Below are 71,568 nucleotides of genomic sequence, written 5' to 3' on the forward strand. Positions count from 1 at the left end.
AGTTATGTCTAAAAAAACCCAATCCACCTCTCGGTGCTGTGCTGGCCGGAGCAGCCACATCCCAGGAACTGCTAATTTGGTAGATGGATTTGGGAAATCTGGAAGATGATAAAAAGCATTTACTTGTTGGAAGTTTAGGGAATTAGAGCCAAAAAGCAGAAAGCAGGTTTGGGAGGTGGGTTCGCTGGAGTAAAGGGCTGAGTCTGTGAGGGGGAAGAAGAAAATGGAGTCCACCCTGCAATGCTGTGCCCCTGGGGACCATGGCCCCAGAATGTTCTCTCCATCTGGTTACTGAGCCCAGCCCTGCTCACCAAGTCCCATGCTGGTGAGCTCTAAGAGACTTCCAGGTGCTACTATTCCCCTCTCCCTTCCATAGCCTGTGGCCAACAGGGACACCCATCAGTCCCAGCCTGAACTGCTGTCTGTGCTGTGTCCCCTTCCAGCCACACACCAGTGCAGTATCTGAGGCCTTAACTACTTGGGGCCATGGGGCGCGTCCAAATGCAGAGGGTCCTGTCAGACCTTCTTCAGCCTGTTTCCTCCTCTCAGCAAGCCCAAGTTCTCCCCACCATAGGAATGCAGCCAAGTTTGAACAACCAAATAAAGACTGTTGACTTTTCAAATCTTTTCTTTTCTTTTAAGATTTTGTTTATTTATTTGAGAGAGAGAGAGATAGAGCACAAGTGCGACCATAAGCAAGGGGAGAGGCACAGGGAGGGGGACAAGCAGAGTCCCAGCTGAGCAGGGAGCCTGACACAGGGCTCCATCCTGGGACCCTGGGATCATGACCTGAGCTGTAAGGCAGATGCTTAACCGACTGAGCCACCCAGGCGCCCCTCAAACCTTTTCTTCACTCCCCCTGTTCCAGGCAGTGTGAATTTCTCCTTCCTCCCTCCTGCACCTGAGCTCGCAAATGTGGCTGTGCTTTACAAGATGCTCTGTATCTGCCTCCCTCCATTCACAGTAAGCTCCGAGAGGACAGACACAGTATCTCTCAGTTCTGTATCCCCCATGACTCACACTGTGACTCTAGGTTAACTCCTCTAAGACTTATCTAGACACAAGGTGTTTTGACCTCTGTAAGAGTCAGGGTTCTCCAGAGAAACAGAACAAATAGGATATTAGTTTTACATATATATATATATAACTATATATTAATAAGCATTAATGTATCATATAAATATTTGAAGAGAGACTATATATTACATATACATAGAAAGAGATTTATGATAAGGAATTAGTACACCTGATGAGGAAGCTGACAAGTCCAGAATCTGCAGACATAATGTCCCAGTTCATGTCCGCAGGCTGAAAGCTGAGGTATAGTCAGGTCTTCCAGTGCACTGGCTGGAAGACTGTCAAGCAAGAACATGTTCTCTCTCTTTTTTTTTTTTTTTTTTTATTTATTTGACAGACAGATCATGAGTAGGCAGAGAGGCAGGCAGAGAGAGAGAGGAGGAGGAGGCAGGCTCCCTGCTGTGAGCAGAGAGCCCGATGTGGGGCTCGATCCCAGGACCCTGAGATCATGACCTGAGCTGAAGGCAGAGGCTTTAACCACTGAGCCACCCAGGTGCCCCAAGAACATGTTCTCTTATCTGGGGGGAGGTCAGTGTTTTGTTCTATTCCGTACTTCCACTGGATGAAGCAATTGCTTTACTCTGTCTACCAATTCAAATGTTAATCTCTCATAAAAGCACTCTCACAGGAACACCCAGAATAATGTATCACAATACTTGGGCACCCTGTAGCTCGTAGCTCGACAAGTTGACACATCAAATGAGCCATCACATCCCTCTGCTATTGGATATTTAAAGGTGCTCAGCATTTTTTCCTTCCCCCTTCTGTCCTCTCCAGTGTATTGTAGAGGCTAGAAACCTGAGAACTACATTTCCCAGACAAGGTTCCCAGACTACATTTCCCAGCAAGGTTAAGGTTCTGCCCATGGACCAGCTTTCAAGAGATTCAGAAACAAGGCAGAGGCATCTCTGTCCAGCACTAGAACTTACATAAGTGTCTGCAGATGTGACATTTTGCAGTGGCCAGCTCGCCTTCCCATCCTCCACCTGGCCTCTGTGTTGGAGAAGCAGATTCCTGCAGGTCTGACCTATGGATTAAAACGTGAGGGGCAGTTTGACCAATATCTAGTAGTGGTCCCTGAGGGATCCTTCGCTCTAAGCAACCTGTTCCCCACAGTAAAAGCTCCCTCTTGAAATACCAAAGGTGTTTTCTCTTTCTTTTTTTTTTTCTTACATTTTATTTTATATTTTTAAAGACTCTGTTCAGGGGGTGCCTGGGTGGCTCAGTCAGTTAAGCGTCTGCCGTGGGCTCAGGTCATGATTCCATGGTCCTGGGATTGAGCCTCACATAGGGCTCCCTGCTCAGTGGGGAGTCTGCTTCTCCCTCTGCGGGTCTCTTTCCCTGCTTATGCTTGCTTTCTCTTTCTCTCTCTGACAAAGAAATAAGTAAAATCTTTTAAATAAAAAAGACTTTGTTCACTTATGAGAGAGAGAGCGCACGCGCGCGTGTGAGTGCGCGCGCGCACACACACACACACATGCACAAACAGGGGGAGGGAGAGGGAGAGGGAGAAGCAGGTTCCCCACTGAGCAGGGAACCCTATGTGGGGCTCAATTCCAGGACCCTGGGATCATGATCTGACCCCAAGGCAGACGTTACCCCATTTCCCGACTGAGCCACCCAGTGTTTTTTTGCACTGAAACCCCAGATGATAGACACATCATCATACTGACCTGAAGGTGTTGGACTCTGGGTTTGTAAATACAAAATTTAAGAAGTGGAACATATAACAGTATTAATACATTTTTCACTGAGAGAGAATTTTCAGGAGCAAGTCTCATTAAGCCGATATGAATTTCTAGATCAATTTTCTACACAACACAGTTATACAGTTTCCCCCTTATTTCCATTTTTATTTTACTGAAAAATTTTAAACACTATCATGTTTTTTCTCTTTTTGCTCTAAAAATAGGAAAGATGATGAGCTTATCAATCAGGGCTTTGTTTTTGTCAAATTAAATGATGATACCTATCTCCTAACAGTTTAATTTTTGTTTCGTGGTTTTATTTCTACCAAACCTAATTTTCCTAAGAAGGCCTAAAGTTTTCAGTTTTACCGAGAAAATTTAATTCTGTCCGTTTTTAATCCATAACCCATTTTACCATGTAAAATGATGATTTAATTATATGTTGAATATTTTTACACAGACTAATTTTTCTTGGACCAATTCTTGCATCTTTGATGTTAACTCAAAAGATCTGATGTGGTGAATATAATAAGAAATATGTATTTTAGTCTTTGTCCCTGGCTCCTAAAGCCTTGTAATTTCCTAAGTTATTAGAGTAGTAAGAGCATCTTTTGTTATAATATTTGGGTTTTTGTCCTCAGTTCCTGAAATAGCTCCAGTGAGATAAAGGTAAATGAATGTCTCTTATTACTTGTAACGAATGTCTGTCAACAACACCTGAGTTGGTTAATGAGGTGATTTTTAGAAAGCCCCTAGATAACCACAGGATTGGGGGTGGTTGCCAGGAAACCAACCACATGATTAGAGGGTTGGGACTTGTAGGCCCCTACTCCATCTTTGGAGAAGGAAAAAGAGCTGGAATCTGAACGAATCACCAATGGCCAATGATTTAATCAACCGCGCCTATGTAATGAACCCTCCATAAAACCCCCAAAAGGATGGAGTTTGGAAAGCTCTGGGTTGGTGAACAGAAACACACCCACTTGTACCGTGACAGATGGTCCTGTTCTCCAGACCCATCTGGACCTCAACCACTCTATTTCTTCATCTGGCAGTTCATTCCTATATGTCAATATCCTTTGTAATATCCCGGTAATCTAGTAAGCAATTTGTTTTGCTGAGTTTACTATGAGCCATTCTAGCAAATGATCAAAACCAGGGAAGGTTTGATCAAACTCAAATCTCCAATTTATAGCCAACTTGGACAAGTTGTAGGTAACCCGGGGACCCACCACTTGCAGTTGGTGTTTTAAGGTTGAGGAGGGCAGTCTCGTGGGACTGAGCCCTTCCCCTGTGGGATCGGCACTCATTCCAGTTGGTATCAGAATCGCATTGTAGGACATCTAGCTGGAGTTGAAGAATTGCTGGGTGTGGAAAACTCTCACATCTGGGGACAGAAGTGAAGTATTCTAGAAGTCAAATACTGTAGTAAAGATAGAGATATCTTCCCTTTCAATGTGATTCTTCTGTTTTCAGATTTCACTCAGCACTATTTTAGTTGATGTCAGATATCTTCTTTTTTTACTTCTACCACTAAAGTTGACAGTGATTACCACTGTAAATTAATTGTACAAAGACTGATTCTTTACATTTTTTTAAATTGAAGCAAAGGGCATCAGAACAAAAACAGAGGATGTATCTGCACAGTAGGTCCAGAACATTCTTATTTCCATATGGCAGGGGTTCCATAACTATGAAACATACTTGTTTTGAGGATTAAACAATATATCAAATGCTCAGCATGATATCTGGAGCATAAATCACCCAATAACGATTAGTCACTATTTATTAATTTCGAATGTTTGTGCATTAAATTGAACTTTGAACGCTGTGAGATGGGTGTTATTATCACTTATGAGGAAGAAGAATGGATTGGTGGCTGGCCCACGTTCATCTTGGACATGGGCCCAGGCTTTCTGACACTGGGTGCCAAATCCTTTTTCCTATCCTATGCAGGTTTGCAGGGGGAAAAAAAATGATTCTGTTCCAGGAGGAGATAGTCAACTTAGCAGGGTTGAAATACCACCTGAACTCCTGCTAAAGGCAGGCCCAGATAGGAGCCAATCTTAGGAAAACATAGAGCAAACAGGACCAAAATGCCAGGCAGTCCCCAGAGAGCATGGGCACAGGCAAGACTTACCACAAAGGATATAACTGACCTGAAGGAGACCAACGACACTTCAGAAACCCCTGTAATTGACCTGAAAGAGACCAATGACACCTCAGACCGGGAAAGACTGGAAAAGTACCAAAAGACACCAAGACCTCTGTGACTCCCAACCCAATGCCAGCTGGCCTATCAGGATTCCAGAGAAGGAAGGCGGCAAATGAGAATGGCAGCTCATTCTGGACATTGAGGCGGGGCTGTGTTCTGGAGGTTCTAGAGGAGAGCCCATTTCCTTGTCTTTTCCTGCTTCTACAGGACGCCAACACTCCTTGGCTCCTTCAGCAACACCAGGTTGTGTCCTTCCCATGCTGCTCTTCTGATTCTCCCTTCCAAATGCCTCTTCCACTTGTAAGGACCCCTCTGATTATGTTGGGTCCACTGGGACCACCCAGGGTAATCTCCCTATTTTAACATCAGCTGATTAGCAGCCTTAATTTCATGTGCAGGCTGATTTCTGCTCTGCCATCTAACCTAACACAGTCATAGACATCACTGGGACCCCTCATTCTGTCCACCACATGCTGAGAAAAGTCAACCGGGGCAAAAGTGAGGAGGGCAAGAGAGGGCTGATTCTTGTGGTCAGTTGGTCAGTCCCTGCACTCCCTTCCAGCTGTTGGGCAAATTCCAGGGAGATGGTGTGATGCAGTTTTGGTCAGAGGATCTGGATTGGAAGCCTGGCTTTCACACTTAATGATTGGTGACTTAGATGCTCTAAGTTATTTCCTCACTTGCTGGGGGGTGATAATAACACTTCAGGCACATTTATTTCACAAGGGTTCAATAAGATCTCTCATGTGGGAAAACACCCAGCACATTCCAAGTGTTCAATTTTCTTCTGCTGTCACCCACTTCACAGTAGGTAGGAGCTCCTGCCTCTTTCTTACATTTGTTTACTTAGTCAATGTACCTGAAACATGAATTATGTGCTGAGCACGTATTAGGTGCTGAGGGAGAGTCAGCCCTGGATGCTGACCTGTGTGACCTTTAAAAACAGCAGAAGAGAGAGCTGGATGCTGGGTTACATAATGGGCAGCAGCAGAAAAACGAGAAGGTGGTGAGGGGTATGTCTTTCCCCATACCTGTGTGTATCACTTTGCTAAGCAGTGTCCAAGGGTCCCACATGATGGTGAAAGCCTGCAGAAGTGAAAGAAAATAGAAGTTAAGGGTGCCTGGGTGGCTCAGTCGGTTAAGCATCTGCCTTGGCTCAGGTCATGATCTCAGGGTCCTGGGAATGAGCTCCGCATCACACTGGGCTTCCTGCTCACTAGGGAGTCTGTTTCTCTCTCCCTCTCACTCACTGTCTCTCTCTCTCTGCCCCCCACCTGACTGTTCATTCTCTCTCTTTCTCTCAAATACATAAATAAAATCTTTACATTAAAAAAAAAAAAGAAAAGAAAGGTTAAGAGCACGGGGTTTGAATTTAGATCTAGATTAAAAAAAACCTTTTTATTATGAGAAGTTCCAAACATTAATAAAAGAAGAGAATACAAAACTGCTAATTCAGTAGCCACTAGCCACATGTGGCTATTAAACACTTGAAATATGACTAGTCTGCATTGAAATTGCTATATGTGTAAAATACCCACCAATTTCAAAGCCTTAGTATAAAAAAATGTAAAATACCTCCTTAGTAATTTTTATATTATTTTGGGTTTGATGAGGTGAATAATCTGTATTATTATAATTAACAATAACTTTCATTCCTTTTTAAATGTGGCTAGAAATTTTTTAATATGTATGTAGGTCACATTAAATTTCTTCAGAATCAAGCTGATACAGAGTACCAAACCCCTACTTCAAATGAATCACTCAGCTTCATTACCAACTTTTTGAACATTCTTGTTTCATCTTTTTCCCTACCAACCTCCACCCACACTGAATTATTTTGCAATAAAGTTCAACTATCATATTATTTCATATGGAAATATTTCAGTATGTACCTCAAAAAGAACTATCTAAAAAAACAGTCTTGTTATTACACTTCAGAAAAACGAATGTATATCAATTATATTTCAGTAAAACGTGGAAAAAAATTAATTAATTTTATCAGAGAGATTCTTGATTCCAGACAAAATGGAATAGACACATTTTTTCCAGCTTCCTCCCTCTAAGTACAACCAAACACCCTGGACAAAATAAATAAGACAAATACAAGAAGATTCTGAGAGGTGAAAAAGAAGACTGGGTAGGAACCCCAGGATTTCAGGAATGACATGGCAATGAGTTCCTAGATTTTCTAATTCTCTCTTCTTATATGTATTATGGCTTCCCTCAATCAGGAAACACCAAGAGGTATAAAACAAAAACAAAAACAAAAACTAATCTCCAAGAAAATCTCTAACCAAAGGATCAGAAGATAAGTGGCCTTGCAGATCCAAAATTTTTCTGAAAATACTCACTCTACTCCAGCCAAACACCATGGGAAAAACAAGGCAACTGTCAACAACTGAGGTCCAGGGGGAGCCTAGGTTTAATCCATGGCCCGTGATAATAATCCTCTTTTTTCTCTCCCCAACCCACCATTTGCAGTGTCAGCAGACACCTAGTGGGAAGCCTGGACTTCTGCATGACCTGGCAGTAAGGAGATGGCAGTCTCCTTTCCTCTGTTGGTGTAGGGTCAGTGAGCGCTGCTAGAATATTTAAATAATATCCAGAGTCTCACGGAAGAATACCTAACATATCTAGCTCACATTAGAAAAACATTTCTTATACCAAAAATCAGGAATATCTCAACTTGAATGAAAAAATAAAAGGCAATCAAAAAGCATCTACACAGGGGCACCTGGGTGACTCAGTGGGTTAAGCCTCTGCCTTCCGCTCGGGTCATGATCTCAGGGTTCTGGGATTGAGTCCAGAACTCAGCTCTCTGCTCAGCGGGGAGCCTGCTTCCTCCTCTCTCTCTGCCTGCCTCTCTGCCTACTTTGATCTTTGTCAAATAAATAAATAAATAAAATCTTTAAAAAAAAAAAAGCATCTACACAGAAATGGCACAGAAGTTGGAATAATCTGAGAAGCATTTTAAAGCAACTATCATGAAAGCGCTCTAATAAGCAATTATAAGCACATTTGAAGGAAATGAAAAAGTAGAAAGCTTCAGGAAAGAAATAGAAGATAGAAAGAAGAACCAAATGGAAATTTTAGAACTGAAATTATAACAACTGAAAGGAAAACTCATGAGATGGACTTGAGAGCATAATAGCAGTGACAGAAGAAAGAATCAGTAAACTTGAAAATAAAATAAATTATCCAGCCTAGGGGCACCTGGGTGGCTCAGTCAGCTATGCCCTTGCCTTTGGCTCTGGTCATGATTCCAGGGTCCTGGGATCCAGCCCTGCTGGATTGGGAGTCTGCTTTTCCCTCTGCCCTACCCCCACCTCCCTGCCCTGGCTTGTGCTCTCTCTCTCTCTCACTCTCTCTCTCTCAAGTAAATAAAATCATTAAAAAATTATCTAAACAACACAAAGGAAGTAGACAACAAAAGAACAGAATCTCAGAGATCTGTGGAAAATAACAAAAGATCTAACATTTATGTCATTGGAGTCCCACAAAGAGAAAGGAAAGAGTATGTAACTGAAAAATATTCTATGAAATAATGGCTGAAATTGTCCCAAATTCGGCAGAAGACATAAACAGACTGAAGAAACTGCTTAAACCTCAAATAGAAAAAAAAAAAAAAAAAAACACAAACAAACAAGGAAACCCATGCCAACCAATATCATAATCAAACTTCTTAAAACTAAACAAAGAAAAAAATCTTAAAAGTAACAAGAGAGAAATGATATCTTACCTATAAGGGGAGAAAACTGAATAACAGCAGATTTCTCATCCTGAAGTCCAGAAGGAAGGAACACATCTTTCTCCCCCCTCTTTTTAAAAATAATCTCTATACCCAACATGGGGCTTGAACTCATGATCCCGCACATTTTTCAACTGCTGAAAAAACTGTCAACCTAGAATTCCATGTCCACAAAAATATTCTTCAGGAGTAAAAGGGAGACCAAGACATTCTCAGATAAAGGAAAATTTGTTACTAGCAGACCTGCCCTATGAGAACAGCTAAAGAAAATTCCCTAAACAGAAAGGAAATAATAGAAGGACTTGTAGAAGATCAAGAGAGAAGGAAGAAAATGGGAAAAGTAAAATGTGAGTAAATGCAATACAATAGACTTTCCTTCTCCTCTTGAATTATCTAAATTATGTTTGGTGGTGGAAGCAAAATTAAAACATTATATGATGTGTTTTTCAAAGTTTGTACAGTAAATATTCAAGATAACGAGGGAAAGTAAAGGGACTTAAATGGAGGTAAGATTTCTACACTAGTAGACTGCTATGTTACATATATGTAATACCTAGAGCAACTATAAAAAACTATACATAAATGTACCTCCCAAAACACTATTCGTGTATCAAAATGAAATTATTAAAAATATTCAGTAATCCATAAAAAGAAAGGAAAAGGGATACAGAAGAATGGGAAAGAGAGGGCATAAACAAAGAACAAATTAAAGATGACATACTTAAGCCCTAATATACCAACAATTACATTTGATGTAAATGGTCTAAATACACCAGTTAAAAGACCAATTGGGGGACACCTGGATGGCTCAGTCGGTTAAGCCTCTGCCTTCAGCTCAGGTCATGATCCCAGGTCATGATCCTGGGATGGAGTCCCGCATCGGGTTCCTTACTCAGCAGGGAGCCTGCTTCTCTCTCTGCCTCTGCCTGCCTGTGCATACTCTCTCTCTCTCCCTCCCTCTCTGACAAATAAATAAACAAAATCTTGAAAAGGAAAGAAAAAAAAATGACCAATTGGGCCAATGGCTACAATAATATGCTTCAACTATATGCTAACTACAAGAACCTCACTTCAAATATAACAATATAAGTAGGTTAAATGTAAAAAGATAGCAAAAATACAATGCAAACATTAATCACAAGAAAGTAGGAATGTCTATGTTAATATCAGATAAAGTGGACTTTGGAGCAAATAAAATTACCACTGGCAGAGAAAAACAAAACATAATGATTAAAGGATCAATCCACCAAAAAGACATAGCAATCCTAAATATGTAGGCACAAAATAGCGCTTCAAAGATACAAAGCAAAAACTAAGAGAACTGAAAGGAGAAATAGACAAACCCGTAAATTGAGACTTCAGCACTCCTTTCTCAACAATTGATAGACCTGGTAGACGCTAGTAGGGTCAGCGGAGATCAACAAGCAACCAGTAAGATCTAGTTAGCATTTATAGAACACTCTACCGAGATGAAATCTATGGTCCTAGATTTCAGTGAATACTATTCTTTCTAAGCTTGGCACCCTTGCCATAACAGAAGACTCTAAACGAAGAGTTACAAAAAGACAAACATTTTTGTAACTGCCGATTTTTTAGTGATTATTTTACTTTTAATGATTATTTATATGGTTATAAGAAAACTGGAGAAGGCTCTGCCCCAACCAAAAACTTAAGAACACTGGCACTGAAGCATGGGATCTCTGGGTGGGATGGAGTTATTTTCGAAAAGAGTAGAGCTCAGGAGTCACTCTGGCTGTTCATGACTTGTGCCAAGTGTTTTAAAGCAGCAGCACCGAGCTCTTTGTAGAGCCACCTGTCAAATTCACAAGATCACACCAGCAACACAGAGGACCAGAAAGAGAATCTGAGGGGCACCTGGGTGGCTCAGTCGGTTAAGCACCTGCCTTCGGCTCAGGTCATGATCCCAGGGTCCTGGGATCGAGCCCCACATCGGGCTTCCTGCCCAGTGAGGAGTCTGCTTCTCCCTCTCCCTCTGCTGATCCCCCTGCTTCTACTCTCTCTCTTTTTCTCTGTCAAATAAATAAATAAAATCTTTTTAAAAAGAGAGAGAGAATCTGAGAACATCAATTCTAGCACCAAATGTAGCTTTAGCACACAGCAGGTGCTTAATAAACATTTGTAGGACAAATGCATGAATGGTTCATTCATGCCACCATTCCATGGTTCCTGCTCTGCTGCTCTAGCCATCTAGCATGCCTTGTCACCTTTCTGAGTCTTCTCTCACGTAGATGGAGTGAGAACTTGGGTACAATCACCTCCTCAGTCCCTTCTAGCTCTCACAGTCTGTAACACTGCCTCATCTTGCCACTTTCACACACATGAGATCACTCATAACATGATCTGAATCTTCACAACAGCTCCAAGAGGAAGTCATACCGATTTGAAAGATAAGCACACTTCGTGGCCTGACACATACATAGTAACTGTCGGTTTTGATTTGTCCTTCTCAAAAATCCTATTAATGTAGCAGAAAAAAGATATTATTGTTACTATTTTTACTATTTTCCAGATGTGGGGAATGAGAGGGGTGTGCAATTTTCATCATTTATCTTCACGTCTATCATTTTGCAAATTAACATGTTTTCACAGACCCCTGCTTGTCAGTTTTGGAGAGACCAATGAAATGGCCAAGATGCCAAGAATGACTTATGTCATCTCATAAAGGCATAAAGTTCTAGCCTGACCGTCTCTTTTTTATCCAAAATAGTTGCCAACTCAGTAAGCTGCAGTTGAAGAATCAGAAACTCAAAAGCAGGTCAATATAAGTGACCCAAACTGAAACACAAAGGAAGAAATGATGCATGGGAAAGAAAAAAAAAAACAAAACAAAACACAAAATTTGCCCCAAGTCATGTACTCAATTGGATGGTCTTGTGATCCCCACGTTACAGAGGGAGAAGCCGAGGCACGGAAAGTCTATGGAACTCGCCTAAGTCACACAGCTCATGAGCAGAGGAATCAGGATCTGAATCCAGGCCCCTCCAGCTCTAGACTTTTCATTTCTAACCACCTTTCTATAGTTGCTTCCTATAAAAGGAACCTGAGGCTCTGGTCATTTCCCCACAGTCATACACCCCTTAACTGCACTCAGAGCTCAGATTAAAACCCAGGTCTGACACTGGAACACAGGCTTGAGGGATTCAAAGGGGTAAAGAGAGGGACTTGGCATGTATTGAGGAAGTTTCTCCTAGCTCAGGCTCTGAATCTTGCACTATTGCAAAATTACTCAATGTAATCTCCCACCATGGGAATTAAGTAATAGGACCCACCTTTTCAGATAAAGATACCTAGGTTCTGGAGCACCTGGGTGGCTCAGTGGGTTAAACCTCTGCCTTCGACTCGGGTCATGATCTCAGGGTTCTGTAATCTAGTCCCGCATCGGGCTCTCTGCTCAGTGGGGAGTCTGCTCCCCCCGCCCCTCCCCCACCTGCTGCCTGTCTCTCTGCCTACTTGTGATCCCTCTATGTCAAATTAAAAAAAAAAAAAAAAAAGATAGCGAGGTTCTGAAAGGCCCTGAAAAGTTTGGTGCAAAGAGGCTGAATCTTCTCTCTTCCAAGCTGTAGCTGGTGTCACTGCTTCTCAGTTGCCTTCTCAGGCTTAGGGGAGCCAGGCAACAGCCTGCAGCTGTCTGTGGTATGGCTGTTGTGGTCATGCTCTGGCAAGAATGAACCCCCTTCTTCCCAGGCAGTCGGCATTCAGGTTTCTCACATCAGGTTCCCACCTGTGGTCCCAGTTCCCAGAAGTGCCATGTGCTGGCTGTGATAGGGAAGACTAGGGCAGGCCATGAAGAGAGGCATATGGGGCATCGAGGTCTTGACACCTCTCAACTGGCCTCTTGACCAACAGAGTCTAAGGACATAGGGCTGGCACAGGTAAGGGCTAAACCAGGCCTGGAGAAGAGCCTGCATTACAATAGTAGCATTCGATGGTAGGAAAGGAAAGAGCTCCTAATCCCCCCTTGGGACAGAAGAGAGACCTCCCAGGATTACATTGTCCAGGACCTGGGGGCAGGAGAATGGGACTTGCAGCTGTGCTTCCATCTCTTTTCCAGTGGGAAGACCTCAGTCAAGGGGTCATTCACCATCTGCAAGGTCAGGGGCCCTTGGCCCAGCTTTGGAGATACGACCATGGAATATGAGTGAGCAGAGAATCACAGATCCAGGCTCTTATCGGTGCACAGCGAGACCTCAGGAAAGGTAATACTGGGGCACTGTGACTCATTTTCCTCACCTGTAAAGCAAGAGAATCACACCCACTTCACCTGCCTCCCACTCCCTGTCCTCGGGGCTTTATTTAAGTATCTGCTTCTTTATTTATTTGAGAGAGAGAGTACGAGCAGGAGGCGAGGCAGAGGGAAAGGATCTCCAGCAGACTCCTCTCTGAGTGCGGAACCAGACACGGGGCTCGATCTTATCACCTTGAGCCGAAATCAAGTCAGACATTCAACCAACTGAGCTACCCAGATGCCCCTTAAGTATCTGCTTCTTACCCAGTTTTCTGCAATGGCTTCCTATCAGGTCTCCCCACCTCTTGGCGGGCCTGCACTGCTCTTCTGCAACCTCTCCTAGCTAAACTTACCCCCTGTCATGGGCTGAACGGTGCCCCCCAAAAGACAGGTTGAATTCCTAACCACGAGTATCTGTGAACGTCACCTTATTTAGAATAGAGTCTTTGTAGACCATGGCTCGACCACCCCATTCAGGTTAAAGCCCTAGCTTCCAATGTGACCGTGTTTGGAGATAGGGCCTTAAAAGAGATAATTAGGTTAAATCAGGTCATGTGGTGGGGCCCTAATCCAATATTGTTAGGTCCGTTATTAAACAAAATGAGACTGAGACAAAGTGAAAGTTATTTAAAGCTTTGTTTTATTCCAAGAATTAGAAATCAGACTGATTGGCCAGGGGAATGAGACTGAAACAAAGTTAAAGTTATGCAAAGCTCTATTCTATGCTAAGGGCCATCTCGGAAGAGAGCGACCATCCCCAGTTTACGGGCTCAAGAGTTGACTGACTGACCAGTCAGGGCCGCCTCCGAAGACAGCGACCCCTCCCCATCTTACAGACTACCTTTTATAGAGCAAAAGTCTGGCCACACATAGGTGGCTAATGAGATTGTAGTCATGTTAGGTCACACGCAGGTGGCCAATTGAATTACAATTTACCCTATCATAGCTGTTTGACCCAACCTATTACTCTGGTCAGAATTGGTGTTCAAGGTTGGTGCACAAACGGCGGGGTTTACATTCTTTGGTGGTTAGGGGAAAAGTATGTGTGTTTCTTACTGATTGGATGTCTCCACCTGGCCCAACTCGTCCTTGTATTTTGGGCTCTGTTATCAAGAACTGGCCGTTGGGATGCCTGGGTGGCTCAGTTGGTTGGACGACTGCCTTTGGCTCAGGTCATGATCCCGGAGTCCCGCATCAGGCTCCCAGCTCCACGGGGAGTCTGCTTCTCTCTCTGACCTTCTCCTCGCTCATGCTCTCTCTCACTGTCTCTCTCTCAAATAAATAAATAAAATCTTTAAAAAAAAAAAAAAAAAAAGAACTGGCCGACCTGGCCTTGTATTCTGGGCTCTAGCTGACCACATTTTACTGGTTTCCCAGACTTGCTTCTAAGTAAGTTTCTCTGGGGAGAGGGGGGCAGGGTCAGTTTAAGTTTTACTGCACAAACAACAAAATGGCTTGTAACCAAGATGGAGTCGCTCTGGCTAAACAGGTCCTTACAATATGACTGGTGTCCTTGTAAGAGGAGGAGGAGACACCAAGGATGCATGGACACAGAAGAAAGGCCACGGAAGGACTTGGCCAGAAGGCAGCCATCCTCAGACCAAGGAGAGGTCTCAGGAGAACCCAAACCTGACCTTGGACTTCCAGCCTCCAGAGCTGGGAGGAAATAAATGTCTGTTGCTTAAGTCACCTCTGTCAGTGGTATTTTGATATGGCAGCCCTAGCAAACTATACAGGGCCCGATATGGGTTCGAGCTCATGCATGTGGCTTACTGCCTGCCCTTGATGTTCCTCACTTTGCATCCATCCTCCTGTCCTGTCTGTCTGTCCTATGGCTTCAAGCTCCAGCACCAGAGAATGCTAACCCACCTCCCATAACTGCATACATTCAAATCCTATAACAAATCCCAGGGTTCTGCTTCTCTGACTGAATTATCTGGAGGGGAGGGTCTTGCACAGGCCAGAAGGGTGGCCCCAGCAAGACCGAAACTCTGAGCTAAATTCAAGGATCTGAACTGGCCAAGGAGGTGGGCACATTGACAACACGCCCATGCATCTGTCTCAGAGCTGGGGTGGGAGGGAGCTGGATTGCCCCTGGGAACCTTCCAGCAGCCCCCAGGAGGGAGGGAACACAGGTAGAGGCGAGGTGAATAGATGGGGTCAGGCACACACCTGACCGCAGACCAGATGCTTGTGGCACACTTGCAAGCTGCCAGGCTCCGTGCAAGATCAAAACTGAGCAGCCCCAGCACCTGTGCACCAGGAGGCTCAGCCCTGCTGCGGCAGGTAAGGACCCAAGAGCCAGCTGCTTCCTCCCACAGGACGAAGCCCAGAGCCTACAGCTGTCAGGGACTAGAGCACACTTGTCCTGGGTCCCTAAGGGGTTAATCTATAGGCAGTTTCCATCTCCTGGGCTTTTCTTTGGTGCCTCCCTGCGCTCCCTGGCTGTCTCTTCTACTGGGGGCTCTGAGATTGGGGCAATCCAGGCTGATGCTGCCTGTAGGAATAATTTTTAAAGAACACAGAACACAGTCAGACCCGTGCACCGCCCCCCCACCCCGGGAGTTTCGAACATCCTGACCCAGCCACAGTCCAGACTCCTGGTGGAGAAGCAGAAATCAAAGGGAAACCACGTGTGTCGGACACAGGGTAACTGACTGAGCTCCTGTGACAACCCTGAGTGGGCTTAGAGTTATCCTCTCAGCAATCTAGGAAGTAGGTCTTAGCATCTGCATTTTCTAGAGAATTTTCCGAGGCTCCAAGAAATCAGGTGACTTAATGAAGGTCACACAGAGATTAAAGCAGACAGGAAAATCAAACCCCAGGTTTTCAAACCACAGAGTCCGTCATCATCTTGCTCTCTGAGGCCACGGCTGGTTGAAATCCCCTTGTCTTAGCCCAGATGGGGTGGGAGGGGGAGTTAGGGGGTGGTGCAGGAGAAGCAAAACCAAGAGGTGGCCCTGGACATGTGGTCCAACAGGGGCACCCTCAGCCTCAGCTGCAACCTTGTTAGACATGCAGATTCTCAGGCCCACCCCAGATAGGGTCAGAAACTCTGGGACTGAGATCCAGGCACTCCTGCGTCACCTCGGCTGTTTTACGCTCAGCCCCCCCCCCCCCGCCCCAAAGGGTGATGCATGGCCTTGTTCTCTTTTGTCTGATGACATTTTCTGACAAGCACTGGATTCAAATCCTGCCTGCACCACTTCCTTGCTGTGTGACCTTGGCCAAGCGACAGCCCTGGTCTGAGTCTCACCCTCCTTCTCTGTGCCTCCGTCTCCACAGGTGCAGCGACACGAGCTCAGGGCCCTACATGGTGGGCGGTGAGGGCGAGCCAGCTGACAGATGGTACTGCCGTGGTTGGTCAGGACTCTGGGTGGAGCATGAAGAGGCTCCAAAGGTAATTAATGTAAGCCCCCTCTCTAAGGCCTGACCCCTGGGGACCCCTCCCACACTTCCCAAAGGGGCAGTGTCCCACAGTCCTTCCTCCACTCTGGGCCCCTCAGCCTTGGGGATCTGGAATTTTAGAAAGCACACAGGGGCTTCAAGGCCCTGCTCATGCCTACTCTAGCTCCCTGACTCTGTTCTTGTCATTCACCCTCTCTGGGCCTCAATTTCCTGTAAAGAGAAGAAGCAAGATGTGCCCAGAATTTACTCGATTGGAGGACTCCCTTGGCCCTTTGTGGGGCAGGACTTTGAGGACTTATCCAGGCACTGATAGAAACAGATCCTTGGGGTACCTGGGTGCCTCAGTGTGTTAAAGCCTCTGCCTTCAGCTCAGGTCATGATCTCGGGGTCCTGGGATCAAGCCCCTCGTCGGGCTCTCTACTTAGCGGGGAGCCTGCCTCCTCCTCTCTCTCTGCCTACCTCTCTGCCTACTTGTGATCTCTCTTTGTCAAATACATAAATAAAATATTTTTAAAAAGAAAAAGAAAAAGAAAATAAAAGAAACAGATCCTTCCAGGGCACCTGGGTGGCTCAGTGGGTTAAGCATCTGCCTTCAGCTCAAGTCATGATCCCAGAGTCCTGGGATCAAGCCCTGTGTGGGGCTCCCCTCTCAGCGGGGAACCTGCTTCTCCCTACTGCCTCTGCCCATCCCCTCCCCACTTGTGCTCTCTGTCTGAAATAAATAAATAAAATCATTTTAAAATTATAATAAAAGAATTTTAAAAATAAAATAAAATCTTTAAAAGAGAAAGAAAGAAAGATCATTCCAGGGACTGCCACCATAAAAGAAAAACTTACACCAAATGCTCTCATCTATCATAACAGTTCAGAGATATTAAAATATGAATTTCCAGAGGTGCCTGGGTGGCTTAGTGGGTTAAGCCTCTGCCTTCGGCTCATGTCATGATCCCAGAGCCGTGGAATTGAGCGCCATATCGGGTTTCCTGCTCAGCGGGGAGCCTGCTTCTCCCTCTCCTTGTGTTCCCTCTCTCTGTCAAATAAATAAATAAAAATCTCTAAAAAAATAAATAAAATATGAATATCCAAATGAAGGAAGCACAGTGCCCTTGGCCTTAGATCCCTTGGCTCTCCCCCTCTGGCTAGCTTTGCCCCTGAGGCTCCTCAAAGAGGCAGCAAGGAGTCTTAAGCCCTTCCTCACTTCCTCCAGGACAGACCATGGTGGGGAAACTGGTCTCCTCCCTGCAGAGGCCGACCCCCTACTTAGCAGCTTAGCAGTCGTGCTAATGCTGAATGTATGTGCAGGTTTCTACCCCCTCACATCCTACCCCTTTCCTTTCATATCCCATCATGGAATAAAAACGGAATAAAAGCCTCCCTTTATGTAATGATAGAGCACTGTGGTTGCATCTGCTCCTCAGAGCCACTCTAAGAGCACAGCGCCATTGCTCCCATTTTCCAGAAGCCTGCGCAGCTGGAAAACAGCATGGTTGGGATTTGAACCCTGCCTTCTAATTACAAGTGCAGTGCCCATCAGAATTAGAGTTCCCGAAATGGGGTCTGCTGAGCACACCCCGCCTCAAGAGGCGTCCAGCTCTCTGTTTCAGGAGGGAGGATCCGGGATTAGATGGCCCAGCTTCCAGTCCCGGCCAGGCAACTTTCCAGCTGTGTGTCCTTTGACAAGTCAATCAACCTCTCTGAATTAAGTGTCATTGTTTGGGGCTGTAATCATATATCTTGAGAGTGGCAACCCTGATTATTTTATAGGAAGACGACACTATGATTGCTTTGGTTGATAAATAATGAGTGGTGCTTCATTGTTTCGAAGGTTCAACCAAGTCGTCCCGGAGACAGTTTTCCTGCAGGAAACCTCTCTGTGTGATCCCTACAGGGGTCCATCTGCTCTCTTTCAATGCTTCCAGGGATGGGAGTTTCTCTCTTAGGGTAAGCTCTCGCGGGTTGGATGGCTCCAGTTGTTGTCAGACTTCCGCAGAGCATGTCGGGACCAGCCTCCCTCCACCTCGAACCTTCAGTCTCCCTCTGGCCTCTGAAACCCCAGGGTACCTGCAGACAGGTTCTAGAGTTTCTGCTAGCAAAGTCTCATGTTTGTTTTGAGTCCACAGCCCTGGCACTTGTAACTACCCCCCACTGCACTCTCAGAATATTCTGGCAGAGTTTAAAAATTAAAGTTAATTAAATTCACGTAGGGAATTTCATTACCTCTCCCATGCTTACACACCTAAGGGATCTTAGTAATCACACTACCGCCCGTTCCCCCATCTGTTGAGCCCTCATTTCCTCCAAGTGCCCCTGCATTTTTTATTTCAAATTAATTCAGCACCCCCCATGTAATGGGCCAATGGGGGATTAGTACCTTCATTTCATGGATGGGGAACCTGAGTTTCAGAGGTCCAGTGAGTCGTCCGGGACTGAGAGCAGGAACTTGTTGGGGCTCCTGAATTCGTGGCTAGTGCTTTTTCTACTACGGCTCATTATCAAAACTAATGCCAGGTTGCAAAAATAATCCACTTCTAGAAATTTACCCTATGGGAAAATTTATCTAAAAATGCACACATAAAAATGCACACACAAGAATGATTACCACGGCACTGTTGGCAAATGACCATTTGCCATCCGAATGTCCATCAGTAGAGAACTGGTTAAAAATTGTGGAACAACCTTTAATAGAATCCTACATCACTTTCAAAATAGTGTGGGGGGTGACCTCCTGCAGCCATGGGAGTAATGGGCCTGCTCTTTGGCTGAGGCATGTAGTGTTGAGTGGGGGAGAAACGCATATTTAAAAAGCAGGTGTAATGCCCCATTTTTATTCCAGGAATCTGGATGTTTGCATGCACAGAAAAGCTTGAAGGACCCACAGCAGCTGTCAAGAGTGGTGATCTTTTATTGTATATGGGCAGGCCGGGAGGGGCAAGGGGGTCACTGAGTAAAGGCAAGGTTGACTCGACATTTCTCTAAGTTTTCATTTTTTAAGTAATAAATGCAGAAAGTTTAAAAAGACTCATGGGGTCTTTCATTTACATAACAAAGTTTTGTTTTATAATACAGATACATTTTTATTTGAAAAATACATACCTATCCCCCAAAGCATTGCCACAAAACAGTTTTATTTGATTTCAGAGTGAGCAAATTGCAGACCAGCCGTCAAGTGCATATTAAGTTGGTCTTCACTGAAAGATCCATCTCAGCCCCAGTGACACCACTTTACAGAGAAGATTCTCTTATATCCGTGAATAATCTTGGGACATGTGGGTCGCAACTCGTGCAGTTCAATGGTTAATGGGCTCGTGGTGTTTGAAAATTTTAACAGCAAGGATGTCACGGAGGACCTATGTTATAAATTATAGTAACAGTAATAGTCATAAAAACAAAAGCTATTATTACGGCCATGGTGTCATCTGAAACTCCCTGAGGCTGCCCTGTGCTAGAAGCAAGCCCATCCTGTCTACTTTCGTGTCTCCGGCATTTAAGACAGTGCCTGGAGTACAGGAGACACTCAACGGACATTGCTTAACCGATTGAGCCACCTAGGGGCCCCGCCTCAGGAGTTTTAAAACAAAAGGGCACTTAGTTGTCTGAAAATTAATATTCATGATTTCTTCTAGTTGTTAGAGACCCTGGCAGATCAGTCCTGATTCTGCCTCAGGCTGGCAAGAGGCTGGCAGGGTCTTGAGGCTGATCTGAAAGGGGGAGCCCGCTGACAGCTGCAGCTGAGTGGAAAGGCTCGCCTTCCACCAACCATCCTGCATACACTGGCCCCATGACAACTCTCTCCTGAACCCCCATGGCTATGTTTCTTAACTTGGGGATTGACAAGGGTTTCGAACTTTCTCTTTAAAAATAGCTAACCGCTTCTTTAGTTTATTGTCCAAATTTCACAATCAGATCCTTCTTTGTATCCACATGTATCCACATTTTTTAACTTCCAGGTAGAGCCTGGAGCTCCCCACGTCTTGCTCTCTTCCCAGTTTATCTGAGCTCTACTTTCTCACCATGGATGGTTCTAAGGTGGTAGGACTGTCTGGTCGAGGGGGCACTGGAGAGGGGTTCTTTATGATTAAGGGATGGTCACAGGGAAATAGCTGAGAGCAGCCGCAGTGTAGATGGCACGATTCTGACTCCGGGCTACTACTTAAAGTCATGGGCTGCAGAAGGTCCTCAGATTTCAGTGGTCTGCCCTGCTCTCCAGGGCCATGACCTTGCAGCAATTCAGAGCTAAGCAACCAGTGTGCCTCAGGGCCACAGGACCCAGGACCCTAAGCACATCTAGGGAATTCACCCTGTTCCAGTCCTGTCCACTTAGTAACCCCCTTAAAGACAGGCTTTTCGGTGACTGGATTGTCCTCAGGAATCTCTTCTAACTCACCCAGGTTCTGATGAACGTGGTCTTCCTGCCATACCCTGGGCGGCCACAGCCTCACCTCACTTCTCTGCTTTGCTCCAGAGGAGGTGTGTAGAAACCTCGTCTGTGTGGAGGGAATCCTACGGAATGTTCCATATTTGAGAGAATCTGAACTCTGATGCCCTAGTTACCTGTTGCTGTGAAACAATATTACCACAAACTTAACCTAACACACATTTAAGGTGAAGAGGATTAAGACCTCCAAGCCTCCAGTTACAAAATAAATAAGTCACAGAGATGAAAAGTACAACACAGGGAATATAGTCAATAATAACGTAGTAACGTTATATGGAGACAGATGGCGACTGTGTTTATCTTGGGGAGCACTGCGAAATGTCCAGAATTATCGAATCACATTGTTGTACAGCTGAAACTAACATAACATTTTATGTCAGCTCTACTTCAATAACAAAAAAATTAAAAAACCCACATATTTATTATCTCATGGTTTCTGTTGGTCAAGAGTTTGGGCTCCGTTAAGATCTACTTTGGGGTCCCTTACAAGGCGTAAGCCAAGTGTCACCCAGGGCTAGGGTCTCTGAAGCTCGAATGGGGAAAGATCTACTTCCAAGCTCCTGTGGCATTTGGCCAGATTTCATTCCTCGCAGGTTGTTGGACTTCAGTCTCTTGCCCACTGTGGTTGGGTGCCAACCCCCAGTTTCTTGTCATAGGAGTCTCTCCATAAGGCAGCTCATAACCCAGCAGGTGCCTTTGCCAAAGCTGCAAAGAGAGCCAGCCCGAGCCCCGTTGGCTAGGAAGGCGGAAGTTTCAGCCCTGTGTGATGTAATCAGGGGCGCGGCAGCCTTTGCTGCCTTCTATTGGTTAGAAGAAAGTCACAGTTTCTGCCCCCACTCAATGGGAGGGATTCTGCAGAGGTGTGACTCTCTGGGAGCAAGACTCATGGGGCCATTTAGAGTCTGTCCACCACAGGGATCAGCAAACTTCTGTCAAAGCCTGGAGAGGACACATTTTAGACTAGCAAGTGAGATCTTTTCTGTCAGCACTATTCACCTCTGCCCTTGTAGCGCAAAGTCAACCATAGGCAGGACTTAAACAAATGAATGCGTTCTAATGGAACTTTATAGACACAGAAATTTGAGTTTCATTTAATTTTTGCAGTCACAAAATGTCATTTGTCTTTTGATCCCCCCCCAACTATTTAAAAATATAAAACCATTTTTAGATTAAGGGCCATGAAAAAAATAGGCAGTGGCCCAGACTTGGCATATACGTCATGATCTGCCCACCCTGCCCTAGTCTATCAGTTAAGAAAATTAAATTTTTCCATATCAGATATTCTTAAGGCAAGTTACTTCAGAATTGGAGGCCTTAGGGCAACCTCCCTGCAGGTGGTCAACTTCCGCTGTCGGGTTTTAAAGTTGGTTCTGTTTCTAGACTCTACCCCATTAAGTTGAAGAAGGGAGATAGTTCCACATTTACCTAACCTCAGTACCCCCTCACTTTCACTCAGGCAGATCATCCACGGAGAAATGCCCATTTGTCCTGAACTGACTTGTCCTGCAGATAGAAAGCATCCTCTGACCAGAACATACAGGCCATTGATGAGGACACACAAGTCCAGAGGGGCAAAGTGACTGCTCCCCACTACCAGGGCTGGGATTGGACTGTCAATGCCCCTTCCTGTCTCCATGTCAGCCCACATTGCTCTTTTCTTGTTCTACTCTCTCATTCTCTCTCTCTCTCTCCCCTAACCTAGCCACCAATCTCTCAAGAAGACCGAGAGCTCTCTGAGGCCCCTGATGAGTATCTTCCCTTCTTCTCCTGACCATCCCCTTCTCCTCTCACCTCTGCCACTGACTGGGGAACTCAAGGATGGGGGGTAGGTGCACAGTGGGACGGATAGGGGGAGTGCAGCAAGTTCTCATGGAGTCCAAGTGAAATCCAATGGGTATCTATTAAAAAAATTTGCAGATTCTTCTGGATGAATCTATGCTTGTTGAGCCTCTGGCTTTGGAGCTGCAGAAAATTTTGGACCCTGCCTATCCTCCAAGGACTCACCTTCGATTGGGAAGGGGTAGTCCCACATGACTAGTGGCTACGAAGGTTGTTAGCACTCAATTCTTGTTCAACGGTTTGTGAATAATAAATGAGCAGTAACTCAGTGAAATTATACCCTGGAGCTTAAAATAGAGTTTGTCTCTAGACTCTAGAATGATCTTTTTAAAACATTAATGGCATCATACCTCCCCCGTGTGATACCCTTAGAATAGGATCCAAACTCCTCTCTGCAGTTTACGGACCCTGTGCCTGACCCAACCCTGCCTGCTTCTTGGACCATTGCTAACCCTGTCTTCACATTTCCTGCAGCTTCCCTTCCTTTTCCAAACAGTCAGGCACAGCCCCCCCCCCCCCCGCCGCCCCCCCAGGATATTTGCATTTGCTCTTCCCTCTGCCTAGAATGCTCTTACCTAGGGCTTACTGAAGGGTTAATTCCTCCTCACTCAGGTCTTGATTTAAGTGAAGCCCCCTTCTCCGGGCCCCGCTCCCCCACAACATCCCTTCTGAAGGAGTCCTGCACACTGGGCTCTGCTGGTCTCTTAGCTCCTTCGTATCCCTTCTTACCCCCGCAGTCATTGTCTCCGAGGGTTTGTCATCTTTCTCTCATTTATGCATCTCCAGTATTTGTGGTCGAACCTGACACATGGGGCAACTCCATAAATATCTCTTGCAAGAACCAAAACACACTTCCCTTCTTTTATAAGGAATAATTACAACCCAAATGTCTTTCAGGGGTTAAACAAACCACAGTTCCTCCATGTCATCATTCCTACTCCACGAAGGAAAGGTACAAATTATTGACGCAACACGTTGCACAGGATCCCAAGGGGATTATGTTGAGTGGAAAAAAAAAAAAAAAAACAATTTCAAAGGGTCACATACTGTATGATTCCACTTGAAATATCAAAACAATGGTGATAGAGAAGAGATCAGTGGTTGCCAGGGGTGGGGGCACCAGGAGTCTGGGGAGAGAATAAGAATCCGTGAAGGGCTGGCATGAGGGGGAGCCGGTGGTGATGGAACAGATCTGAGTCTTGATGGAGGAGGTAGCCACGTGTGTGATCATCACACCGAGCTATATGCACGCAGACACAAATGCATGCTTGTCACACCAGTGAGATCCGAACGAACTCTGTGGATTAGGCCAACATTGGCTGCCAGGTTTGAGATTGTACGGTTACAGAAGACGTCCCCCCAAAACCCACTGCGGGGTGGGTGCTGAGCGAAGGGCACATAGGCCTCCCTACCCCTTGTTTTTGCAACCTCCCGTGAATCTATAATTGTTTCAAAATAAGAAGTTAAGAAAATGTTCTGCATGAACCACGACAAAAAAGAGACAAGTTTCAATGTCTTTAAGAATAAATCTGTACAGGCTCTATTGCTGTTGCCATGGTGATACAAATATCACAATGAAAAGCCTTTTTTCAAAAAGAGTTGATCAACGTGTTTTGCCTCTGATAGTCATACACAATACTTTTGTCTTATTTTGGGGTTGCTGTTTGACCCTGGCACCTCGCACGGATAGAGCCGTACAGATCACACGGGGCTTTGACAGGCTCCATTTCATTGGAGAGGTGGTACTTTAATGGGCCTTTCCATTTTATGGATGAGAAAACCGAGGCTCAGATATGAAATGGTATACCTTAACGAAGGGGTAGAGCCTGAGTGACTCAGGACCCTGGTGTCCTAATTCCAAAATACCTTGCCACCAATGACAGACATTTGAGTAACTGGAGATCGCAGCTTCATCTAAATTGACACCTATGTTCAGACTCTGAAGCCTATATCCGTCTCTCTAGAGGGCCGGTGGTCTCCAGCCCCAACCAACTCCAAGAAGCTAATTAGCACTTCTTTTTTTAAAAAACCCGAGGTGGACTAAGACAGAAAGAGAGTCTGTTAGTTGTTGCTCATTTGCGGATGTTTTCCTTGCAAAACCACATCAAAGCAGGGAAGCCCACCGTGGACTTGGCCGGAAACCAAAGCTCCGCTGGCCAATCTGGGAAGCGGCAAGTTCCATCAGGCAGAAAACCATTTTATCTTCTGGGCCCAGATTCCTCACTTAGAGCTGATGGGGGCGGAGCATCCCCCAAGCAGCAAAGCTCTCCCTAAGCCCCCAGCTGTCTCAGGGAACACCCCCCTGACTTGGGGGGCCCTGCTTGCAGTCCCAGTTGGGGCAGGAGATGAGCCTCCTAGCAAACCCCACTGAATGCCTAGCAGGTACAGAGCACAGGGCGGATGTGACTTCGGGGAGCAACCCCATCCCTTTCAGGTGCTGCAAAATGAAAGTGTGTATCGTCTTCCAGAGAGGCATCACCAAACCTGTGTTGATTTTGAGGGAAGAGAACCCAGAGGAGTCCTTCTGTTAGCTGCTAAGAGTGTGTTCTGCGGGGCGTTGCAGGAAACACACTGTAAAAATGCCACGGGCCCTCCTGCCCCACCCCACACTGCTTTCCAGGAGATTCCAGTATTCGGAACACACAGAGAAACATCGAAGATCTCCCAGGGAGATGTCTAGATTAGATTCAAAGGAAGCACGGGATTTACAGGATACAGGTATGGGTGTGGCGGGGGGGTTGGGGTTGCCTGCTGGGGAGGGCGTTTCAGCAAGAAGGACTAAGGGCACACTGCTGCATGGGCTCCCGTCTGCCCGGATGTAATCGTGTTCATATCCATCTCCTCGGCTACACTCTGGGCTCCCTGTGGGCTGGGCCCATGGCTTTCATCTTCCCATCTCCAGGGTCTAGCACTATACCTGGTGTATCATAGGCACAGGTATGCTTTGAGTGGGTGGATGAATGGATTAGCTTCTGAGTAAAGGAGATTAATCAGTGATTTCTGACCATGGAAGTGACATGATTTTATTTATTTATTTTATAGATTTTATTTATTTGTCAGAGAGAGAGCACAAGCAGGGGGAATCGAGGGGGAGAAGAAGGCTCCCCACTGAGCAAGGAGTCTGATGCGATCCCAGGACCTTGGGATCATGGCCTGAGCCGAAGGCAGACTCTTAACTGACTGAGCCACCCAGGTGCCCCCGTGGCACAATTGTATATACCTTTTAGGAATATCACAGTGACAACCCCATGTAAGCCCTGGCAGTAGGATGAAAGTTTGTAGATTTTAGTTGGGGGTCTTATATCTGAGAGGATAAGGCCAGTCACTTGAATCCAATCTGACCTCTGGTCTTGTCAATAAAGAGCGCAGGGTAGGCTTGGTACATACAGGCGCGGAAAGACCTGGAGCCCAATGGCTGTCTGAGGTTTCAGCTAAATGAGACAGTCACCTTCCCATTCACTGTGCCTTACACGGACCTTGGACTTAATAAATAAGAGTTAAATGGGAGTTGATTCATTGAAGGAAAAGACTTGGGGAATTCCATAACTACAGAGGTGTGGACACGTTTTGGTTCATCACATATGATCTCTCTTCATATGTTGGAAGATTCCCTACTTATTAATCTTGGTGAGAAGAGCCCACCTTGCACTAGGGAAGCAGAAACCCATGAAATTCTTTCCCCAGCTGTCTCAGAGCCAGAGCACTGTCATGAGGTCAAAGCTAGACGACCAGAAGCCCCCACCTGCCTTGGCTTTCGTGAAGTGCCAATACCACCATGGCCATGTACTTCCTATGGCGGATGTATTGCCCAGGTGGACAGAAGATCACTGCAGATATCAGGAATAATCCAGAGAACATTCAGCAGATTCCGTGACTCTTCCTGCTGCCAAGGGCCATAGTTAGCTAGAGCCCTGCCCCCTCACCAAAGAGATGCCTCCTTAAAGGAAAAGCCAGAGCAGATCCAACTCAGGGGCAGGGCCCTTGACTGACAAGTGAAGTCTCCTTGATTTAGTATTTCAGGCTCTAGACAATGCTCCATGTCAAAGGCTGGAGGGTACTTGAAATTTTTTTCCTATACCAATTGCTCTGAACCTTCTGAGGAGACAACTCTTTGAAGTTGTTTCAGACTAGATGGGAAGTTCCAATCATAATGCAGAGGCTAAAAATAGAGACCCTGGGATCAGACAAACTAACATTTGGCTCTAAAACCCTCTAGGTGTGTGACTTTGGCACCTGGCATAGTGAGTCCAGTTAATGGAGGCTATTATAATTATTATCACTACCTGGGGAGACTATTTGAGGACCCAGGGCTGGAGAAAAGAGAGAAGACAGGCTGATTCTAAGAACCGCACCCAAGCACCTGGCTGAGCAGAGGAGAGGGGGGCGGGGATTAAACTTGCTCAGCAGAGCCCTGAGGGCAGAGGGAGACCCAGTGGTAGAAGCTGGAAGGTGAGGTGTTTGGCCTCGCTACCAGACTTTCTAATAATAATCTCAAGATGTGCTGGGGTCACTCGGTGGATAGAAAATAGTATGAGAAGTATTGAAGCCAGCGTGGAGAAAATATTTGGTGAGAGATGGTGAGGGGATTTAAATAAACATTAGATTTGATCAAAAGTTTAAACAATGAAACTTCCATTTTCTTTCCTTTTTAAGAGTTTATTTATTTATTTATTTATTATCTATTTATTTATTGAGAGAGCACAAGCCAGGGGAGAACCCAAGGGAGAGGGAGAGAACCATCCCAAGCTCAGCACACAGGACCCTATCTCACAACCCGAGATCACAATCTGAGCTGAAATCAAGAGTGGGACGCTCAACAGACCGAGGCTTCTAGGCGCTCCCGAAACTTCTTTTTAAAATGAATCTTTTTGTGAAAGCCCAGTCAGTGTTGAGATTATCCCAAAAAGCATACTAAACAAGTGCTCAGAACACCGGACAAACAAGATGAGGGACAGAGAAATGTTCCATTTGAATAAACGCAGCTAGAATTTTCCATCAGCAGAACTAGAGAGGAGATACTATGTCAGTAAGTAGGGATGGGGGTTTCTGGGTCTTCTCGGTATTCAGGGCATTTAAGTCTTTTTTTTTTTTTTTAAGATTTTATTTATTTACTTGAGAGAGAGAGTGTGTGTGAGTGTGAGAGAGAGAGCATGAGAGGGGAGAGGGTCAGAGGAAGAAGCAGGCTCCCTGCTGAGCAGGGAGCCTGATGCGGGACTTGATCCCAGGACTCCAGGATCATGACCTGAGCAGAAGGCGGTCGCTTAAACAACTGAGCCACCCTGGTGCCCAGGGCCTTTAAGTCTTAATCTGGTCCTATGCCTATCGTAACAAAGAGATCAAAACAGAGGTGCTTTAGAGACAGCCAGAGCAAGAGCCAGGAGCCCTCTCCCCACCCAGGCCGCTGCAGGGATGCTGAGGACTCCTCCAGAGTCATGGACTCCAGTCTGAAAAGTCTCAGAGAGCCTTGAGTCCTGGGATTAGCACAAGCTCTTCCTGCCTTTACACCCTGGCTCAAGTCAAGCCTTACTCGAGCTTCATCTATGATAGTATTTGATTGTAATTTGCATAGTAATTTTAACATTTCCATTCTTCCCTGTCTATTATCTTATTTTACTCTCACAACATTCTGTGAGGGGGCTAGAAGGATATCTCTAGATCTAGAGGTCTAGGTCTAGGTCTAGGTCACCCAAAGACCAGAGGTCTCAGCTGAAGAAGACATGTTGGTACCATGATATGGTACCTGGGTCACTCATTAGCGCAGCTCCCTTGTGCCCCCTGAACCCACTTCAGCCCAATCCCCAATGTATTACTTTTATTTTATCAGCGATTTCTGCTGTTTCCCTCCCCAGCCTCGTGACTTGGGGATCTAACATGGCCTCATGGTCCCTTGACTCCCCAGGGTCAGAAGCTAAATTTCTACAAGAACCCACTAACACGTCAGGAGCTGTTTTTGTGATAAGGGTATGTAGATCTCTATCCAAAGGCCTTGACCTTGTTGCAGAACCCTAAGTGTCTTGCTGTTGCTCTTATTGGGGTGTGCAGAAGCTCCACCTGGCATCGTTCTTGGCCACAGACATGCCTGACACCATGCAATCTCCCAGGCTGTCCTCACTAGCGGCAGGAATGCCTATCCAATAGTCTAGACGTGCTATAGAGCCTGCTTTGGGTCTGGCCCCACTCAGAGCTGGCAGCCTTCTCTCACACCTAATAAATGGATCATAATGGGATTTCTCAGTATGGAATACGTAGCTTCCAAAACCCAAAGAAGTCTACCGAGTGTTGTGCTTCTTTCTCAGTAGTAGGAGTTTTAAAGGTGTAATATGTTGTCCTTACTTTGGACAGTTAATCTGGTCATGGCTCAAACCACTAGACCTTAAAAACTTTATCAACATAGGCTGTGACTGAATCTGTTATGGTCTTTCTCTAGAATGCATGTCTAAAGCACAAGTCTTTAATCCTGGCATCCAGGGCATTTGCTCCTTTTTTACACACTGGATCAAATTAGCATGATTTTACCAATTTATCATGGAGGCCAAGGTGCAGCCTTGTGCTATGGGATGTTAACAGGTGTTGCACCAGAAAAGCTCAAAGCTCTATTAGCCATATTTTTGCTCTGAAAATATTTAAATTATCTACTTAAGAAAAACCCTGGATAGATTCGTATAGGTGCCATTGATATTATTAGTGAGAGTCTCCTTTTAAAAAATGATGTTCCTGGGGCGCCTGGGTGGCTCAGTGGGTTAAAGTCTCTGCCTTCAGCTTGGGTCATGATCCCAGGTTCCTGGGATCGAGCCCCTCATCGGGCTTTCTGCTCTGCAGGGAGCCTGCTTCCCCCCCCCCACCTCTGCCTGCCTCTCTGCCTACTTGTGATCTCTGTCTGTCAAATAAATAAATAACATCTTTAAAAAAAATAAATAAATAAATAATGATGTTCCCTATTGAAAAAAGGAAGGAAGCATTACCTAATTATACACAATGTGACATCCGATATAGCCTCTATCGCGATGTGTGGTATTTGACAATGGACTCTTGTGCTGTGTGATTCTTCAACGATCATGATCAGCCTCATTACGTGTTCACACATCGAAGACCGAATATATTCGTGATGTGATTCAATATTTATTGTGCCCTAAGTGTAGCCTCTACACCATATCATTTTCATGGATCCAGAAGAAGGAGCTTTCAAAGAAAACGCAGAATCATGTGTTCCCAAGCTGGGTTTGAATCATAGAAACACACAATTAAGCAGCCTCCAGACGAAGAGATCATCTAAAAATGTTGGGAGAAGAGCTGTTCAAAATGAATAAATTAATTGCCAACAATAAGAACAACCACGGTAAAACATAACACAAACAATGCAAAATAGGAAGTTGATCTTTTCTCCTTTGATACATTGTACTGGAGACAGAAACAGAATATAGAAATAGACCTGATGTTGAATCCGATAAGGAAGATCCTAACCAGCCCCCTTGATCCTGATATTAAGTGAAAAGGTGGTTCTTAAATGATTCAAAAAGAATTCTTTCAGTTGAAATAATTTTGAGGGGGGCATACTTTATAATAAAAAATATAAAATATATATTTAAAATTGATCTATTTAATTATTATGAAATTAAGTTGGGTTAATGTATAGAACACGGCAATTCTGTTCTAAATTAAAAATATAATTTCCTGCTATAATTTCTTGCTACAGTCAATCTGGAAGACCGTGTTCTTCCGTCTGGTGTGATCCACATGCCTTCAAACCCACTAGACTTTTAAAAAGTATCTCATGATGGCAGAAGTTGGAGAAACATGGTCACAAGAACCAGTAGAAATGCAGAGTAACTTGGAATCAGAGCACCTGGTTTTGAACCTCCTTTCTGCCATTTCCTACCTGTGAGTCTGGGCAAGTTTCTCAACCTCTCTTAGTCTCATTTTCTGGGTTGGTACAAGAGCAGAACCCCAGTTTCTTAGGGGACATGAAAGTCATGCTAGGTTAATGGTAGCCATTCACGTTTGCCAGATACACGCAGAGTCTGTGGTAAGAAAGGTGCTGACAGAAGGGCTCCTCGGCCTCTTCAGGAAAGTCTTGCACTTTGTTCCCACTCTTGCCTTCAGTCTTCTGAAAGTGCCTGTCCTGTTCCCCCCCAGCTGCCAGACGGTCCCATGACTTTGGTGCTCTCTTAGTGAGCTGCTGGACGACCCAGCGGCTGTCCCCTTCCTACATTTGTCTCCATCCACGCGTCTTGAAACTGCCTGGCAGCTGGCAAAGTTTCTCCAGGAGCATCCACCTTATGCTAGTTTTAGATTTTTGCCTTGGCGAGCTCCAGAAGCCCTCTCTGTCTCTCTGTGTCTGTGTCTCTGTCTCTCTCACACACCCCACCCCGCTTCAGGACTAAAGGGTATACAACCACCTCCCAACTGTTGGGAGCTCTGCTAAAGGCAGCCCTGAGCCCTACTTAGGTAGAAATTCTCTCAGCTGACCATTCACGTCACCCAATGTCCCCGCTTCTGGAGGAAGCCCACATCCGATGAGTGGTTGACAGGAGAAACAAACACTGCCCACTCCTGCTTCTTTTCCTTCCCTTCCACAGGAAGGCTGCCCCAGAATTACACTCCACTCGGCCAGGCCACCCCCTCCCCCAGCCAGGCTGCCCCTGCCGTGAGCCCCTGCGGGGAGGCTGGTCTGCCAGCATCAGCTTTGGAAAGGTTCTTGGGGCCCAAATCTCCCTTCCTGAACTTCGTATGTCAAAGTTCCTGCTTTGTTTTGTTTCTCATGAGGAAGGAAAGAGAGGGAGACTCCCAGAGGAGAAGAGGGAAAAGTAGAGAAGGACGAGAATAATAAGCCTGTACAGCAGTAAAGCCCAAGCCAGTTGGCAAAGGGATTTTTATCCACATTATTTTAGAAAGGAGGAAAAGGCGCTCCTACCTTCGGGCGGTAAAACCACAGGTGATCTTTGTTTTCTTTCTTTCTTTCTTTCTTTCTTTCTTTCTTTCTTTCTTTTTTTTTTTTTTTTTGCTTTTCTATATTTTTAGGACTTGGGGGGGTGGATTTGCAATGAGCAAATAATCAGGAAAAGAAAAAAACAATAAAGCTATTTTGAAGGAGGAGGAGGAAGTGAGGACGCAGGGCTGGAGGGCTAGCTTCTTCTCCCTCTCCATGCCCACATGCCACCCGCCCCGACAGCAGAAAGTAGCACAGTCCCAGGGCAGCTGTGGGCAGAGGAAGTGAGGCCGAGAAGCTGAGAGGCAGCTCCAAGCAGGGATTTCTGGTTGAGCAGATTCCCCCATTCTTTGCTTCCAGCCCCAAATCCCACGCTTACTCACTTCACAGCACCTACTTTTAACCTGCCAAATGCCACTAAATCTGCAAATTAAACCTCTGATTACAGAATTCCTTTTGATGTAAAAAAATGTGGGGATTTTTAAAATGTAATTATTCATATGCTAAGATTTTAATGGTGCTGCTTTCTCCCTCTCTCGCCTTTTTTTTTTTTCCAGGCCAGGGTGATTCCCCTGTGCGGGCCTGCCCAGGCAGCACAGCGGGCCGCGCGAGGGAAGGAGCCTGCTGGAGTTGTCTGCTGCCCATCAGGGTGCTCTGCTGTGGGGAGGCTGCAAGGGGTCTGGGCAACAGCAGGCGGCCCTGGCCTCCACCACTCCCCTTGACCCCTGCCGCCTCCTGGACCTCAGCAAGGAGATGACAACCAGATGCAAGACTGCCCTGTGATTCTGGAACGGGGAGTCCTGAGACCCAGGGTCTGAAGTCCAGGCTTCTGCTGCAGGCCCACCGTCCCCCAAGGCTGGAGCTTGGGAAAGCATTAGAATATACATCCTGTTCGGGGGCGGGGCTCACGGGTTGGTGGTGGGGTGGGGCATGCAGTAGGGGGAAGCGGTGTGGCCTGCCCACATTTCCAGGCTGTGCCTCACTCCCCACCCCAGCTGCAACCAGACTGCTCTTTCTTTTCTTTTTAAATTGTGGTAAAATACACATAAAATTGAATATTTTAACTATTTTTATGTATTTTTAAGTATTTTTAACTATTTTTAAGTTCAGTGGCATTAAGTATATTCCTAAAACTGAATGACCACCTCCAGAAGATTTTCACCCTCCCAAAGGGAATCGCAGCACCCCTGCAACACTACCCCCATTCCCCTCTCCCCTCATCCATCCTCCCCCCTCCACCAACCACCACTCTTCTTCCTGTCTGTGACTTTGCCCAGTCTAGGTATTCACGAAAGTGGAATCACATGATGGTTGTCCTTTGGGGTCTGGCTCTTTCACTTGGGGGACAGTAAAATGTCACCTGGGGACAGTAAAATGTCCCCAGGGTTCATCCGTGTTGTAGCATGGGTCAGAATTTTCTTCCTTTTTAAGGCTGGATGACATTCCAATGTATGGATATATCATATTTTATTTATCCATCCTTCTGTTGGTGGACACTTGGGTTGCTTCCACCTTTGGCTCTTGTGAATAGTGCTCCTTGAATGTGGTGTACAAGTACTGCTCAAGTCTCTGCTTTCAATTCTTTCTTTTTTTAAGACTTTATTTATTTATTTGAGAGAGAGAGAGAGATAGCAAGACAGAGCACAAGCAAGGGGTGGGGAGAGGGAGAAGCAGGCTCCCTGCTGAGCAAGAAGCCCAAAACGGGGCTCGATCCCGGGACTCTGAGATCATGACCTGACCCAAAGGGAGACACTTAACCGACAGAGCCACCCAGGCATCCCCAGACTGATTTTTTAAATGTGAAAGTTAAACCATTTTGTCCCAAGACTCTCTTGGAGCCCACAAGGGTCTGTGTGATGGGGTCCCTGCCAGGGCTCAAGGAGCTCATCTCAGCCCCCTGTATCCTTGCACACCCAACACAGCCAGGGGGGTTCTCAATCACCACAGCACATCCTACCTCCATGTCCCTGCTCCGGATTGTGATATCTCTCTAAAATGTTCTTGAGCTTGGCTATTTAGTCCTCGTCCCAGGGGTGGCAGCCCCTTGACCACCCCAACGACAGCTGTCCCATCATCACCCTCCCCCATCTCCCTCATCCGCACCCTCTGCTGGCTTCGCTCAGAGGCCACATCTCGGTCTGGACTTACCTGGCTGCTTTATTTATTTCTCCGTAGCCTGCTCCCCTCCTGCCCCTGCAGGAAAGCTCTAGAAGAGTACGTACTCCATCTGTCAAGTCTCTGCCCCTAACATGCCAGACTTGGCTCACAGGGTCTGTCTCCTTGGCCTGACGATGGCTTTTTTCTCCCTGTGTCTTCATACCATCTTCTGTCCATATGTGTCGGTGTCCAATTCTCTCTTTTTAGACAGCGGTCATATTGGATTAAGGCCCACCCTAATGACCCCATTTTAATTTAATTTCCTCTTTAAAGATCCTATTTCCAAATGCAGTTCCATTCTCTGGTACTGGGGCTTAGGACTTGCCCATGTGAGTATTTGGAGGACTACAATCCAGTCCACGGTGGCTAACAGACCAGCAGCTGAAAGCTACCACCCTTGGGCAAAAAACTTGACTCCCTCCCTCTAGGAATCTTTCATGAACTGTCCAGCATTGAACCAGTGATGTCCCCCCTTCTCAGAATGACCATGGGACATGACTTATTGCTCCCACCCCTTCGTGTCTGTATGTGTGCATGTGTGGTCCCATGTAGCTCTGTGCAGATGTGCATGTGTGTGTGCATGCACATAGGTCTCTGGCAACCACTGGAGAGTGGAGCCTACCTTTTTCTTGAGGAAGCTTCTTTGCACAGGGTACCAAGCACATAGTAGGGGCTTTATCAACACTGAATGTTTGGTTGGCTGCTGGCCTCAACCCCAAGACTGAGAACAATATATTTCATTCTAAGGAATCCCAAATCCTCCTTCTGAAGGACCAGTGCAAGTAAAAGATGCAGCCCAGGGAGGGGTTGTCAGAGTCTAGGGGTGTGGGGATCAGGAAGGAACACAGAACGGGGAGCTAACACCACTGTTCACAGGCAAGGACACAGCAGCGCTGAGAGGGGACGAGGTATGTCTGAGGGCGCCCGGCCAGATAGGGACAGAAGCAGGAGCCAGAATGGGGCCTTCTGACTCCCAGGCTACTCCTCTGTCCACCACAAGCACCACCTCTGTCCCCAGGACAGGCCTCAAACCAGACCCAAACATAGCCAGCTTTTTTTTTTAACTTAGAAAAAAAAGGGGGGGATATTCTAGTTCATTGAGAGTAACCACTTAAGTCAGAAAGCAGATCAATTTTCAAAGAATAGTGTGTACCAGGAGGGAAAATTCCAGAAACTATAACGGCCCCACGCAGATAAGTCCCTTTGTTCGATGATGCTGGTGGCCTCACTGGTCCTGGCAGGGTCTCAGTGTCACCATTCTAAGCACCAGCCCCAACAGCCTGTCTTCTGTGAGGTGTGTGAGATTGGGGTCCCCTGCACGTTGAGCTCTACAACAAATTTCTAATTTTAACATGCTTACTTGCTCTATTTCTCTTTTTCCTCAAACTGAGAGTAGAATAAGGCCCCACCCCAGTTTCCTTACTTAACCATATTTGCACTTTTTTATCATTTTATTTATTAACCAATTTTTCACTACTCTGTCCTCTACATTGCCTCCAAAGAATTCTTTCTAGAGTATAAGTCATACCATCTCAGTCCCTTCTTCCAATCATTTAATTCCCTACCCTGCCCACCCACATGATCACCTCTAGGGATAAGCCATAAGCTCCTTATAATGGCATGGAAGTTGTTCCTGATACGACCCCTGCCTTCCTGTGCAGACACACTCATCGCTAGGATGCCTTTAACTACAAGGGACAGAGAATTCAGCTCAAACATTTAAATATAACCACCCTTGTGATCTCCCCTCACTGGAAGTCCAGAGGCAGGAAGCTTTGGGCCATTCAGTTCAGGGTTTATAGCATCACTGAGAGCCGAGGGCCCTGACCATTGTTGCCATCCTCATGAAGGCAAGGTGGCTGCAGCGGCTCCAAGTGTCCTTGCCTCCCATTCCAATATCAAGAGGCAGAACCAATCCTGGATGGGCTTTCCCTTGCATCTCATGGGCCAAAACTATGTGACAGGCCCTTTCTGAAACTGACTTGGGCAACGGAGTACCGTGATTGGTTTACACGAGCCGGCATTTCCCCAAGACCCGGGGCTCATCCCAACCTTCACTTTCCCTTTGAAGCCTTTCCTATCCAATGCGCGGCAGAGCTACTGGATGTCTCCTCATCCAGTAAGTCAACAAACATCAACTGAGCATCCAAGAGGTGTCAGACATGGGAGCACAGTCGTCGTGAGCAGACCCAGACACGGGGCTGCCCTCATTTTCTCCCTGTGTCTATTATCTATTATAGGACTCGACATATTTATTGTTTTGTGGAGGGTGTGATATTAAGCACCTCCCGGTTTCCTCATGTGTGAAAGGGGGGATAATACTGTCCACTTCGATGCTGCCAGAGAAAACACACATACCAAACCCCAGAATGTGCCCAGTTTGTAGTCGATGTAACTCTCCACAGATTTGCTTCCCACAGATGAGGAGTACTTCTCTGGTGTGTGAACTCCTTTGACAGGCCAGAATAATATTTCCAAATGCATCAAATAGAGTGCATGAGATAAGAAAAGAAACTGATTATATTGAGAGACCATTATTAAAATATTTTAAAATACTTCTAATATAGAAACCCTGTGTATGTTCCTTATTGATAATCAAATAACATAATATAGTGTCAGATCTAATATTATTTCAAAGTGGGGATAAGTGTCATGGATAAGTGGGGATAATATGTCATGCTACCTCCCGTTGTTGTATGGTCCTGTGAGAATGTCTGACTGTGGGTTCTGGCAGAATCCCAGCTGTTGTTCCTGTTAATCCGTTGGTTGCCAGTATTTACATTTTAATTAAGTACTAACTTTTCAGTCACAGGCTAGGGAAAATAAAGCTGTAGTTTTCTCCCATTCAGGTTCTCAAACCCCTCGAATTCTATCCATGGACCCTTTGGGAGTTATTAGACCTCGACTTCAAAACCTGCCCCTGGAGCTGGGACAGAGATGGCCTATTTTTCCCAGGCCCTGAAAAGAGCATCCAATAAGGCCTCAATAACCAAAAGACTTGGGAAGCTTATATATACACAGACAGAAAATGAGAACATTCAGAAAGGTGCAGGCCGGGCCTTCTTTTTAGACCCCAGAGCCTGGAAGGGCTTTAAACAAATTCTTTTCATTTACAGCAAGACTGTATTTATCGGATTTCTTTCATATTCCAGATTTCGCAAGATGGCGGCTTGCAACCTGCAAGGAACCACCCAAACAGCAATGATGAATCCCTAAGAGAACCCCCAGGGCTCCTCTCCCTGAGCCAAGCCTGTGCGAAGAGCCCCAGAGCTCTCAGCCTTCCCAGCCTGACTGGCTCTGCGACCCTGGCTAAGCCAGCTCTCCTCACTCAGTTTTCGTGCTCATCCGTAAAAATCAAAGTTTGGAGGAGATGACGTTCATCACATGGGGCTCTGAATACCCATCTTTTTAAAATAAATTATTATTTTTTAAAGATTTTATTTATTTATTTGAGAGAGAGAAAGCACAAGAAGGGGGAGCAACAGAGGGAGAGGGAGAAGCAGGTAGCGCAAGGCTGGAGTCGGTCCCAGGACCCTGGAATCATGACCTGAGCCAAAGGCAGACACTTAACCAATTGAGTCACCCAGGTGTCCCCTGTTCTTGCTGTTTGAGAATTCTCAGCCAGTGGTGTGGTTTGTTGGTATGTGCTCTTGTGTGTGGCCAGCCACCTTCAAATTAATTCTTACGGAGAATTCCAGTGTCTGCATTTGCCTATGTGTATTTACAATCACAGGTGACAATACTGTCTTGATTGTCACATGCCAGTGAGGCAGCACTGACCACGTGATAAAGACATACAGAGTTGGTGCCAAGCAAAGGCTGTGTGACATCACAACGTGCTGTGCTTGGGATGTTTCCAGCTGGTTGGAAACGAGGAAGGGTGGAAGAAGGAAGTTATTCCATCACAAACAGAGGATAAATCCTACTCGAGGACTTCAGGGCCCCAGTCCCATGGCTCTGGAGGCTTGAGCAGGACATGCGATGCCTCACATACATTCCGCAGATTACTTTGAACCTGGATTTCATTTGTAGATTTGTTCTCCTTTAATTTGAATTTTTATTTCTGTTTATCTTTGTATGGGAGTTATCGGTATAAGGAGTTCACAGGTAGTTTTATGTTTGTACATGTTTGAGTAGCATTATTACAAAACAAAAACTACTTAAAACATTGGAAGCATCTGCAATCTTTTTTTTTTTTTTTTACAGGAGAGAGGTCCCAATATTAAATCTGAGAATGAACTAAAACAAAAAACACCTCTGTCCCCACCCCCCACCTGACCTTCAGGGTTTCTGGTTCCTAGAGAACAAAGTCAGACCTGCATGCCCCTAGGGGTGGGGGTGGGGCTGGGGCTGGGGCTGGGGTCATCACCTTTAGAGGGAGAGGGCCTGGGGGGGTGTTCTGCTGCCCTCTGCTGGCCATGTGAATCCCTGCCTGGGGGATCACCCTGGGCTTGGAGAATTGGGAGGGATATTTTTGGTCCGAGATTGGGGTGAAAGGGGGCAAAAATGACCTTTATTTGCAGGAACATGGCACAGAGCTGAGCCCCAACCCTTGCGATCCCTCAAGACCTAAACTGAATCCATTCCACAAGCAAACACTGTCTCTGCTTGGGGACCAGGCTTGGGTAAGGGATGGTGGATGGAAGACAGTGATTCAAGTGACCCCAGGAGTTGAAGGGGAAGCGGGAGAGGTGCCACTCCATGGGTCTCCCTGGTGGCCACACCAGAAGGCTCTATTTGTTTCACCCTGGCCTGAAGGACCCAGAGCTTTGTCTGGGTTCTTAGTTTTGTACCTGTTATGGGAACTTTGCCTTGGTTACTTAGACCCTAAGCATTCATTCAGAGGCAAGGAGGTCCCTCCACCTTCTTATAAAAGGTCTTTGTGATGACCAAACCATTGAGGAGGAGAAGGAAACAGTCTGAATCAAGGAGGACCGCCTTGGCACCTAGAAGACCTCTTCTCCCCCAGCCCTCCGTCTCCTCCTGTCGTCTTTCCTCTTCTGGGTCCTGCAGCCCTCCAGCCAGTTCTGTTCCCTTCAGCCTTTCACTGAGGCCATACTCAGGAAGGCTAGGTTTGGGGGCTAGGTCTGTTTGATGGAGTACTGGACAGCAGTCTTCCAGAAATGTTTATGTCTCTAGCAAGCAGGTCCCTAAACCCGTCGTTGCAACACTGTGGCTCACCGCTGGAGTAGGACCTGGTAGAGGGGGCCCAGGAGGGCTGCCAGGCTCCTGCATTCAAGAACCAGTCACTCACAGCCCTGGGGTGTGGGGGTGGTCACAAATCTTTATCCTACGTGGGTCAACCCCAGCCCCATCTTTTCCTACTCCTTCTCTCTCCCTTGGAACCCAACATAGGGCCTAACTCCTGGTAGGTGGAAGGGTGGTTCTGGGCAGAAGCTTTCTTGAGCAGGACAGAGAGACGTCATCCTTCTCCTCTTTCAGGAGGCTAATGGCCCAGCCCTCCTTGTGTCGCTCACCGTTTGTTCATTTGGGGACCCAGAAAACTCAACATAGTCTTCCCAACTCCATCCCTCTGGGTCTTCCCAGTGGGGCCCGCCAGGCGGAGGGCCTCCCTGATGACAGCTGAAAAACCCCTCAGAACCTCTGTCACCCACTTTCCTCCTGGACAACACCCACCCCATTCAGCAGACCACTTGCTCCCAGCCTTCCCCCAGTGAGGAACCCACTCCACCAGTGGGAACCGGAGCCAGGGGCAAGCCTCCAGCGAAGGTTCTGTCTCCCTGCTTCCTCCCCAGAGCACTGGCCATCTTCAGAGTCACCCATCTCCCCATCTAACCTTCAGATGACTGCAGACTCTGATTTCAAAAGAACACAGAGGGCTTTCAGCCCAAAATGCCTCTCCCTGGCTCACACGATGTTTGAGCTGACAGACCCTATACCCAGCCTCACATCTCTCCTCCACCACTCACTAGCTGGGGTAACCTTCTGCAAGTGACTTAACCTCTCTGAATTTCATTTCCTCATCTCTACAACAGAGATCCTAATAGTACTTTCTCATACAGTCCTCGTGAGCATCAAAAGAGTCAATGTCTGGGAAATGCTCGAAAAGGGCTCCACCGGTCATTGGTGCTCAAGAGAGGGCATCCTTCCATCACCATCATCTTTGCAAATTAGCAAGCCTTGTCAAGGAGCGAGCAGAGCTATGACTGACCAATCCATGCCCTTGAGCCACAGAATGAGGCTCGCAGAGCCTGCTGCCACACACATAGGCTGGCGAGGGCATCTCCAACCCAGCACCCAGAGCTATGCCAGCCTCACGGGACCGCAGACGAACATGGTACTCCAGGAAGAGGCAGTCTTGTGGCAAGATAAGACTAATTCACGAAGCAATTAGTAAAAAATACAAGATAGCTTAAAAGTACTAAATTGTTCGGTGCAGACTATAATTGTCTTAATAAGAAGAACCATTTGTGTAGCATTTTAGCATTTACCTAGCACTTGGAAATACATTATCTCATGTAATCCTCAAAACAAACCAGCCGGGTAAGGACTGGAATTAGCCCACAAGGAACCAGAGGCTCACAAAGGTGAAAAGGCTTGTAATCGTGCGGCCAGTAAGTGGTGGACTCGGGAAGGACCACTTTGGCTTGTTCTAACTTCACTGGTTCCCGTGGGATGCGTGTGTGTGTGTATGGGTGTGTGTGCGTGTGTGTGTAATTGTGTGTTGGGATAGCCAGGCTGAATGTTTATGGAGTGGGTGCTTCTTTGGATTTTCCGTTCAGAGTTGCCCTACTCCTCCATTGGCCCCCAAGATCTCCCGTGGCCAGGATATCCTGCAGTTCATGTTTTGCCTCTGTTAGCACTGTGTTCAGTGGCATTATTCTGGGTCCCTTCTTCCAAGTGTGGTGACCTCTCAGAGTTGGAGGTCTCTGAGCCATCCAGAGGGCAGGGATTTTGGGGGCCCTATGACCCCAGCACGGCCCCAAGGCCCTCAGAAATACAGGAGCCAAAGGTATGGAGCTAGTGGCTCAGGCCAGCCCACACTGCGCCTGGGAGCCGGAGCCAGTACCCATTAGACAGACCCACCAAGCAGGGCTGCAGCAGGCCCCCAGGGCCTCTCAGAGATGCAAAGCCATGCTCCCAAATCCATGTGAAAGGGAGAGTGGAGGAGGACCCAGAAGCAGGACCACAGCCTGGGGAAGGATGGGAAGTGGCGGACCCCAGACCAGCTGCAGATGACACAGAGTCATGGAAACTATCCATTGAAACACAGTACCTGAGTTCAAGTCCCAGTCTTTCTGCCCCCTAGTGGTGCCACCCCAGTCAAGTACTCACCTTGGAGCGCCTCAGTTTCTTCATCGGCAAAATGCGGATAATAACCATACCTCTGTCACCGGGGACGGGTTTCAGTCAGCCACTTTGTAAAACATTGCCTGGCACAGAATAGGTTTGATCAGGCCCATGTGATGACTTCCGGGAACTTTTGCTTCCTTGGCCTTCTTCCTCCATCACAAATGTTAAAAATTCTCCTGTACAAGTATGCTGGTATAAAGCTGGATTGTAGTCATTGTTTTTTATTTTAAAAGAAACGGAAACATTTTCCTAGGCCTCTAAATGTATTGTGACTCCTGAGCATCAGACCTATCGTGCCTCGTGGATAAAAGGGGCCCTAGGGCTCCATCCTGTTTGCTAATGTAGATATTACAGTGTCTCTGAAACTGCCTGGTGCTTTGGCCTGTAAGGGCCATTGTCATTCCTTTAAGAATGCTCTGTCCATCCTCCTGTTGTTTTTTTTTTACAGGAGGATGGCCCTTCGTTCTTTTTACTGAATGCCATGCTTCAATGACAAATTTCCCAGTAGGAGGGTGTCTTCCGGCCTCTGCCTTCTCTCTCTCCCCGGGCATCACAGAGCTGTGGGGAGGCATGTTCTGCTGTGGGAATGACAGGCAGGATCAACGTGGGTGACAGGCTCCTTTAGACCTCAGGGTTCGGGAAGAGGCCTCTGGAGGCAGGATGCCTTCTCCAGGCAGCCCTCAGAGTGGTAGCAACAGCGTCCTCTAGTGGCCCCCAAACTCCCTCCATGCTGTGCCTGTCTCACCTCTCACCAGTGTTCCAAAGGTGTCCCTTGCGTCCCCCATTGAGAGCATAAGGATTTTTAAAAAAGATTTTATTTATTTATTTGACACAGAGAGAGAGATCACAAGTAGGCAGAGAGGAAGGCAGAAAGAGGGGGAAGTAGGCTCCCCGCCGAGCAGAGAGCCCAACGTGGGACTCGATCCCGGGACTCCAGGATCATGACCGGAGCCTAACCAACTGAGCCACCCAGGCACCCATTATTCAGGGAATTTGTAAGAACATTATTCAGGGTGGCTCGGTGGGTTAAGCCTCTGCCTTCTGCTCAGGTCATGATCTCAGGGGTTCTTGTCTTCAAGAAGCTTCAAGATGAGAAGGTAATGTCTAGTGTGGAAAACCATAAAACAGGGTAGAAGGGAATAAACGCCTTAGATAAGCTACTGTTGATGATTTTGCCAGAATCAGGAGCCCTTATGTCCATCCAGGCTGATGAGGGACAACTCCTCGGTCGACAATTTGCAGGAACCACAACTCATCAAAGGACTGTCCCAGAGGCAGGGTGGAAGGCACGGAGAGGGGAGAGGGGGAGTCATAATCTCAGAGGAATGGACAGTATGACTTCTCTGGGGCAGCGTAGTTATGGAGGTACCCACGGAAATGGAGGCACTTCGACTTTATTTAGTGGTGCCATGACATCCGCCCTGGGTTCACAGAACAGGGGACCCTGATACAAGAGCAACAAAGCAACTTGACTCAAATCAAATCCAGCCCGGCTATTCCGGAGCACTCAGGAATGAGCCCTTTGCTGCCAGCTCAGGCCCTCAATGGTGTTCCGAAGCATTAGCGTCCAGTCGTCACCCTTCCGCATCGGGGTGCAGCGCGTCTCCTTGAACTCCAGGGCCAGGATCTCCGCGGGGGTCTCTGGGGTCAGCCCGGCAGCCAGGACAGCTTCTGGGAACTTGGCTGCAGAGGCCGGGGCCAGACAGCACCGGGGAAGGCTGTGGGGTGGGGCAGGTGGGAACAGGAGGGCAGGCCAGAGACCAGACAGAGAGATGTGGAAAGGAGGAGGAGAGGAGTGGAGAGGAGAAGGAACAGGGGACGTAGGGATAGGGTGGTGCACAGAGAAGAAAGGAAGAGAGAGAAAGAGGCAGATGTTGGGTACTTTGAACTCATCTCTGTAGACACTGCCAGGGAAACTGCTCCTTTTTGTGGGAGACCCAGCTCAACCACCACCTCCGTGGCTGCCCCCCAGAGGGCTGTCACACACCCTCCTCTGGGACCACAGTTCTCAGGGCATAGCTCCTGCTCGTGAAAGCCATTTGTGCAGATTCCTGCCTCCCCTGCTTGGGGAAGAGGAGGGTCTCCCAAAAGCCAGAGTATCCCGGTGACCCAGGCACCCACGGCCCGTACCTGGGCTGCTGCCGGTCGGTCTGCTGGTAATGGTAACTCACGGCCACAGCCGAGTGAGGGCACAGCAGGTACTGGTTCTCTTCCCAACATCGACTCATGGTCCGGGTGATGGCCTCATCTGACACTGACTCAGACGTCATGGCCTCTGAAAGCTGACAGGTCCCAGGGTCAGAGTGGTGGAAATCAGGGTCCAGGAGGTACCCAGAAAAGCGAGCCAAAACGCAATACGTAACATAGGCAGCCAACACCAGACACTCAGAAAGAATCTCCAGACTAAGTTGCTCAACTTCAGCTCAGAGAAAAATCTGGTTCCCGTGTTTCCCAGTTTTAAGTTGCTTCCCTCAGCTTGGGGGAAGGATCCTTTGAGTTTCAGGTCCATAAATTTAGTTCAGATTAGCTCATGAATTAGCAAGTTTGTATACAGTCTTGTTCAACAAACGGACAAAACACAGAAGGTTAAGGGCATTCAAACATTCCTGGTGCCCTGTCGTTGGTACAAACCCTTCCAGTGGGTGCAATGAGCGCCCACCCAGTGGAGCTCACCCGTGAGCCACACTCCTCCAGGTCACACCTCCTCCAGGAAGCCTCCCTGCAACCAGCAGATAAAGGAAGACTCCCTTCCCACTGCCCCTTCAGTGGGGAGGGCTGATCGGATCGTTCTCTGAAAATTTATTGTGTGCTATCAGTGTGCCCATCACCCCGCCTATATATGCGTACAGCAGAGACCACAGGTGCCATAAATCCTTTGTACAGCTACCTGTCCCATTAGGGTTTATGGTGGAGAGAGAATGTGTTTTCTTTATCTTTGTTTATCTCTAGCACGTAGCACCGTTCTTGGTTACAGGAGACATGTTGAATGAATGAAGGAAGAAAGGAAGGAACGAGTGAGTGACAGCTGTTCTAGCAGATGGACAGTCTTGTAAAGCCAGGGAGAGAATGAAGCAGGGTGGGATCTGGTGACTATGCTCCTGGAGCACCTCATTTACATGAGGAGAATGAACCATTAACCGAGTAAGTTGATCTTTGTGTTATGGTCTGAATGTTTGTGTCCCCCGCATCCCGCCCAAATTCATATGTGAAAAACTGAATCCCAGTGTGATGGTATCAGAAGGTGGGACTTTGGGGAGGTCATTGGTGGGGGGGGGTGCCCTCGTGAATGGACTTAGTGTCTTTATAAGAAGAAGCTGGAGAGCTAGCTGCCTGCCTTTCCACCATGTGAGGCTATGACAACACATTGACTGTCCACCGTTTCCATGGTAGTTGCTCCCACCAGAACCCAACCATGCTGGCACCCTGATCTCAGACTTCTGGCATCCGGAACTGTGAGCGATAGATGTCTATTGGTTATAGCCAACTCAGTCTCTACTTTGTTAAAGCAGCACCAATGAAGACAGGGTGTGTGTCACAGGAAATATCCAAATTCCACTCCGGTGTGCATGGCTGGCTAAGCCCAGAGAACTATATCCAGTTCTGGAAACAACCTTTAAGACAGTCATTGGCTAGGTGAAATTAGGTCACATAAGGGACAGCTAAAGGAACAGGGAAGACTCAGCGGAGAAATGGAAATTCTCTTCAAATATGGGAATCACACGGCTTCCCCCGTGCAGAGTTCAGTTGAAAGGAGGAGATCCCAGCTCAACATACAGAACTTCGTAACGATGAGAGCTGGTGTGAGGTGTGAGGTCCTGGTCCCTGGACATAGAGTCTGGAAGATTTGGTGGGACGTGGTAGAGAAAATTAAAGGCAATGTCAACATACAAAATCCTTTTTCTTAAGGCAAAATAAGTGGATCATCACCAGGTTGTATTAAAATAAAAGCAACGAGGGCACCTGGGTGGCTCGGTCAGTTAAGGGTCCAACTCTTGAGTTCGGCTCATGTCATGATCTCAGGGTCGTGAGATCAAGCCCTGCTTCAGGCTTCGTGCTGAGTATGGAGCCTGCTTAAGATTCTTTCTCTCCTTCTGCCTCTGTTTTCCCCCAACCCCCGTCCACTCGCACACACGCTCTATCTCTCAAAAATAAATAAAATAAAATAAGATAAAAGCAACCCTTCCCAACTAGATTCCTATCACTCTGAAGAAATAACATTTCTCCTTTTCCTTTTAAAAAGATAGCTCAAGAGGATAATGTTGCCAGTTGTTGCTACTGCTGAAAATCAACAACAATAAATAGAAATAATAATAGCTGATGTACCAAGCATGTACCAAGCCCTATATTTCCAGGCAGTATACAAAGTGCTTCATGGGCATTATTTGACTTCAATCTTCAACAGTGGTAGGCATTCTCGTAAGCCCCACTTTATGTATGAGGAAACTGAGGCACAGAGTTTAAGAAACAGGCCCTGTCTCTAAACCAATGCTCTCTACTGCATCTCCTCATTAATAAATTAATCCATAGAAAGTGACTGCAGAGGTGCCCGCCTCATTGCAGGTGCTCAAGAAACAGGTACCCTCTTCCCTTAACCAGATCTCCAAACCCAAGTTGGGTTTCATGGCTGCACCCTTTGCTTTCTCTGTGGTGAGTGGGTGGTGACTGACCTTGTCATGCAGTTCCTTGGGTATACTCGTGCTTTGGGTCCTTTCAAACTGCTCCATGAGGGCTCTCGTCCCCTGGTTGTCAGAGCCCGACAGCAGCCAGAAGATCCTCTCCATGTTGTAGGGCACCTAGGCAGGAAGGCAAGGTGCCAGGACCCCACGGACCTCAGCCCTTGTCCATCCCACCCAGTCAACACTTGGGCCAAGCACACACTTTCCCACAGGTCCTACCTGAATGTCCATAGCTGAAGCCAAGGTCAGTTCGACGGCCTTGGACAGAGAGAAGTCTCCCCGCTGCACGGTCCTGTGGATGATGTCATTGCGGTTCACAGCCACGACCAGGCGGATGGGCAGGCCCATCTTCTGAGCAAGGCACCCGGCTTAATACAGGAAAGGAGAGGACCAAAGCTTTCTCAGACATGATGCCCAAAGTACAAGAAATAAAAGGAAATTTAGATAAATTGGATTTCATCAAAATTAAGAAACTCTGATGCTCCTTGAAAATTTTGGTTTGTGTTTCAAAGAATACTATCAAGAAAATGAAAAGGCAGCTCATGGAATGGAAAAGAATATTTTGCAGATCTTATATCTGATAAAGGACTGGCATACAGAATATGTAAATAACTCTTACAGCTCAACAATAAAAATGCGAATATGCTAATTTTAAAATGGGCAAAAGACCGAAACAAACATTTCTCCAGAAGATATACACATGGCCAGTGAGAACATAAAAGATACTCAACATCAGGGAATTAGAAACCGAAGTCACAGGGACATACCATTGCATGTCCATTTGGATGGCTAGAATCAAAGCACTGGAGGGGCTATGGAGAAATTAAAACCCTCACATGTTGCGTTGGGATGAGAATATCAAATGATGGGAATACAAAATGGTGCAGCTTCTTTGGAAATGTCTGACTGTTCCTCAAAAAGTTATGACTTTTTTTTTTTTCTGTGACCCAGAAATTCTACTCCTAGGTATACATACTCTAGAGAAATGAAAATACAGGTCCACATGAAAACTTAGACACCAACGTTTACAGCAGCATTGTTCATAATAGTTATGATACTGAAGCAATCCCAATGTCCAATAATGATAAATGGATAAACAGAGGTGGTGTTTGCGTACAATGGAGTATTATTCAGCCACAGAAAGGAACCGAGTACTGATTACAATGTCGATGAAACTTGAAAACGGTAAGTGAAAGAAGCTAAAAAAGGTCACTTATTGTATGATTAAATTACTATAAAATGTCCGGAATAGCCAAATTGATAGAGACAAAATAGATCAGTGGTTGCCTAGAGCTGGGGAGATGTGGGGAAATGGGGAGTCACTGCTAGAGGGAACACAGTTTCTTTCCAACATGACGGAAATGTTCTGAAACTGTGGGGACGGTTGCACAAATCTGACATATACTAAAAACTATTCAGTTGTACACTTTAAACAGGTGAATTGTATAGTATGTGTATATACATATGTATATATAAAATTATGAGTTATACTATATAACAATAAAGCTCACACCCACACAGAAACAGAAAAGAAGAGGAGATGCCACAGTCCCGATACTCTTCTCCACCTCCATATGTCTCCCTGCCTCCCTTCCTCTCCGCCTCTCTCTCACATCCATACACACCAGGCACACCTGCTCGCTATCACTTGAGAAAATGAAGGTTCTGGGAAGTTGAAATGACCCACCCCAAGCCTGCTGGGTGGCACACGCGATAGCTCCCGACTCAGCCTCCTAGCAGCGGCCCCTTTGGACACCCTGTTCCTCCAGCGCCCTCGGCCCACCCAGCCAGCAGCTCCTGTTTGCATGGAACAAACAAAGAATTCCTCACCCTGGGAGAGGGAGAGGTAGTCATTTAGGAAGGTTTTACCTACTTCCATGAATGGTTCCTCTCTGGTGGGTCGTTAAGAGGAGTTGGGGATCACCACCTCACCCCAACGTCACTCTGCCTTTTGCAAAAAGCACTTTCACATTCTTATTTTCCACTTGATCCACCTGTAAACATCACGCTCTCTGTGTATGGCGGAGGAGAAAGGGACGCTCACCAGGGCCCAGGGGTTTAAATTTCCACAGCCAGTTCCTGATGGAGCAAAGAGGGACGGGAGCACTCTCTGCAAACATCTGTTTCGTGCCAGCCACTGTGGTGGGCCCTGGGATGCGTGCAGGTGGCACCATCCACAGGAGGCTGATGCAAATGGGGAGCTCAGTGGGCTTCCCCACCGTGGGTGGTGAAGACGGTCCCAACCCCGTGGGAGTACAAGAAGTCAGGAAGCCCCCGGACCACTGAGCTGCTTCTGTGGTCTCACAGAAGCCCTCCTTGGCGCCCATCAGAAGCAATGCCGCCTATAGAACCATCCGAAACGGTCATGCTGGCGAGGAGGCAGCCTCAGAAGCTCACAAGGGGACGCAGACTCTGGAGGAGTGGTCATCCTGGCTGTGTCCCCAACCGGAGTGTAAGCAGGGGCCAGCTGGCTAACTTCCCTGTGCCTCCACTTCCTCTTCATTAAGTGGAGACAGAGTACCGTCCTCACAGATGCGTGTGAGCATTAAGTAAGTTGACCCGTGAAAAGCACGTGGAGGGGCACCTGATGCATAGGAAGTGCTGGAGACATGCTTATTCTTATTCTAGAAGGTGGTTTCATGGCCACGCAGAGGCACAGCGCAGCACCCTTGCAAAGCTCATGCCCACACGTGAAGGATCTTACTTGTACTTCAAGGGAGCCCTGAGAAATACGATAAGCTATCCAGTATTGCTTTTACAGCTGAGCGGCTGGGTCTAAGGGACTGCCCCCAGGGCCATTCTGCTGGGGTCAGACCTCCTTCCACCTCACGCGGTCTCTGGGTAGGGACTCTGGGGTGGGAACATGTTGTGCTGGCTGCCCTCACAGCAGGCCGCTGGCTGAGGCCAGGAACAAAGTCCGCCTCTCTGGAAGCAGGCCCTGGCAGGCCAGCAGAGCAGCTGAACCTTGACCGCATCTCTCCACACTCTCCTAAGGGGGGTTATAGCCCGTCCTTCCCTCCTGCAGCAAGCAGTCGAGCTGTCCTCCCAGGGAGTGATGGGGAGGTTTGCTGGGGGTTTCTCCTGTGTGGTTGCCTGTCACCTTCAGAGCGAGGACTCGAACTGTCTCCTCACAGTTGCAGCCGAAGGGCAGCTGGGAGGACGAGGGCTACGGGCATTTTTCTGGAAAGCCCATCTCTGCCCAGGGGCCTCCTTACCTGCAAGGTTACCGGCAGCCCCTGTTGGCACAACCACCTCCACGGGGGGCAGGGGGTGGGTGTCCAAGGATGGCGCGCACTGGAAATAAGCAAAGAAGTGGTGGGCCATTTGCACGAGGACCCGGGACCAGTTGATGGAATTCAGACTCATCAGATTGTGCTTCTTGACAAAAGCCACATCAGCAAACACAGCCTTGATAGGCTCATCCAGCTCATCGCTGTTGCCCTCCACTGTCAGGAGAGAGAGGGGAGGGGAGCTATCAGGAGCACGGAGCACCCCCAGTCAGCACTTGTCTGCAAGCAGGCCCTCCTGCACTGGGCACACCCAGCTGGGACCTTCACTCAGCTTTGGTTTCTGCTCTCCCATGTCGTGGCCTGGCTTTCTAGACTTGAAATTAAGCGACTCAAGGAAAGAAACCATGTCTTATATTCTCGAGGTCATACTTCCAACATTTCTACCATTACATAAAATTAGACATAAACCGTCAACCTTCTGGGATGTTGGGAAAAGGCCTCCTCCTTGGAGTCCGTGCCCGCTAGCCCCACTCTGTAGGAACAAGAAGAGATGGTTTCTGAGGCTATGGTGTGGCAAGAGGCCGGTCTTTTCTTTACTCCTCGGTCCTTTACCAGGACTTGGGGGTACAGACTATCTGTTCTCATATGCTCTGCCCTTCTCTCAGTTAGATCAAAGAGAGGCATTCTGCTCTCTGCTCCCACGTGGTAGGTAAGCTGGCATGGACCTTTCCTCCCTGAGCTGGGTGTGGGCACAGTTTAATTTATGGATGAATTACTGGGTCAATTTACAGGTGAGTTGGCTACTAGTCCAACTTGCCCTCCTCAGTCCAGCCCAACTAGCCACCAAGCCAATATTGATCTCTTATCCGACATCTCAGTCTATTTCTCCACCAAACATGATCCCAACTTGAAAGACAGAGGTAAGATTTATTGCAGGAAGTGCCAGAGTAAGCCCCAAGGTTGTTACTCATTCCACTTAGCACTGTTTATTGGCAATGAGGCTATGGGGCTGACCCCAGATCCAACACCAGCGGGATGTTTGCTGGGGTTCTAGGAAAAGATTCACTGCGCTTAAGATGGAGCCCCAGGAAGAGAGACTTAGTTACCTGAAGTAAGCATCATAAGCCATGAGGGAGATGAGCCTTAGGATTGGGAAGGCAGAGTAGAGAATGCAAATAACCTGGGTCTCTGCTGAGGGACGGCTAAGTCGCTGAACCGACTCATTCAGGGACTTACACAACTATTCCAGTTATATAAGCTGGAAAATACTCTGTTCGAGCTGGTCAGAGTTAGATTTTCTGTCACCTCCAGCCAAAAATATCCTAAATAATGTACAACTAGCACTTGCTCATTATTCTGTGCTTAAGAAGAACCAAATACAAAATATATATGGAAATTAATGTCCTTAAAAAACCTCAGTGTCCAACGCACAACAATTCAGGTGGCCCATCCCTACTCCCTGAGCTCCCTGGTCTAAGGGAAAAGACATGTCCGCTCTTAGCTCCGGAAAAAACACCCATCCTCCTAGAAACCAGGTCAGAAGATTCCAGAAAGGAAAGGAAGGACCTGAACAGGTCTATTTAGGAACAAAACTTAATATATGTAAAGTGCACTGTCTTATTTTCTTGAAGCTCAGAACACGGATAAAACAGAAATGTCCCTTGGGCTCCAGCAAGAAAACATTTATGACATAGGGCACTCATGACCATCCACATTTCTCCTACTATTTTGCAAATGGGCACTGTTCTCTGCTCCATGGTCAGTAACAGAGCTTACACACAAGTCCTCGTGTAAAAGCCTTCCAATACCTGGTATAAGGCAAGAAGGGAGTAGGTGGCAGGACTGATGTACAAAATGTTGTTCTCTGCTTCGATTCTAGGCAAAAATAGTCCTAGATCTATAACTAGCAATCGTAGTGCTTAGGGCGTAACAGGGACCCTCGGGAGCCCAGATATCACACATCCAAATTTTGTAATGAGTGCGGGAAAACACAGCCGAATATGGGGAACGACCAATGCTAAGGGACATGTAAGATTTTCCAACACCTGCATTAGCTAAACCCAGAACTTTTCACTGGAACGTGTAGGTGCTTATTAAAGAAAAGAGTAGAAGGGGCTTTGGGCTTACTTTTGAACTCATGGACAAAGGATCTTCATGCTACCCCCATGAGTAAGGTCTGTCTGCCCTATGCTTTTGCTCCTTGATGAAATCCGTGTTCTATGAAAAGCACCCTCTGAGGGGTCATACCAGGAGCCTGGGTGAGTTGTAGGAAGAATGCCTCCAGCCACCAACTGCTCTCCTGCTAAGTGAGCGACCAAGCCAGGCCAGGCCTTCCGGACAGCTTTCCCAGGGCCACAGTGTACAAAACCTCACCAAGACCCCCTACTCCTCATACCCCCATCCCTGCTTTGGGATTACCTAGGTTCTAGCTAGGTGTGAAAAGTGGAAATAAGCATGCACGGCTCCCCTCAAGCTCCCTCTGTCCTTCTAGAGTCTCGATTTCTACAGAACAGATGCCCAGTGGGTACTACTGAGTCGTTTCCCACACCTGCTAACCAAATGCCTAACTGAGTAGTTTCTAGACCATAACGGAGGGCATGAGCTGTTACCATGTAAGGGCACATTCTTTTAAAATTATTATTGGATGTCTTTGTGTCCGCTGAAGTTCAGGGCCCTGGAACAAAACCCAAGTCACTTGGCTTGGGCTGTGGGTCTGGCAGTGGCCTGAATATATGGCACCAGTAGGGTGAACCCACACAGAAGTGGCGTTCTTTGGGGTTTGGTGTTCAACCCCACTTCTTGGGTTATACCATCAGTAATGGTTTGTGCATTTGTCACCTCCAATAGCTTCTGAAACTGTGTTGCCAAGAGCTTGCCCAGAGCTAAGCCAAGGCATATACCAACCTCATGACCGATGAAGGAAGCGAGGGGCAGAGAAAAGGCAGGAGGAAGGATGGTCAACTCATCAACTGGCCAGTTGTACTCCAGCCCATCTCCCAAAACAGACGCCCTCGAGGCGGCCACGCTTTCCCTGGAGCCTCCATCCCAGCTCTCACCTCTGAACACATGGACGTTCTCCCTCAGCACCGTGGTCATCTGGAGCTCTTGGATCTTCGTGCAGTGACCCTGGGGCAGCAGAACGATCATGTCCACATTCTTTGCTCCTTGAACACTCTCAATGGCAGCACTGCCTGTGTCCCCAGATGTTCCTGAATAGGAAGAAAAAATAACCCTCCCCTGTACAACAAGGGCAATGGAAAAGGAAAGAAGGGTCGCTAAAGCAACCCTGCCACAGGAGGCAATGTTTACTTCAGATACCTGGAGAGCTGGAACCTCGTACTTAATCTGGGGCCCACTCACCTCCTAGAGACCAGGGGACAGAAACCAAGGCATCTGTGAACTGGGTACCATATAATCTTACATATTTTGGGTACTTAAAATATTATTCTGAGAAGGTTCCATAGCCTCCACCAGACTGACAAAGGGGTCCACGGCACAGGAGAGGGTGACAGACCCTGCTCTAGAAGAACCAGTCACACATGCTCCTCGAGCCATCCATGCAGAGCAAGCTATGGTAGACACTGGCACGTCAGGGTGCCTACGGGGTTCGGCCCTCGTGCCCACAATGCACACCTACAACCACGGTGACGTGCTTCTCCTTCTTCTCCAGAAAGTACTGCAGGAACTGTGCTGTGCAGCCCAGGGCCAAGTCCTTAAATGCGTATGTGACCCCATGCCACAGCTCCAACACGTTCAGCCCGTTCTTCAGTCTGGACAGATGGACCACCTCTCTGTGGCGGAATCTGTGGAAGGCTCGGTCGATCAGATCTGTGCAGGGAGAGAGGTGGAACAGTGGGGGAAGGCCTGAGCTCGGCCTCAGGTTCTCCGGTTCTCCCCCCAACCCCACCCCGTCTCTCTATGCTTTGAAGGTCAAGTTTCTCTCTCCTGCTACCCAATATGAGACCGGAAACGTTTACCCCAAAGGAGACTATAGATGAATAGAATTACTGAATCCTAGGCAAAAGTCTGAAAAGACATGAACCACACTGTTTGTAGATTCCTGAGTGATGCCCCCCAGAGAAGAGAAATAGCCTAAGACTTCAATCTTTCACTTTATAAACATCATCATTTGGATGTCTTGTGGGCATGCACGCCAGCTGAGGTTCAATTCAACAACTGTGCAACAAACGGATCCATGTCTCATCTCTTCTAATGTTCCTTCCTAAAGACTAGACGTTGTTTGTTTTTGCTGCACTAAATTTCACACCTGTGATACCAGAGACTGGGGTTGGTTTACCTATAATCCTGCCTAAGGCAGGTCTATCTTGGGTAGTGCTTCTCAAACTTTAACTGACAAACCAATCACCTGGGACCTTAAAATGCAGATCCTGGTTCAGAAGGTCTAAGGAAGGCAGAGAATTCTAATAAGAGCTTGGGCAATGCCAACAGTGCCATCAGACCACATTCCTGAGTGGTCCTCTTCTTCCAGCCCTGAACACTCACTACCACATTGTGGATTCGTTCCCATGTCTGGCCCATGGACCAGCAGCACTAGTATTATCACTAGCAGTGATATCACTAGCAGCATTATCACCAGCAGCACTAGTATTATAGTATTATTGGTCGGAATGCAGAGTCTCAGGCCCACCCCAGACCTACTGAATCAGAATATGCATTTTAACAGGATCCCCAGGGAAATCGATGGGCACATTCCAGCTTGAGAGGAGTTGGTCCAGGACACTCTCCAAGTCCCTTCTGGAATTACCATTCAAGGAAACAGAACAGTCATCTGGGTCCACATGCTTTATATACAAGTAGGAAACAGCCCAACATTCAAGTATCTGAGGATGTTGGTGAAGTCTCTAAGCCTTAAAGAGGTTTTTGAAAAATAAACTAAAGGAAAACATTCTCTGCAGATCACCATGGCATTCATCTCATTGGAGAGGGACGGTGGAATGGATAAATTCTCTGAGAATATTGCCATTTCTGGGATCCTAGAATCTGGGAAAAAAAACTCCAACGTTTGGGAAATAGGACTAGAAACTTCCTAGGGGTTAAGGGATGGATTCGCAGCTCTGGTGGGGGCTGGACTGGCAGGGGAATGAGGTGGGAGAGTAGGGAGGCTGGGGATGCTCACCGTTTAAGACATCTCGTGGAATGAGCTCAGGACCAATGAAGAGGGTGCACAGCTCCTTTACCAGACTGGGGTAGGAGAGCGAACTCCACTGACGCAGGGTCTCTATGCCCAACTGTGGGAGCTCCTCGGGCATGAAGAGACCGCCATCGGGAGCATAGCCAGAGAAGAGAGCCCCCTCAAAGTCGACCCGTGGGGCCATCCCCCTAGTGCTGACATACCACATGATCCTGTTGGCCTGCAGAGGGAACAGTCCCAGAGGCACCTGATCTCCAAGCTCAGTACCCCACAGGAAAAAGCTGAAGTGTACACACACCCTCAGCTACCCCTTGGACCACCACTCATAGGGGTAAGCATCCCAGCCTGAGAGACTGGAACCCTGTCTAGTCTCAAGCCAGCTTCCTCTGGGACAGTCCAAATCATGACCTCTCCAGTCAAAATGAGGCCAATTCACTGACCTTGGGAGAGGGGTTGCCAAGTCATGTCAGGAAAGGAGAAAGTTTGGTCCTCACTGTGGAGGAATAAGGGAACTGGGAAAAGATCATAGCAATAAGGCAAGTGCCATTTGATAGCCCTCTTGATAAAGAGAGGACCACCACAGTTGGTCAGACACCCTTTTGAGAGATAACTGGGTCCACGTCTGTTCAAAAAGTAACCACTTTTGATGGTTATACAGCAATGTTGCCTATCACCTAGTGGTTCCTCACTCTGGTTGTTTGTTAGAATTAACTTGGGAGCTTTTTTTTTTTTTTTTAAGATTTTATTTATTTGACAGACAGAGATCACAAGTAGGCAGAGGCAGGCAGAGAGAGAGGGAAGCAGGCTCCCTGCTGAGTAGAGAGCCCGATGCGGGACTTGATCCCAGGACCCGGGACCATGACCTGAGCCGAATGCAGGTACTTTAACCCACTGAGCCACCCAGGTGCCCCAGCTTGGGAGCTTTAAAGAAAGTATTCCTATCTGGGACCCTCCCTGGATCAATGAGATTAGAACCTCTATGTGAGAGGCTCCATTGGTGATGTTACTGTGCAGTGAGGGTTAAGAAGACAGTAACCAACTTGTCCCACTCTTCTCAGGACCTTCCCAGTTTTAGAACTGAAAGTAGCATGTCCCAAGAAAACCCATCAATGCCAAACAAACTAGAATGGTTTGGTCATATTAGTTGAGAACCAGTGCCCTACCTCTCGGCCTAATCCTAGAATCATTAGAAGCGCAGGCAAGCTACCTTTAAGACAGTCTAGCCAAGGCTAACTGGTCCTGTGTGGGCTCAGGACTCTGACTGGGGTTGTGGGAAGGAGAACGTCCAAGGACGCCCAAGGCCTAACTCTGGTCCCAGTGCCCCCTCAGTTAGGTCCCAGGAGCCAGGTGCCAGGTCCAGGAGCTGAGCTTAAGCTCTGAATACCTTTCTCTGGCCCCTGGAGGTGATTCCAGGAGCTCTGGTTTTAAAGCCCCAAGGCCAGGAAACATTTCAGGAAGGGCTAGCAGGTAAAGAAATTTTCTGACAAAAAGTGGGCAGGGCAGGAGGGCCTGAGGGCCTGGAGCTGAGGGCCTGAGCAACTGGCCACTGATCGAACACAGATCCCGTAGGGGCGGAGGCCCCCCAGCGGTCTCAAGTAGGCCCCGGCTTAAGGTCCCCGGGCACCAGTCCTCCCGCTAACCAGGCCCTGGGTCAGGGAAGGAAGTTTTGATAAGGCCCGCAGGATAAGGCACGCTCCCGGCCTCTGAAAACACGTTGGACTTCTCAGTTTCGGCTCCCGGGTACTGCAGAAACCCTACAAACCGCGCAAAGCCTCGGCAACCCTAGACCCGCCCTGGTTCCTCCGAGCGTGGGCAGAGCGCCGCCGCTAAGAGGTTACGAAGGGGCGGCGAGGCGGACAAGCCGCGCGGTAAAGTCAACCGCGAGTTCAAGAGCTTAGATAAGCCGCCACCGAGGACCGCCCCCCCCCCCCCCCCCCCCGCCCGGCCACCGCGATCGCCGGAAGCCGACGGGGACAGGGGCCCCGCCGCCGGGCTGTGTGCGGGGAGCTTGGCGGCCCAGACGCAGGCTCCGTGGGGCTCCTCCCCTCCCCTCCCCTCCCCTGCCTTCCCCTCCTCCAAGCCCGGGGATCGGACGGCCGGGGCGCGAGGAGCCGGAAGGGCTGTCCGGACCGGGGTTTGGGGGGACGATTACCGGGTCCGCCGCGCGGGCGGCTGCGGGGGGCGGCCCCGGAGGCGGCAGGCGGGGCCCACAGGCGGGGCCCACAGGCGGGGCCCACAGGCGGGGCCCACAGGCGGGGCCCACAGGCGGGGCCCAGGCGGGGCGGAGCGCGCTGGCCTCGGTGGCGGGGTCGGGCTTCCGCCGGGAGAGGGACAAGGACCGCGGGGCGGTGAGGCTGAGCGCAGGAGGCGGCGGCGCGGGAAGAGCGCAGCCCTTCACCCCTCACTCGGCACGGGTGTGTGTGTGTTTTAAGTTGGCACGTGTTTAAGGCACCTCGCGAATCACTGACGTTTGGTCTCTTCACCTTCACTGCAGTCCTGGAACCTTATTTTTCCGATTAGAAAACAGGACAAGATGGAGGGAAGAACCCCTTCTTTGGGCTTCATGCTTCTCACCTGTAAAATCAGACTTCTGGACGAACTCCTTGTTCCTCAGACCCTAGGGCTGGTACATCCTGAATTCAGAATCCACGAGGATACCGGGCATTGTTTAATCCCTGACAGTTCTTCGTAGGAAAACACTTCTTAATGAAGTACAGATCTATTCTAGAGCAAAAATCCTCCCCTCTTCCTTCCTTCCTTCCTTTCTTTCTTTCTTTCTTTCTTTCTTCCTTTTTATTTATTTATTTATTTATTTTTAAAGAAGCAAGACACTTGGGAAAAATGTCCTCTGGACACGGCAAATGCCTCTGGATTCACATTCATCCTCCTGGGTCCCAACTCCCTTAGGAGGCAAAATTTGAGGAGCTAAACTGGTGTCAGCTAAGGTTTGGTTCGTGCCTCTCTACTGGACCCGGTCCTTGTAGTGGACCCAACTGGGACTCAGGGGGGCAGAGGACGCAGATGACTGCCCTCTCTTCCTCCCATTTATGACATTCTCCTAAACCTGTGGTCTCTGCTTATTGAAGTCACCTCTCTCCAGACCTCAGCCCACATGTGCTCATTGGACATAGGCACCCAAGCCCACATACCTGCTACTGACTGACTCCAGTCTGGATGGCCCTCAGATTCCAGAAAGAGAGTCTGACTGTTCAGCTGATGTACTTTTGTCGTGGAGTTCAGCCAGAAGCCAGGGAGCCATTCTTAGAGAGGGGTCCAGGCCAGGCAGGACCTCCCAAAGGGTATCTGTTCCTTGTATCAGGTAAACTTTATCACTCAAAGGCCAGGGAGGCTAAGGCACCTGGAAAAAATGCCCTAAGATGCAGCCATATATGTTCCAATGCTCATCACCAACCAGGATGGAGTCTCAAAAACCCCAGAAGAGGGCTGCCCGGGTGGCTCAGTGGGTTAAGCCTCTGCCTTCAGCTCAGGTCATGATCTCAGGGTCCTGGGGTCGAGTCCCGCATTGGGCTCTCTGCTAGGCAGGGAGCCTGCTTCCTCCTCCCTCTCTCTCTCTCTTTCTGCTTGCCTCTCTACCTACTTGTGATCTCTCTCTGTCAAATAAATAAAATCTTAAAAAAAAAAAAAAAAAACAGAAGGACAAAAGTACCTTCCACAGAGTTCTTCCCTCAGGCCCCTCGCCAGACTTACAGAGGTCTCAGGAGTTCATTATCCTGTAAGCAGAAGGGAAGGCCAGAAGTTTTTGTAAACCGTCTGACTCCCTCAGAAAGGGGAGGAGCAAAAGGCTTGGGGAAGAAGAGGTTTAATTTACTAGGAATCCCTGCCCAGTACATTCAGAACAACGCAGCTCTGGAAAAGAAAAACTTCTGCATGGCCTACAAGAAGGAGGACAGAATTCAAAGTGCTGAACAGGATAGTAGCAATGTGGAATTCCCTGAGACTTTTACACAGGACCGACGTTGAGTTTTTATAAGATTAAAAATTGATTTTATGTACTTATTTTGCTTTTTGACCTTACGGATTAGAGTGCTTAGCTGTCTGCGGCTTTGAAGCCAACACGCTTCAAAGCAGAGCCCCAGGGCCCCTTGAGGTGCTATTTTCTTCCATGTGTCCCTACAGAGCCAGCTGAGAGAGGCTTCTACAAGACTGTGCGCACAGACGGTTGACTACGGTCTCCCTGCAGTGGGATGTAGGAGCTAGGGGCCAGAGCCCTCTTTAAAGGTTAGAGAGCACACAGGAGCCAGGCTACCAGAGGAGCACGTGACCTGCCGGAAGCCCGCCCGCCATTTGTGCAGGCCACAGGCCAGCGCTCAGTCTTTTTCTGGAGTTCTGGTGGGGCAAGGGCAGCAAGGCAAAGGGGAGAAAAGAGGGCATTCAGAAACAGGACACGCCTGGTCTCTCAGAGCATTTTGACTTCCTAAACTGATAATCCATTGTTTTACTTAATGTGTCTGGTGGTTGAGGAGATGGGGTGGTTAGTATTTATGCTCACACACTCTCAGTTACCTTCATTACTCCGAGTTCCTGACTCTGGAACAAGGGGTTCAAATAAATAGTCTCAAATTATCAAGAAAAAACTTGACTAGTATCATCCCAACTATTTTTTTTTTTTTTTCCAGAAACAGACAAGTGGATCCTAAAACTTACAGGGAAATGCAAGGGACTCAGGATAACCAAAACAATCTTGACAAGAAATTACAAAGTGGAAGACTTACACTTCCTGAGTTTAAAACCTAGCTCAAGGCTGTCATAGTCACGACAGTGTAGAACTGACATCAGAATAGACATACAGACCCATGGAAGAGAACTGATAGTCTAGAAATAAACCCATGCACGTACTGTCAACTGATTTTTACAAAGGTACCAAGACTCTTCCATGGAGAAAGAAGAGACCCTAAGCAAATGATGATGGGATAATTAGGCATCTACATGCAAATGAGTGACTTTGGACCCCTACCTCATACCATATGCAAAATTTATCAAAATGGACAAAGATGTAAGTGTAAGAACTAAAAAAATAAAACTCTTAGAAGAAAACAATGGAAATCTTCATGACCTTGGATTAGGCAATGGTTTCTTAGACATGGCCCCCAAATCAAATGCAACAAAAGAAAAAAGGAGAGAAATTGGGCTTCATAAAAAATTAAAGCTTTGGGGCACCTGGGTGGCTTAGTCGGTTAAGTGTCTGCCCTCGACTCAGGTCATGACCCCAGGGTCCTGGGATCGAGCTATGCATCTATGCATCGGGCTCCCTGCTCAGCAGGAAGCCTGTTTCTCCCTCTCCCACCCTCCCCCTGCTTGTGTTCCCTCTCTCACTGTGTGTCTCTCTCTGTCAAATAAATAAATAAAAATCTTAAAAAAAATTAAAGCTTTTGTGCATCAGGGGAAACTATTAAACAAGTGAAAAGACAATCTATAGAATAAGAGAACATTGGGGCACCTGGGTGGCTAAGCATATAACTCTTGGTTTTGGCTCAGGTCTTGAGCTCAGGGTTGTAGGATCGAGGCCCACATGGGCTCGGCGTGGAGTTTGCTTGAGATTCCTTCCCTCCTCCTCTCCCTCCCCCTCTGCTTCTCGCCCTGCTCATGCTGCATGCATATTCTCTCTCTCTCTAACATAAATAAATAAATAGATAAATAAATAAATAAAACCTTTAAAAAAAGAGAGAATAGAACAGATTTGTAAATCATAAATCTGATCAGAGTGAAGTATCCAGAACATGTAAGAACCTCCTACCACTCAATAATAAAAAGATAACGTAATTTTAAAATGGGCAAAGGACTTAAAGAGACATCTCTCCACAGAAAGGCTATGAATGGCCAGCAAGCCCATAAAAAGATGCTCAACATCATCAGTCATTAGGGAAAGGCACATCAAAACCTGTATGAGATACCATGTCATGACTACGAGAATGGCTTGTATCAGAAAGATTGTGCTGGTGGAGGTGTGGAATAATTGGAACCTTCATACACGTACCGAGACCTGTGGCTGGGGGGACAGTAAACTGGAGCAGCCGCTTTGGAAAACAATTTGGCCCTTCCTAGGGATGTTAAAGAGTTTCCAGATGACCCAGAATGTGCACTCGTCGGGGCATGCCCAAGAGGATCAAAAACATCTTCCTACAAAATCTTGAACACGGATGTACATAGCAGCCTTATTCATAACAGCCCCAAAACAGGAACAACCCAGAAGTTCACTAACAAATGAATGGATAAACAAAATGTGGTATATCATGCGGTGGAATGTTACTTGGCCATAAAAGAAATACTATAGTGTGGATGAACATACTATGGCATGGATGAAACTTGGAAACATTCTGCTAAGTGAAAGAAGCCAGACACAAAACTCCACGTCTTGTATGGTTCTCTTTATATGAAATGTCCAGAACAGGCAAATCCTCAGAAACAGAAAGGAGATGAGTGGCTGTAAGGAGCTGTGTGAGAGGGAAATAAGGAATGACTGCAGATGAGCACAGGGTTTCTTTGGGGGATGATTTACTTGTTCTGGAATTAGTGGTGATGGTTGCACGAATTTGTAATATACTAAAAATACTGAATTCTACACTTGAGAGGGTGAAATTAATACTCTGTGAATTACATTAAAAAGTTGCAAAAAAACCACACCACACATAAAAACTGATTGGCTAGGAATCAAGGCGCATTAACCAAAACAGCTACCCAGAGAGAAAAACTCCGACGGCCGGAAGGGACAGACTGACTCCTGAGAAGCAGCCCGTTGCTCCCCATGAGAGTACAAAACAAGAGGAGAGTGGTGCTGATTCAGACGTGATCTAATTCATCAGTAAACAGCTGTAGAAATCATTTCAGGAAAGGACAACCAAGCCTTTTTCAATGCTAGAAGTTCCTTCTGTGTATTCATTATGTATTCTTTGCTACTTTTCTAAATAAATTTCTTCCATTGCTGAATTTGTCTGGAAGAGCAGTCAATGGTGCATAACTGAGGCAGGTCAGAGATGCCTGTTAACAGCCCGATATCTGGTTTTACTCCCCAGGTTTTGAGAAACCTGCAGAATCTACTGGGAAAGAGTACACACAGTTCCCTAGCTGCTGTCCCTTCAGGTGCTGCTCTCCGGCCATCGGAGCTGAGTAGGTATCCACAACAGATGTCTGTCCTAAGGGCTGGATGCTGGTTTTCATGGATGCGTGTCTTCTTCCTTCTCCTGGCCTGTGCTAAGCATTTCACGCTCTGCAGGCATGAAAGCATCTATGCCAAGTTCAAAGGTACTTTTGCTCAGGCAAATAGGAAATCCTGCCTACCCAATTATCTCCACTGAAGCGGAATTAAGTAAAAGCCTAGACTCATGTTCCTTTATCTCAAGACCATTGTCCAGACTGACCCTGTGAGCTCTGCCTGTTTCCACTGAATGGTAATAATTGTAAATGGCCTGTACAGTTCAGTGGTCGTGGGTATTGTTGGCTGTGAGGTCCTGTGCTAGTTTTCTGTGGACTTGGATACATCACGTCACTGCAGCAGGCTCCTGCTTTGTTCTGGGAGGGGACTTGGCTCCACGCTGCCCGGCGCGTGCAGGACCTGCCCTTTGCTCTTCCACTCTCTTAGCCAGGACTCACGTGCCCTAAGAATCTTCACATATATCAGCCCATAGATTCTCCCAGTCCCCACCACTTCATTTCCAATTCTCAGGGGCTGAGACTCAGCAAGACCGTAGCCTACCGAAGGGCATACCGTTAGAAAGCAGTGCAGCTGGGACTCCCCCTAGGTTTCCCCATTCCACCTCCCATTTCCTTCTCAACCTGGCACAATTATAAGTTGCTTGGAACTTGGAAACGAGTTTTTCCATTAATGAGAAATGATGAAAACCTGGGAAAGATGGCAGTGTAAGAGCAGGCTTACAAACATCCCAGGACAGACAGCTGTGAGAGGCTTGACCAACATCCACGCTCATCTTCTCCTCTGATGTGGCAAGATGGGCAGCTAGGAAACTCACATGTGTCCTCAAACTTCTCTGCCTTGAGAAGTGGCCAAGTGACCAAGTTCCGGCCAATGCGATATAAGATGGAAATCCTGGGAAGGGTTCCAAGACAGCTTTTGTAAGGAATAGACCCAACTAGCAAGGGCACCTGGAACTTAGATGGGTTGCCTGATGTGAAGTCGGAAACCATGAAGGATCTGAGATGTTACCCTGCTTGGAAGCTAATGTTAGCCTGCCACCCTTGACGTATATCTACTGATAGGAGATGAGGTTTTCTGGATCAAACAGCTGATCATTCCTAGCAAAAGCAGCTGGAGCAGCATCTTAGACCAGTTCCCCAACCCCCAACCTCCAGGGGAGGACATGGTGAGAACTGGGTTAAACCTGTACATACAGTGGGGTTGGCATCACAGTAGAGGAACCCTGAAATTTGGAGTTTCTTAGGCCATTGGCACATCTGCCCCCTGGGATGACTCATTAATCAAGCCTCTGGGCAAGAGGGAAGATATATGGCTAGGTTTATTACCTTGGAATGTAAGAAATGTCTCCAAGATGTAGAAGGAGAGGGCTTTAACTTTCTAAATCTCTCTGGAGGTCCCTATATTTAGGGAGACACTATCTCCAGGTTCCCAGTCCTCTGATAGTCAAACATACCCTTGGTACAGAAAGCCTGGACCAGGCAAAACAAAAAAATATCCAAAACTGAACATTTCTCGATGAAATGTCCATCGAGAATTTGTTCCCAACACCTCGAGGCTCAGCAGCCACTTTGCACCATAGAGGATGACCCTGGTGGCATCCTTGAGCAGCTGACCCAGACCTGGACTCAACTTGTTTAAACCTTGGTTTCTCAGGGTTTCTAGAAGCTAGAAGCCAAACAACACCCTAACTGCTAGTATCTTCTATCACAAACTGATAGGATGAAAGAGAAGCCCAAAAAGAGGGGAGTGGGTGGGCAAATGAGACAAAGAATCATTACAAAACTAGAGTATGGAAAGATGGCTGTTTCATCTTCAATACAACATGCTGTATACAGACCCTTCATCCACCACCCACCCTTCCCTCTCTCCATGGATGGCCCCTTATGGGCTCAGTTGCCAAAAACTCTCAAGTAGGAATACTTCATTTTTCCTTTTCCCTCATCCCCCAGATCCAATCCATCAGCAGACTATAGGCTGTGCCCACAGAATTGACCTCCTTGGTCCACGTGCCACTGCCTCCACCTTCTCCCCACCAGCCCACTGGTACCTCTACCCTCCCAACCCACCATCCCCTCTCTTGGCAGTAGGACCACTCCCAGTACACTAGTCATTAAATCCTCAGTAATTCTTGTCACTATTAGAATTTAGTTCTGAGCCCACATGGCCTGAGAGAATTCTCCAATCTCACCTTGAAATATTCCAACCCTCACCTACTGTGATGACGGGGCAGCCACTAAGCTTTCTCCCCTTTAAGAACAAGCCAAGCATTTTCATATCTCTAGGCATTGCCATTCCCTCTGGCAAAATGCTGTTCCCAGTCTCTTCCACTACTGGCTTTTTCTCACACCTGAGGTATTTGCACTCAAGTCCTCTTCTCCCAGAACCCTCCCTGACCACCCTCCCTTTCCCACTATCCTTACTTTCTTTATAGCACTGACCAGATTCTGAAGTTCTCTTGCTTGTTGCTGTTCAATTTCCTGTCCATCTACCCTTGTCTCACTCACCATTGCATCTACAGATCCTCGGCCCAGCACCACCCACTGAAGCTTTTAATCAATGTGGGCTGGGGTACATGTGACAGCCACATCTATTTTCTAGGCGTGAGAGAGTAGATGGCCTTCGAGCAACCCTCTCGGAGCTCACCCTTCCCCAGCCACCACCATAGGGCCCCATTCCATTGTCTTTTCTTTTTTTATGTTCAGTTAGACAACCTCTGATCCATCATTAGTTTTTGATGTAGCATTCAACCATTCATCAGTTGTGTTGTAACACCCAATGCTCATCAACACACGTGCCCTCCTTAATGCCCAGCACTACTGCATCGTCTTCACGGCACTTCCTGCGTCACATTCTTGAGCTCATTGGCTGTTTTCTCCCCTCTCTATTCTAACGGAAGCTCTCTGAGGACACAGACCTTATGGGTTGGCTCCACCCCTCTATCCGCGGCACCGAGACAATTCCTAGCCTCCCTCCATGTGTGCCTACTGAACGAATGAGTACGATGCATAGAAAGCAAAATTGACTTGCTTCAGTTGTCAGCCACCTAAATGTCACGGGTTACTCACTTAGCAAAGGCCAGCCTGCCAAAGTTGGCTGGAGCCCGATAAGAAATTCCATAGCTGGTGGCCAAGCTAACCATCCCTGGGACACCATGGCCAGCAAGGACAGGGTGAGAACATGCGTTTGGCAGATGAATACATTGAGAACGAGAGAATCTGCATGGACTGAAGTGGTCTCGAATGTAGAAAAGGAACCGGCAGCTAGCTGTGTAACATTCTTCCTCTGGGGGAGCCAACCAACCCTTTCCTGGGGCTTCAATCTGAGCATAGACCCTATTCTGAGAATACTTACTTTCACCTGTTGAGAGCGTTAGATCCATAGTTCTTAACCTCCAGGACATATAAATATCATCTAGCCCTATGCTTCTCAAGCTTTAACACCCAAAAGCTTCCCCTGAGGACATTTCTTAAATGTAGATTTTAATTCAGTAGATCTGGGATATGGTGGAGAGTCTGCATTTAACAATTTCCCAGTGAGGGATGCCTGGGTGGCTCAGTTGGTTGAGCAGCTGCCTTCAGCTCAGGTCATGATCCCAGCGTCCTGGGATCGAGTCCCACATCGGGCTCCTTGCTTGGCAGGGAGCCTGCTTCTCCCTCTGCCTCTGCCTGCCACTCTGTCTGCCTGTGCTTGCTCTCGCTCCTCTCTCTCTGACAAATAAATAAATAAAATCTTTAAAAAAAAAAAAGTTTCTTAACAAAAAAAAAAAAACAAAAACAAAAAACAATTTCCCAGTGAGACCAATGTTGCTGGTCTGAGGACTACACTTTGAGTAGCAAGTACCCAGAAAGTTTGTTTAAAATGCAGATTCCTGGGCTCAATCTCCAAACTCCTGCTCCAGAAGGTCAGTAGGAGGGGCTCAGGGATCTCTGTTTTTAACCAGTGGCCCAGGTGATTCTGATTCAACTGGTCTGCTGACACATGTAGAGACGTTTTGTCTTTGACCATGGTCGTAAAAAAAAAACTCAAGGAGAGTGAGGCACTAACAAGCTGCCTTGAAGAAAGGTGGCAAATGGCAGCTGGGGAGATAGCAGAAGGGTTTGGGCCGTGGTAGAGAGGGAGCTCTTTGCGGATACCTTCTCATGGGTGGTGAGGAAGAGCGACACAATCTAAAGCTTGCCATGCAATGTTGCAAATCGCCCTTGTTCAGACACCTGAAAATGTCTAGCCCAGAAGCTCAGGCACAGGCCACTGAAACCTTAATACAGAGCATGGCATCATTCATGACAATGGGCCTGGGTTCATATTTAGGGAAAAACTGAGCACCCATTCCTTTTCATGGGCAGTGAGAAATAGGGGAGTAACTAGTCTAACTCCATCCACTACACGCTCCCTTTTGCTCTCTCTGCTCTAACCACAATGGCAATTCCTCCAAGTAACACATAACACCATCTTGCGTCTTTACACTGGCTTTTCCCTCTGCCCAGAATGCTCTTTCCAGAGAGGCAGGCAGGTTTCTGCTCCATGGTCTCCTAATTAGAAAGGGCTTCCATAATCCCTCAGTCTAAAGCAATGCTTGTTATCCCCCTACCTTGCGTTATTCTTCTGCATAAACTTATCGCCCCCAGACACTGTGGAGGGCCATTGGTTTCTCTTCGCCATAATGGAAGCTCCCAGAAGAGCAGGGACTAACTCTGTTCCATTCTCCCGATTTAACCCCAGGGCTTAGAATAGTGCCTGTCATGTGATACGTGTGTTCAGTAAAATATTCGCTTAAGGAGGAAGGAAGGCATGACCCTGGTGACAGAGATGCCCGGCCCTCTCTGCACACTGATACCTTTCCTTCCTCCCGATGCCTCCAGGCCCCAGAGTTCTTACCACCACCCTGCCATGGATGAGGAAAAGCAGTCAACTCTCCTTAATGACTCATGCTACTTTGCGTGTGGTTACATGTGGTTTTCCACAAATTTGGGAGAGGCCCAATAGGTTAAGGTCAGCATGGAATTTATTACTTCAGGTGAAGAGAAAACTACAGGTGAGCTTCAAGCTGGCACAGGTATTGGGACAGGCCATTTGGACAGCACAGGTCTGGGTCACACAGAACAAGCCCGAGATAACATAGGACAGGGGTCATGGGAAGTTAAGAAAACACGAGTCAGGCAGGCTAGCTGTAGATTGAGCCCAGGTTGGGAGCAGATGTTGACTACTTAGGAGAGAAGTCAGCAAACTAGGGCCCCCGGGCCAAATCTGGTCCATGGTGTGTTTTTGAGATGACTTTTTCCTGGAAACCAGCTGTGCCCACCCACCTGAGTCCTGTAGGGACTGTCTTTGCACTGAAAACAGCAGAGTAGGGAGACCACGACAGGGACTGCATGGCTGGCACAGCCTAAAAGCAGGCCCTTTACAGAAAAAGTTTACCCACCTTGGGTTAGAAGATTTTTCCTAAGTAGAATTACAGTCAGGGAGGCAAAGGTGGGCAGTACTTATTTGAACACTTGGGAGGACTCTGTTTCTCAACAGGACTTCAGGAGAAGAGTCGAGAAAACATCTGCTCAGGGGAAGGCAGGCAGGCAAGGGGACCAGGAGACAATGAGAGTCACACAGGGACTCAGAGGCAAGGGGAATGGTTTACCACACAGTCTCCATTTAAATATTTTATTTACTTATATAAATATTATATAATATTTACATATAAATATATATGTATATTTTATGTGTATATATATATATATATATATATATATATATATGGGGGACAGACCTCAGAAGCACCCGGGCATCCTCAGGAATTGGATGTGATTCTGTAAATGTGGGCCTTTGCCCTCCCACATTTGTTAGTCATTGGATAGGGCTGCCCTGGAAGGAGGTGTGACCTTGGGCAAGGCTGGTACAATCAGTGTCTAGTGTTGTGTCTTCAGCTGATACAATCCCCGAAGAAGGCTGGGGGCAGAACGCCTTCTCCCTGTGGTTCCCAGCAGCTTTGGAAAAAGCTCTTTCTTCCTGACTGAGGATATGGTCAGAGTATTACAACAGCCATGGCATTTAGAAAATGATTTAAGAGGAGTGATGTCTCATTCTCTTGGAGCTGACATTAGGAAGGTGACAAACTTTACTCTGTCATTCATCCATTTTTATTTTGCTAGTTATATATAATTGTACATATGATGTCTGGTGTATAATTATGGTCCATATGTATTGTGCATCTACAGAGTAGGAGGCTCTGGGCCAGGCTATAGACATGAACCAAGACCTCTGCCCTTCAGGACCCTATACTCTGGGGAGCAGCGGGAGAGGGACACTCACAGCTCAATTGAGCAAGGCTCTAAGGAAAGAAAGTGCAGGCCTGACTCAGCACAAAGTGTTGGGGCTCAGGAGTCAAACACCGAAGGCTTCCAGGAGGAGGTGACCCCTGGTCCAGCGCTGTGACTCAGGTCTGCAGCTATAGGTAGAACAGAAGAGGTCTTCTTTTCACCCATTCATACCAGGTAGGAAGTTGGCTGATACAGAGCGTTTGGCTCCCTCCTCTCTTACCTGGTACCAACACCCAGAACACCACCTCCCTTTGCTAGTTCCATCATAAACCATAGTGTCTCATTCGGTGCCGCTAGATGGCAGTATTGGGTCAAAAGTGCTGTCACAGAGCTGCTGCTTTAATGCTAAGTCAGCCCCAGAGTCCGCTGTGGTTTATCCTCTGGGTGAGCTAGTTGGGAGTGGTGGTGCGTTACTGGGACTGGCAGTAGGATTTTTCTGGTTTTTCTTTCTTGTTTTTTTTAACTTTAATTTATCAAATTGCATACGGCCTATATATTCATGTGCCCAAAAGGACTGAAAAAAATCAAGCAAATAGTAAGAGTATTGCTCTCCACCATAGACTGAAATTACTCTTCCGGGTTTTCGAGAAAATGGGTAAACTGGGATTTTCATGGGAATGAGCTTTTCTTACTATGCCCTTCCTACTTCCTGGCCAGGTACCAGGTGTACACATTGGTGGTACTATACTTAATTTCCTTGGTGACCTCCGTTTGACACCATCTTCTATCACTTTCTCATGTTCCTCCAGCTTCTCTAAGTAGATGATGATTGGAAAGCGGCTGTTGTCTGAAATGATTACGATATATTAGAATCAGAAGATAGGTTGGACTTCCCTGATGATTTACAGAGGTAAAACGGGAGTTGGGAGCCTCGTCTCCAAAGTCACCTGGTTTATGTCCAGTAATCCCCTTTTGATGGGATTAAAATTTCTTATTAACTAAGCCAGTATTGTCTCTTTGTTTCATAGCTTTAGGGAAACTATATTTTAAAGAATACCAGCAGATATTTTGCAGGACAATTTTATTCATTCAACAAACATGCATTAGACATTTGCTAGATGCAAAGCACTGCACGAGGGCTGGAGAGTCGCAGCCGACTGATGGTCTCAGCCTTGCAGATGCTTACCGTCAAAATGGGAGAAGCAGAGGCTATTCCACAACCAAGTGCCTTTATGGAATGACCTTTAAAAAAAATGAACACAAATGGAAGAACAACACATTAAAAAATTATGAACAGTTCTATCAACTTCACATGAATTGGGGAGATGATAGAGAGGAAAAAGGGTGCAGGCAGAAGAATGAAGCCTACACTGGGGTTTAGGGCTGGTGACATAGAAGTGACCGGTTGGCATTGCAGCCCAGGAGAAGCAAGGATCCCCTCTCTTACCCACATGTGCCTGGAAGGAAGGCACAAGAATTTTAAGGAGGATTTCCAGATTTCTTGAGGGTTCAGAGCAGCAGTGGAAGGCGACAGGGAAGACAGAGCAAGGACCACGGCCCCTCTCCAGCGTCCCCCAGGGGAGAGGAGGATAGACTTGCTGTGGCCAGTGAAAGTTTTGTCAATTCTGCGTCTAAACATTCATCAACCAGAGAAATGGCAGGGGTGAGCCCAAATGGACAGCTGGAAACTACCAAACAGGTCTCACGATCCTCATCGCCCACGATAATAACTTAACCGGTAATATCTATGACTGAAAAAGGAAGGAGAGAAGGAGGACAAGAGAAGGAAAGATCATAAAACAGTGTTATTTAGGAATGTGAAAAACAGTGCCCGGAAAAGAAAGCCAAAAGAGTTGAAAGTGGTTGCACGAGTCTCATTATCTTATCATTTAAGTGTGGTTTTTGTGTTGTTGTTATTGTTTTTAAGGTAGCTCCATGCCCAGTGTGGAGCTCACTGTGGGGCTTTGAACTCATGACCCCAACATCAAGACCCGAGTTGAGATCAAGAGTCAGGTGCTTAACTGACTGAGCTACCCAGGCACCCCTAGGGATGGTCCTCAATTCTCAAAATTTAGTGTGCCCTAAAACCCTGAGGGAACTTGCTAACCCCCCGGCCCCACTCTCTGACTCTGAGCAGGCCTGTAGCAAGCCCAGATATCCAAATGCTTAACCTGATACTGGAGTTCAGAGGACCACTTTGAGTGCTTCTGCTCTAGACTCTGAGCGGGGATAGAAAGCAGGATAGAGCCAAGCCCCAAATTCTCTTCCAGGCCCACTGTGGGAGTTTGAGTCAACCACTCCACTTTTCTGTCTCCCCATCTTAGCAAGGGATCGAATTAGTTCTGAGCTTCTTGAAATTTTTGAGAGATGAAGGTTGAGAATCTAATTAAAGCATTATCAGAAAAGCTCAGTATATGTTGCACACAATTTTAGGGTGTTCCTAGACTGTTTGGGGTCCCTTAAATTTTTGGTTACAGTCTTTTGGAAAGAAAGTTCTCCAAGAACGTGTCCCTTTTAGTTCCGATGTTCGAGGCTGATCTGGATTCTGGAGGCTGTGGGCAGGCTAGCTGGGGAGAGAGGGCAGGACTCCCACCTGGACAGCAAATTTGTAGTCCTTGCCTGAGGGTGATCTCCTGCATTGCATGGGCACCTCACACTCCATTTTATGGGATCAAAGAGCTGGTCACTAACTTGGCAGATACAAATCTCTCCCACCTTGACCAAGACACTGGTGGCCAAGTCTCCTGGGAGTGATGAAGGACCAAGGACATCCAGGGCTATAAGAAAGCAGAACATCTCAGAAGAGTTGTATTTAATCAAAAGCTGACTCTAAGAAAAGATAAGTCGGCTTGGGGAAGGGGCCTTCTCCTTCAGATCTGAGAAAAAATGTCTTTCTAGATAAGTAACGACTTTGATAATGGCCATGGTGCTCATTCCTCATCCAGTTCATGGGCTCAGATGCTCTGGGAAGGGGGAGGACAACCCGTGCAGTTGTGAGGCCCCAAAGTCTTCAGTCATCTTTGTCAAACCTGAGAAGACCTTTCATCCAGACCAGAGCCAGGGTACAGTTCTGCCTATTATCTAGAGGCCATCGGAGGCCTCTAGAATGAGTGCATGAGTGCTGAGTTCAGACCATTTCGGGCCTAATCAAAGGAGCCATTGGCTCCTGATGCTTCCCTAATCTCAATGAGATTAATTGAATCGGTGGCACATGGCCAGCTGGTCGAGGGTCACAGGGCCAAGTTCTTAGATAGGAAGAGCAAACTCAGGGCCACTGAAGCTTTGAGCCACTCACAGGGACATGTGAGCTGGCAAGGGACTCCTGACTGCCATCCATCATCCTCCTCACCAGGAGGAGAGGCCATACATGCAAGGCTGGTGTGACTTGCCTGCTCAAGATACCTTTGTCCTGCGTCAGCCTACTGTTCCCCTCTTCTTGTTCCCAGGCTCAGCATCCCACTGTTAAATGGTGACAGGTTATATAATGTAGCAGAATAAGGTTATCAACTGTTCCGTCTGAAATTATGCCTTCTTTGTGTTTGTTTTTGGGTTTTTGTTATTTATGGTATGACTTGATTATACTACATTAGATGTCAGACAAAAACAAAGCATATATCTGGTATGACTGCATTTATACAAAATTCTAGAAAATTCAAACTAACCCAGTGACAGAAAGAAGATCAGTGGTTGCTTAGGAATGGGGGCAGTTGGGTGGCAAGGAGTGAGGAGAGGATTTGCAGTGGGCCATGAGGAAACCCTAGACGGTGGCGAATATTTCCTTAACTTGATGGTTGTAATAGTTTTAAGGGTTCATACATATGTCAGACTTATCAAATTTTATCTTTTAAATATGTGCAGTTTATTACATGTCAGCTAGACGTCAATAGAGCTGTTAAAAAATTAGTCTTTTAGCATAAAATAGTTCGACAAAGTTGCAAGATTTCTGCCAAGAAGAACAACAAAAAAGCATTTACCTATACCAGCAATAATCCATTAGAAAATATAAGTGCATCTACAATATCAGCAAAAATCGCAAAG

General features: G+C 47.1%; 1 protein-coding gene across 4 annotated transcripts; it reads right to left on the reverse strand.

Moving 5' to 3' along the window:
• Positions 1-42,431: 42,431 nt before the first annotated feature.
• THNSL2 (threonine synthase like 2) lies at positions 42,432-56,335 on the reverse strand. Of its 4 annotated transcripts, XR_007130248.1 has the most exons (10): positions 56,264-56,335; positions 54,097-54,331; positions 52,593-52,787; positions 52,016-52,168; positions 48,945-49,175; positions 45,949-46,097; positions 45,721-45,846; positions 43,184-43,335; positions 42,936-43,075; positions 42,619-42,736 (listed from the first exon to the last, which is right to left on the reverse strand). XR_007130248.1 is itself a non-coding variant. In XM_047746483.1 (9 exons), the coding sequence occupies exons 2-9, from the start codon at positions 54,317-54,319 to the stop codon at positions 42,561-42,563; spliced, it is 1,440 nt and encodes a 479-aa protein (XP_047602439.1). In that variant the 5' UTR covers positions 54,320-54,331; positions 56,264-56,334; the 3' UTR covers positions 42,432-42,560. The 4 variants fall into 4 exon arrangements, 3 of the variants coding, with proteins under 3 accessions (XP_047602439.1, XP_047602440.1, XP_047602441.1); XM_047746483.1 differs by lacking the exon at positions 42,936-43,075 and having other exon boundaries at positions 42,432-42,771; positions 56,264-56,334; XM_047746484.1 differs by lacking the exons at positions 42,936-43,075; positions 56,264-56,335 and adding an exon at positions 55,496-56,151 and having other exon boundaries at positions 42,432-42,771.
• Positions 56,336-71,568: the final 15,233 nt, after the last annotated feature.

Source organism: Lutra lutra, chromosome 9 (assembly GCF_902655055.1).
Source record: "Lutra lutra chromosome 9, mLutLut1.2, whole genome shotgun sequence".
NCBI classification, from domain to species: domain Eukaryota; kingdom Metazoa; phylum Chordata; class Mammalia; order Carnivora; family Mustelidae; genus Lutra; species Lutra lutra.

Coding starts and splice junctions, on each gene's coding strand:
- THNSL2 (XM_047746483.1), bottom strand. CDS start 54,319: ATGTGGTATGTCAGCACTAGGGGGATGGCCCCACGGGTCGACTTTGAG. Junction 52,788..54,096: donor TCCACGAGATGTCTTAAACG/GTGAGCATCCCC, acceptor CTCCCTGCACAG/ATCTGATCGACCGAGCCTTC. Junction 42,772..43,183: donor ACCGACCGGCAGCAGCCCAG/GTACGGGCCGTG, acceptor CCCACCCCACAG/CCTTCCCCGGTGCTGTCTGG.